Below are 62,028 nucleotides of genomic sequence, written 5' to 3' on the forward strand. Positions count from 1 at the left end.
TGCCTGTGTCACTGACATGTCCGCGTGTGTACTCGACATAACCCGCATCACACAGGTATAAACTACACATCGTTGATTTATAATAAGTGGCTTTGATTCTTTTACTTTTAGTTCTTGTTCAATTTTTCGGCTCACAAACACAGGCTGAATGGTGGTGTACACTTTTAGGCTCAGTTGCTTTAGTTGTTCCCTCACAGTATCTGCTGAGATTTGGTCTTTAAATAGCAAGACTACACGAATTTGAGCTATCTGAGAGTTGCCAAGCGTGGAAATGACATACATAATACTCTTAACAGTATAAACTGAATGTAGGTCCAGGCCTTAATTCACCTGACGTCAAAGGAAACATCAGGGCAGAATCTACCCTCCCCCCCCCCCCCCCCCCTAACCTACCCGGCTCCTAGAAGACAAAACAAAGCCCGGTCTAGATTAAAAAAAAAAAAATCAATGTATGCACATAATGCGTAACCTTTAAAAACATCAAAGCTCTTAATTTCATGTTAATCAAGGCTGAGCTACTTGTGGTTCCTTCGAAGAAAAAATAACGGTTTTGAAAAAGAAATTATGCAAATTAATGAAATTCATCCAATCAAAATCATTTTGTCCGTACTTGGGTGATGACGTCGCTTGAGAACGCGCACAGTAGGCACGCAGCTGAAATTTACACAATTGACGACGGAGTTAGTCCTCTTAGTGACTTTTTGTCTTATAAGTTCATTTATTAAAGTATAGAAACATTGAACGACAAGAAAAATAGTTAGTGACCTCTACCCTTGGTAACTGTTTGGAGAAAGAATTTTACGCGGCAGTCTAAAAGACCACGAAATAGTTTTATTTATTTAATGGCCAAAAGGCAATCAAAGTCCATAAGAAATTTGCATGCTAATTTACAGTCTTCTAGTTTGCCCATTTATTATCCCCTGCCGGAATATTTTAAATCCCGATTTCGACTTCCTAGCACGTTTTTCTTTTACTTGCGCCCGTTTCTCAAATGTTCCGATAACAACCTGGCCCGAAGACAAATTTTCGTAAACAATATCCCCAACAGGGAGACAATGGGTATTTGAAAGCTCAATGTAAATATACTCATAATTTTTGGCAACAGTAACATACAGGCACTTTTAAACTAGAAATTCGTGCAAATTTGATTAAAAATGAAACAAATTAAAATATTTAATATAAAAAGTACTTATTGAGCCAAAAGGTTATCGGGTCTTTCGAGAAATAAGCTTCATGTACCCCATTCTGAATACCTATTGACAAAATTTATGGCAGCGTGAATATACCATGTCTTTCAATAAAATCAACATCAATCTTCTTCATGTGACTTAAGCTGGTTCCCCAAGATTAATGTACGTTTATACCCGGCATGACACGTTTTTTGAGAATTTTATGTTACTCATGGATGGAGGATGAACGAGCTTTCGGTGCTAACTTTGAAAAGGTATCTGTATTTACTCACAGAAAGGAGTTTTCGTTGGTCACGGCAGTAGTCTTTTACAAACGATTGAACAATTCATCTATTCAGTCTCTTTGTTCAATTTGAGGTGTGGAACGTCAACTCCATTCTTTTAACAAGACTCGACACACTTTTACGCAGCCAAAATTTTCATAATATAAATACCTGTTAAAGAAAAATGCTGTTCAATCCTGTCACGACTGTATTGCAATTTTTTTAACGATGAAAACATAGCAATCGAAAACTTCACAACTTTTTTAATACGCCGCAATGTTAATTAAGAATGGAAAATGTTTGCTGAGTTAAAACTAACAACAACTCAGTATTGTCTTTAAGAGTTTATAAAGACACAGTTGTCTCTCAGTTAAAATTGTATTTTCGTCCCCTTTTAGACAACAAAATTCTTTAGTGGTGTTTAAAACGCCTTGACAACAAGAAAGAACATTCATCTGCCGGCAAATCACACTCACCTTCGGCAAATGATGACTTTGCAACGATCCAAAAAAGGATGATTTTTAGCTTAACGCAACTGCTCGGCCGACAGCACAGTCGTGTTGTCTTTTGTGGTAGCATGACAGTGGATAAGTGAATGTAGCTTCGTAAAGTGCAGTGGGCAGGTGTAGATGAGTCAATAAACGGATCGTTTATTGATCAAATGAACCGGAACTTGTTTCTGATTGGTCATAATGTCCATAACCTATTGTGTAATAATGTAGACCTTAATTTTCAGTCTACCGGTACCTTGTCATAATTGTCACGCATAGTGACATTTAATAAACTTTTTCAGTAAGCAAGAGTATTTAGGGTTTCAGTGAGAAATGTTATTTTTGTTTGAACTGGCTTTCGCTGCTCTGTCCGTATTTGTGGCTTAAATTATAGAAAGACAAAGTGTAGTGGTTTTCTTTTAACTCAGCAACTACGTGACATTAGCGTCCTGTATTTGCTGTTGTTTGCGAGAATTATCTTGCACGATTTCCATAAGCTTACGCATTCCCTCAAGAAAACTTATTCTCCATTTGAAGTGAACACGATGTTAAATTCCTTAATTCTCGCAACGGAGAACGTTTTGCTACAATTCTAAAAAGCAACTGGCTTATTACTAAAGGCATCAACTTTTCATTATAACTCACGATATGTAGGAGGAGTATTAAAAATGACAACATCTGCGATATCAGCCAGGCTTAGAAACTGCCACCGTATACCAATCTCTATATAATGACATAATGGCTAATCATAAGCGACCATATACGCAACTTTCAACTCAAGGTAAACTTTTCATTCTGTTTATTCTTTCATCTCCCAATCGTTTTTCTTAACTTTAATTTAGATATATTTTTTTGTTGTTATTTTGTAGCTGTTTAACTGTTCTTGTTCTGATTTGTTCGTTTCTTCTTTGACTGTGATGTTTTTAAAATTAATGTAAACGTCGTTAGCTCTCTCGATGAGCACTTTTTTGCTCTTAAGGCAAATGTCGAAATAAAATATTGTTTATATTATAAAATAATATACGCAACCACGATGGCAACGGGGGCATAATAGGTTGCAGCCACGTTCTCGTTCTGAAAGTGCTTTTATGTTCTTTTTAAACCTTTTCAGTAATTTAATAATTGTATACAATAAAGAATTGAAAAATTGTCAAAAACTTTGAATTGTTCGTGACTAACCACGAGCAATTCACAAGTATTTAATAATTTTACGTCAAAGAAATGCACCAAAATTCTTAACACACGTTCAAAGGTATTGCTTGCCCCATTAAATGCTCTCTTCCTCCATTTCTTCCTCCCTTTCTTTCTTTCTTTCTTTTCTTCTTTTTTCTTTCTTTTTTCTTTCTTTCTTTCTTCCTTTCTTTCTTTCTTTCTTTCTTTCTTTCTTTCTTTCTTTCTTTCTTTCTTTCTTTTTATGAGTGCATTCGTTGGCATAGATATATTCTGAAAAAGTTCTGAAGTTTCATGGGGTTTATTCAAATTTGAAAAAAGGTTTATTCAGGTTTAGGGTCGCAGGCTCCCCTCCCCCCGGTGTAGATAGGGTTAAGCCTGGTGAATTAACGACACATCATTTTTTCAGTGAGTACAGAGGCATACGGTTCTCCCAACAGTAGTCGAATAAACTACCTTTCTTTGACCTTTTACATTAAGCTCCTTAAACAAGCGTTAATTATTGGCTTTGAAAAAAATTGTTTGTATTCGTTGTCCTTCGGGTAGTGTTTTGACAGGCAGCAAAATAAAATAACGTCTTTCCTTTAGTACAGCTCGTTTCTTTAATGTCCTGATACTAATTAACCTGGCTCAAAAATCATTTTTTGTGCACAATATCCCGAACAAGGAGACAATTGTTATTTGAAAGCTAAATGTCAGTATATTTGTAATATTAGGCAACATACAGGGAAGTTTGAACTAAAAATTCAATTAAATCGGTTAAAAACTTAAATATAATATAACAAAGAATTTGACTACCCATATATTGGGCCAACAGAATATCGAGTCTTTCGAGAAACGGGCTTCATCAGTACCATCTTCTGGAGACAAAATGTATGGCAACGTGAATATGCTTTTAATAAAATCAACATAAATATTTATTCCGTAACTTAAGATGGTTCCGCAAGATTAATGTTTACCCGGCTTGACACGTTTTTTCGACAATTTTATGTTGCTCGTGGTTAGAGGATAAACGAGCTTTTGGTAATAACTTCGTATACTTACTCACATAAACGAGTTATTTGCTTTCGTTGATCGCGGCAGTTGTCTTTAATTTACAAACGACTGAGCAATTTTCTCTATCAAGTAACTTTGTCCAAAAACTGGCGTTTAATGTACGCTCCATTTACGTTAACAAGACTCGTCAGAGAAAAATTTTCCAAATTAACTTTTTCGTAGCCGAACTTGTCATAATATAAATACCTTTAACGAAACGTGCCGCTCAATCCTGACAAGACTGTTTTGCAAGTTTTTTTTTCTTTAAACAATGATAACTTACCGAGGAAAAATCATAACGTTTTTAGTATGCAGTAACATTAAGAACATTAAGAAAGATGAAATCATATCTTTGCTGCGTTTAAATTAACAACTAAAAACAACGACAGTTCAGTACTGTCTTTAAGAGTTTATAAAGACAAAGTTATCTCTCAGTTAAATTTGTATTTTCGATTACTTATGGACGGCAAAATTCTTTAGCAGTGTTTTAAGCGCCTTGTCAACACAAAAGAACATTCATCTGCCAGCAATTTACAGTCACCTTTGGCAAACAATGACTTTCGAACGATCCAAAAAAAGGATGACTTTCAGCTTAAGAGAACTGCTCGGCGACAGTCGTGTCGTCTTTTTCGGTAACTAGAAAGTGGATAAATTAGTGTAAGTGCAGTGGGCAGGTGTTAATGACTCAATAAGGGGATACTTAAACGGAACTTATTTTTTATTGGTTTATAATGAACATAACCTATTGTGCAACATGATAGACCTGAATTATCAATCTAGCAGACCCTTTCATAATTGTCAAGCATAGTGACATGTAAAAAGCTTTTTTAGGCACCCTATTCAGGGTTCCAGTGATAAATGTCATTTTGTTTGAAATGGCCTGCGCTGCTCCGTCCGGCGAAAAAGTGTGGCTAATTTGGAAAGATAAAGCGTAGTGTTTTTGGTTTAAGTAACTACGTGACATTAACTTCCTGTATTTGCTGTTGGCAAAGAGAATCATTGTGCACGATTTTCATGTACTTATGAATTCTTTCCAGAAAAACTTCGCCGTTTGCAGCGAACATGATATTCAATCTCTTAATTCCCGAAACGGAGAGCGTGCGTTGCTTCAATTCGATAAAGCATGCCTTATTGCAAAGTGCGCCAACTTGTTAATACAACTCACAAAAGGAGGATTACCGAAAAAAAGGCAACAGCTGCGATATCAGGCAGTTTTATAAACTGCCACCGCACTCATCTCTTTTAAGACAACGATTAATTGCGACTTTACAACCCCTTGACGTTGTGATTTACATTAGGGACCTTACGCAACTACGACGGTAACGGCAACGAAAACGTCACGTAGAAATACTAAATTTAGTACCCACAAGTTTTGATCTATTGTGCGATGATTCCAAACCGTTCTCCTTACAGCAAAATATAGCCAAATTATCTAGGAACAGTTTTTCTAGTAGCAACAGCGCTCGAGTTCAGAAAGAAAGAAAGAAAGGAAAGTTCACTGTCGTGTGCTCATGTTCTCCTAAGAATTTTTAATTAGATAATTTCACGTTGTTTTAATTTTGCCGAGGACGTCAAAGAATTGCAATTAAATTTTTAGCTAACGTGCAGAGCTATTGGTTTGTTCATTAAATCTTTGTTGTTGTTGTTGTTGTTGTTGTTCTCCTTCTTTTTCTTCTTTTCGCATCCGTTGCCACACCGTCGTGTTTCAAAACTGTTTTGTTGCTGTATCCGGATTGAAAAAAAAAAAAAAAATTAAACAGCCCTCGAAGTAATTACAGCAAGCAACGATGGAAGCTACAAGAACCGGTAAATTGTTTACAACAAGTGCACCAGTAACCTCCCTCGCACACGCCCTTTTGGCTCGTCACGCAACCTTCCCGGCGTTCTTTTGGCTCGTCACGCAATCTTTCCTCCCCAACCGGAGAAACTAAAATAAGTCTACATCTAGGCGAACGGAAAATGCACACGCACTACATTAGCATTTTCTGTGGTACACCAGACCATGTGAGGCGTGTCACCCGCCGTTCTGATGGATAAAATTCATCGCTGGCTGGCCAAATTTGTGCTTTATTTTGCATTAAAATGTATTGGAGAGTTGGCTTTCATACTACTTAAATATCACCTGCATATAAAAATCGAGACATTTCAGCTAACATGGTAAACCAATTTCTAACTTGGACAAAGGATAATGCTAGACATAAAAAAAGGTACTGTTGTAGACTGCTTTGGTATTATTTCAGGAATACCTAAGTGTAATGAATTATTAATCCTAGTTGATTATAATAGACCTTTTAAGATTTTTCCTAAAGGACGCGAGAGATGAAGAGCCAGTAATCTCAGGAGAAAGAGAGTTAAAAATTTTCGGACCTTGATAACTGTGGAGAATTGCCGGATATTTGTTCTACATAATGGTAGACGAAAGGAGTTTGCGTGCCTTGTATTGTAATTATGAATTTTGCTGTTTGTTGTAAGAATGTTTTAAAATTTTCGAGGGAGAATAGAATTTTTAAACGAGATCATAAACTGACCTAGGTGTACTAAATAAATATCTTAAAAATTTAAGCAAGTTTAAAGTATTTTCTTTTTCTTTGTGTTTGGCGTACGTTGTCATTACCTTCGTGTTTGGGTAAGGTTCCTCACGGACTGGCTTGCAAAGCAGATTAAATGAAAATACGAATAACTCGTCAAAGTCGCTTCAACTTTAGAACCAGAATACAGTAAAATAGGCAGTAACGGCATGGGTTTAGGTTGTTATTATTTACATTTCTTTAGGAAGTTCTAACATGAAATCAACAGCAAACTACATGGATAGATATCTTTGGTCTTCTAAGTTCGATGAAACAGTTGTATATCTGCCGCGAAAGCTTTTTATGAACTTGCTGTTTTTGAAGCTTCACATGTTTACTGGTAATTACAGCGTGAATATTAATATTTCAAGTTGTTCACGAGTAAATTTTTTCCAGGTCTGATTGGTTCAAATTGGTCACGTGACGTGACAGTGATCTTTTTCTAAAATAAATTTTATATAGAATACTAAACTCTACTTACAAAACTAACCATACCAACTTAAGATACTAACCTAAATTACAAAATAATAATAATAGTTACAATATTAAATTAAATGCTACTACTGACAAGGTATGACTATTTTGAGACTTACAGTGAGTTACAGTTGCACTTAAAATTACTACTTATACTACCATAATAGTTACAATATTAAATTAAAAGCTTCTTCTGACACTTACATCATCATCATCATCATCATATCTTTATTTACCCTCGGATTTACAGGGTAGCTTAATGCAGCTAATATCTCCGAGCATTTACCCACCCAACCATGAGAGTATACACATAAAGACCAGACCACATCACCGGGAACTACGTCCCCTACTTTTTGCGAACAGTGAGTGGGTTCTTTAACGTCCCACAGAGTTATTTACAAACTAGAAATACGTGACTCGCAAAACCTCGCGAAGCTGGGGCTGGGTGGAAAGCCCTCTTTCGTGTTGTAGCATCAAATGAGGAGATTAAAAGGTTTCTGAACATAGCAACTATTTTGATGAGCATGGTCTTTTCGTAGGTTTGCGGTTAAAAATCTATTTCTGACGCGATGAAATGTACAACGGGCGTGCAGCGCTGTCGTGTTCGATGAATTTATTTCCCACGGAAAATTATTTTACCGCGGCCACAAAACGTGTAATTTCTTCAATGCAATCTTTCACAAAAAAAGATTTCTAAAAGAAAAGGAAAAGATTGTGGAGAGATAGTTCTGTATCCAGTGAATATTGATGAACATTGCAGTTGAAATTTGATCATGCACGCATATTTTTTCCGATGTATGCAAATTTTTTTCAGACGACGCCAGACAGTCTGACGTCATTCAAGTGCGGACACCTTCAAAAAAACATATATATATATATATATATATATATATATATATATATATATATATATATATATATATATATTTTTCGCTCGAATTCGCGCGGCTTAGCTCCGCTCGGGCCGGCTCGGCCCGACAAATTTATTAACCTCGCTACGCTCGGGCCTTCGGCCCTCGCTTCGCGAGGAAACAAGGGTTGTGAGACGGGGCCTACGGTTTGTCGTCCTTATCCGAGAAGACTAGAAACTCTAACCATTTGCAGATGTCAGAGCAAAGGCAGCACTTTCTCCTCAGTTATTTAAAGACCCTGAGTGTTGGTCCGGCCGGGGTTTGAACCCACGACCTCCCGCACGGTAGTCCGGTACTCTACCAAAATACAGTTACACAATAGTTACAATATTAAAATTAAATTAAATGCTGCTACTAACAAAGTAAAGAAAAAAGAGACTTACAACAGGTTACAGTTGCCTTTATGATTGAAAATACTACACAAAACTTTATTTGTAATGCAAATCTTCACTTAAACTGGGGACAGTACCCACTTTTTCTTAAAGAATTTTGTGTTATTGATCTTTCTTTCGGTTTCATATTTAATGACTATTTTACTTTAAAATCCTTGGATTTTGGGTCGAATATGGGTTCTTCTACAGTCCCATAGAAACAGTTTCCCAATTATTATAAAATAATTCTGTAGGTTAAGTAAAGGGCATGGTTTAGTTATAATTCCAAATAAAACATGTTGAAGAGTAAGATGAACTAAATTTGCTGATTTGAGAGTTGGTGCAGGTAATCTTGAAATTCATTCCAAAACTGTCTAACAAAGAAACACTGATACAAAAGGTGGTGTAAGGTCTTAGATTCTGCCTTGCAAAATGAGCACAGATCGTCCGTTTTGAAGCCTATTTTATATAATTTAGAATTTGTGTATAAAAGAGAGTGAAAATTGTAAATGATTTGAACCCAGGAGTCATGTCATAAGTACGTAAATTATGATCATCCGGGTGAGTGTAGTCCTGAGAAGGACTGTTTGTGGTGACTTTGACTGACGTTTCGACAACCTGAGCGGAAGTCATCTTCAGAGTCAAGTGAATTGTGGAACGTCAGTAGGTGGTATATACGTCTCTGGTTGTTAACCTGATTGGTCAACGAAGTCCAGATGTTATTGGTCGTTTGTCAGTAAGCCGTGATGTTATTGGCTGTGAAGACTGTAAAAAGTGATTGGTGCGTTTCGATCCGTCTTTTGTTAGTCATAAAGTCCGTGAGTCTATTGTTAGTAAAATGTCTATTGTTTGTTTGTTTCGTTCTGGTTGTCAATAAGTGGTTTGTATGGTGCAGGTAGTTGTAGGCAACGGTTGAGTGGCGTTTGTTCTAAGTTAGTAAACCAGCTTTCCAGAGTGATTCGTTGATAGTAATTTGTACAGTAGATAATGCACTTGGCAGAGTCCCAGTCAATTATGTGGTTCGTTTGTAAATGGTGCTCAGCAATGTGATTGTTGATATCACCATTTCTAGTTGCTCGTTTGTGTTCAGTCAGTCGTACGTTTAAATTTCTGCCGGTCTCACCAATATAAGTGGCCTGGCAGTCGCAGCGTTTGATCTTGTAAACTGCTCCCTGTCTGCGGTTAGGTTCGTCTTTGTCCTTTACTTTCGTCAGTAGTTGTCGTAAAGTGGTTATAGGGTTGTGAGCTACACGGATATTGTAGGGTTGTAGAATCCGTGCGATGGTCTCAGAAGTGCCCCTTACGTAAGGTATAGTTACAGTAGTTATGGGAGTCGCGTCGTTGTTTGTGACGTTAGGTTCAGTGTTCTTGTACGTGTTACGTCTAACAAAGTCCTTGTTGTAGTTGTTCTTGTTGAAAACGTTGTCTAAGTAGTTGTTTTCGTCTGCGAGTCTGTCAGGTGAGTCACAAACCAGTTGTGCTCGCCTTGTTAAAGTGCCCCTAACCCTTCAATTTGTTTTCTTTTGGTAGATTTCCATATCTTTCATGAACTCATTTTCGAAAAAAAATTTTGAGAAATATTGAATCCTTTTTTTGTTACGAGCGCTAGAAGTGAAGGCAGTCTGGTCGTTTTTTTCACCTATCGTCCGCATTAGTCCCCCGCTCGGCCAAATATGGAGCGTGACGTAAGAAAAGGACATCGTGCAAAAATATCCAAAGATTCGCGCTAGTGCTTCAATTGTAAACAGAGAAAATGGTTGAAAAATGTGTGGTTTTTGGATGTAACAACTCTCGAAATGTAGAGAAAGGAATCAGCGTGCATAAGATTCCTTCTGAATCCTTCTGGTGTCCTTTTCTTACGTCACAGCTAAGAAAGTGTCCAATATGGGACGCTTCTCATTGACTTGTTCCTAATGAGCCCACGAGACAAAAATTTGTCCAGCGGGGCTTAAAGCGCGCAAAAATTTAAAAATTTCAGTAACTTTTAGCGCTCGTAAAAAGAAAAGGATTCAATTTTTCTAAAAAAAATTTTCGAAAATGAGTTCTTCACAGATATGAAAATCTACCAAAAGAAAACAAATTGAAGGGTTGGGGCACTTTAAGGTCTGTATAGTCGTTGCTTTGTGAGAAGTAGGGTTGTAGGATGACTGGTCCAGTAGTCTGTCAGTATGTGTTGATTTCCTGTAAACCGTAGTACTTAGTTTGTTGTCGTTGTTGTTACGGGTAACTATGCAGTCTAGAAGAGGTATTTTACCATTTTCTTCGATCTCCTTAGTAAATTGTTTTCAACGTTCTGTCTGTTAAGGTGTTCGTGAAAATCGTCGATTTCGTCTTTGTGTACTGCTGTAAAGGTGTCGTCTAAGTACCGTAACCAGAGCGGTAGTGTCCGTTTGTAGGTTGCTAGGGCTTGTTCCTCGATGTTCTGCATGACAATTTCTGCTACAACAACAGAAACTGGTGAGGCCATAGCTGTTCCGTGTAACTGTTTGTAGTGCTTTCCGTTGTACTGGAAGTACGTGGACGTTAAGCAGAGGTTCAGTAAGTCCATAAGTCGTCAAATTTAAGGAGAAAAAACCTCCCATGGGTTCTAGCCAGTGCTGTAGGCAGGTTTTCCACATTCCATTCTGGCCCTCAAATATCCACTTTAGCCATGCCAGCCTTAAGGACTCTATCACACAATCTAAATTTATCATTTTCAGTAATCCACTTTCTTCGTATTCATTTATTGCCGAAACACGTGTTACCTTATCAGTGCTATTCCAAAGGAATTTAAATAGCAGTTGATTCAATTGTTTCACTAATTCGTTAGGTGTAGGCAGTACCGAGCACACATAAACAAACTTTGGAATAAGGAAGGATTTGATTATTGTCACCTTACCATAGACAGATAAACCTCTTGAGGACCAAATGTTAATACGTTTTTTAATGCCATCCAATCGATCAATAAAATTCTTTTCTTTAAGTAATTTTGGATCATATTTGAAATACACCCCCAGGGCTTTTATCGGCTCATTGGGCCATTTAATGCCTAACGGTTTTGCTTTACTTTTTTAGAAGAGCCAATCCACATACCCTCGGTTTTTGTGCTATTGATCTTTAGTCCTGAGATATTTTTGAATAAATCCAGCAGTTGAAAAAGAACCGTGGCTGAGTTAGTGTCAGCGAATACTGCTGTTGTGTCATCTGCATATTGTAACAGTTTTGTCTCTTCTTTCCCAATAATAACACCCTTTATAGCTAGATTTTGACGAATGGCAATAGCTAACGTTTCCACAGTTACAATGAAAAGATAGGGAGAAAGAGGATCGCCCTGTCTGACACCTCACTCAAGTTGAACGTGATAGCGATCATCCACAGAGAGGACCTTCCACGAGTTGACGATTGTGCTGTCGAGGCTTCCTTCGGAGGACAAGCGGGACTGGTTGTGGCTCTAATGGCCTGGACTTGACCTCAGGGAGACAGACCAGAGTAGCGAAAAACGTTTTGCGAAAGTCGTTGTTAAGTACAAGATAAAGGCAGGGGTTGACGGCACTGTTGGCATGGGCTAACCAGAGAAAAATCACCTGAACTTCCATCGGTAATAAGTGCAATTGATCAGGCCGCACGTACCAAAAGTAGTGATTGACATAGACTGGAAACCAGCACAGTGCAAACACCACGCATACGGTCACCAACAAGCGCACCACCTTGCGTTTAGATTTTGCTGCCCTGTCCCGGTTGCTATCTGCCACGTTTCCTGGTATTTTACGTAGCCACAATTTACGAGAGATTAAGGAGTAATTTGTACCTGTTAGAAAAAGGGGCAAGGCGTACAGTGTGATGAAAACAACAATGTGGAAGATTTTCGTCTTGCGAGATGTTTCCTCAGAAGTAAGGTCGTTGTGAGCTGCCCATGGCCAATCAGGTACCAGCACACAATAATATACGTCGGAGTTAGGATCATATTCCACTTGAAGCGAGACATATGGGATCATTAACACAATAGATAAGATCCAAATGATTGCCGACAGAAATTTCGGTTTTTGGAAGATTTTCTCTTTCAAAGGATAGAAGATAGCGTACATCCTATCAAATGAAATAAACGTCAACGTAAAGACACTCGCTGAAATGGAAATCGGGATGACAAAGATCAAGGCTTTACATGTGACGGTACCCAACGTTCCTCCAAACCATAGATTACCACGGTAAAAGAGGACCACAGATAATGGCATCATTGTGAAAGTTAAAAGGAGATCTGCAACGGCCATGTTGGCGATGACGAGGTTTGTTGTACTCTTAGACGAAGATTTCTTTAAAGCCACAAACAAACCGAAGGAATTGCCAAAGAGGGCAACGAGAAAGATCACCGCGTAAGCTGCTGTCATACCAATAATGAAATTTGTGGAAATGCCGCCGGATTTCGATGGTGCGACAGTGTGCGTTTTGTTTCTCCCTAACAAAAAATCGATAAAATAACTATAATTTAGTATCTAAAGCAGAAGCCACGCTTATCACAGACGATTTTCAGTAAAGTCCTTAAAATAAAACATTGCAAAAAAAAAAAAACAAAAACAAACAAATCATAAAAAAATAAAACGGCCAACAAACAGAAACTAAAAAGATAAAAAAGTGCACAACACACTTCTTGATACATTACTCAGTACTTACTTTGTAATATTAATAAAACAGATTATTCTAGTGTTGAAACAAAATCACAAGAATAGAACCATTACCATTTGCTCCAGTTACATAGGTGACATTCTCGGTTATGTAAAGAGGGTCTGTCATCTCTGATATAAGAACCTGAGTCAACAAAAGAATTGGAATAATAAACAATCAAAGGATAACTAAGCAATGCCGCCCTTTTATTTCCTGAACTCTTTTCAGGGAGCAATAGACGATCACTTCGGTTATGTTTAATCTGCATTAGAAAACGGTTTTGTTTTATGTTTTTTCTTAAAACTAAGACGCCAACTCGGCGTATACTCTTATATTCCTTAATATACTCTTCTTTTCTTACAGGAAACCGATCACGTGACTTATGTCTATCGGCCCAATTTCGATTCACTGTCACTCGAATAAGCCATTTCTCTTGACAAAGAATTAAGCCAGTCCTTGTAACTACTTGAAAGGCGATCGTGTCACGATTTCATTTCGGCATGATTCTCTTTGAGCGTCTGATAATTATCATGATGGTGATAATGATTAATGATGTGGAACATGAGGATATCAACAATGATGAGCTGGCCATTGGGTTTAGTTAATAACGACCACCAAATGCAGAAAATTGTCTTTTTTGGAACTGCACATACCTTACGAAAAGCGCTATTACTTTGAAACCATCCTCAGTTGTCTTCAGATATTCGGAGAATGTCCGGTCCAGGGTGAGTTCGACAGCGTTGGTAAATTGTACATGTCTCCAGTTATCGAAATCTTAGGTTGTTACCTTTAGCGATGCTCGCTTCTTATGTCTAAATATCACATCGTCTACTTAAGGAGCAGAGTCTTACCTACAGCAGATCCTTATTTGCTTCGTTCCCGGGTCGGTGTTTGATAGCTTTAATAATCTCTTTTGGTGAGAGTGGTCGAGGAAGTTTTCGCGAAGCTGTCGTGTGTCATTGTGGGAACATGTGGATACGATTTTTCTTCATTAAAAAGTGACAATGGAGCTTCTGTTTATCTTGACATGCACCAGACATTTTGGGAAACTATTTGTCTTCCTTGTTTATACGTCAATACCGTATACAATTGGGCATGCTTTCATTAAGGCGAAGACGCATCTTGGGTAAAATTTTAATCAGTTTATGAATTAATGACATCGGAAAAATCTGAGGCTTAAATCTGGAAATTCGCGCGGGAAATTATTGCCCACTAAGAATCGGATGTTGCCTTTATAGTGCCCACAGAATATTGACTTATCTAAATTGATGGTAAATAACAACAGATACTGATTGGGGAATTGTGCTTGCCCAACACAAAGGAGAGGACTTATTTAAGACAAGGTTTAGACGTTTTGACCGGAATCGATTCAAAGTGAAATCTACTTTTACTTTGACAAACTTTTATCGATTTCAGCTTTTGAGAGCAGATACGCCCTCAATCAACAGGGACAATGCCGGTGAATTGATTCTATTTACATTCTATTTATATCTATAATTTTAATAAGGAAAATTATGCTTCATATCCAGATTTGAATACAGTAAAAGAAACTTTGATTAACGCAACAGAAAAACCTTTATACAGACTCTGAAAGAAATGCCAGGTGAGGAATCAATACCTTGATGATTCAATGGATATTTCTGATTATTTTTCAATATTTGAGATAGTAACATTTCCACCAGGCGTTTGAATGTGAGAATTACTAGAAGTTGTATTCATGCACGGAACGGCAACAATCAGTCTGATATAAGCAGAATTCTTCAGTAAGGTACCTCGTACCTCTAAACAAACGGAGTTTCCTCTGGGATGCATTTGTGTGTCTAGTATAAATCTTAATTCAGCCTGACACGTTTTAAACGGCAAAATGGTTGAATAAATGTGAGGTTACAGATTACGGTATGGTGTCATGACATTTCCAAATGTTGTTCGAGTGTCACACTGTACTCAGTGCCGTAGTCGCCTGGTTTGTTGCTTGTTTTGTTGATGTACATGCACATGCTCTTCTAAGATGAAGTGCTCTTCTAAGATGCAGTCTGTCTGAAAGGTATTTTCAAGCGGTCGTTCAGAAGAACTCTTTTCCACGGCCTCAAAATTGGAGTAATAAACAATCAAAACATGAATTTTGGACTGAGAAATAACCTTTTACTTCCTAAATTCTTTTAAGCGAGCAGTGGACTGTCATTTTGGTTATGTTTAATCTGCATTGGAAAAACAGTTTTGTTTTATGTTTTCTCTAAAAAACAACTCCAACTCGGCGTTTACTCTTATATACGCTAATATACTCTTTTTTTATACAGGAAAACGATCACGTGACTAATGTCATAAGGCAGCTTATTGTGCTTAAAAGTGTTAAGGATAATAAAAACTTTCTATCGGCCCACTTTTGATTCACCTTCACTCGAATAAGCTGTTTCTCTCGTCAAAGCCTTAAGCCAGGCGTTGTAACTACTTGTGACGGTGATTGAGTCACGATTAGATTTCGGCATGACTCTCTTTGAGCGTCCGATGGCATGATGATGATAATGATAATAATTATGTGGAACATGAAGATATCAACAATGATGAACTGGCCATTGGGTTTAGTTAACAACGGCCATCAAATGCAGAAAATTGCCCTTTTGGAACTGCACATATCGTACGAAAAGCGCTTTTACTTAAAAGCCACCCTTGTCTCTTTAGATATTCGGAGAATGTCTGGTGCAGGGTGAGTTCGTTGCAGCGTTGGTAAATTGTACATGTCTCCAGTTATCGGAATCGTAGGATGTTGCGTTTAGCGATGCTCGCTTTATATGTCTAAATATCACATCTACTACTTAAGGAGAAGAGTCTTACCTACAACAGTTCCTAATTTGTTTCGTTCCCGGGTCAGTTTTTGATAGCTTTAATAATCTCGTTTGGTGAGAGTCGTCGAGGAAGTGTTTTCGCGAAGCTTTGATATGTCATTGTCGGAACATGTTGGTAGGTGTGTTTTTCTTATTATAATTTTGATCATCGAAAATCATAATGAAGCTTCTATTATTTGTGTTGATATGCACCAGACATTTTGGGAAACTATTTGTCTTCCTTGTTTTTACTTCAATAACCTATACAATTGACAATACTTTCATTAAGTCGTGGCCGCGTCTTGTGCAAACTTTAGTGGGGTAAACTTTTAATCAGTTTATGAGTTAAAGACATCGGAAAAATCTGAGGCTTAAATCTGGAAATTCGCGCAGGAAATTATTGGCCACTAAGTATCGGATGTTGTCGTTATAGTGCCTACAGGATATTGACTTATCTTAATTGATAGTAAATAACAACAGATTTTTTGGGGAATTGTGCTAGCCCAACACAAAGGAGAAGCTAGTCTTATTTAAGACAAGGCTTAGACGTTTTGACCGGAATCGATTCAAAGTAAAATCTGCTTTTACTTTGACAAACTTTTTATCGATTTTAGCTTTTGAGAGCAGATACACCCTCAATCAATGGGAACAATGCTGGTGAATTGATTGTATTTACATTCTATTGCTGTCTACAATTTTAAGGAAAATTATGCTTCATATTCAGATTTGATTACAGTTAAGGAAACTTCGATTAACGCACAAGAAACACCTCGATAGTATACCGAAATTGATACCTTGAAGCTTTAATGGATATTACTGATTATATTTTAATATTTAGCATTGTCACATTTCCACAAGACGTTTGAATGTGAGGATAACTAGAAATTGTATTTATGCACGAAACGGCATCAATCAGTTTAACATAAAAAATTTTCAATAAGATACCTTGTTCCTCTAAACAACGGAGTTTTCTCTGGCGTGCATTTGCGTGTCCAGTATAAATCTTAATTCAGCCTGACACGTTTAAAAGGGCAAGATGGTTGAATAAATGTGAGATAACAGATTACAGTCTGGTGCCATGACATTTGTAAATGTTGTTCGCGCCGGTCACACTGTACTCAATGCCGTACTTGCCTGGCGGGTTGTTAGTTTTGATGATGTACATGCCACGTGGAGTGCTCTTCTGAGCTGCAGCCTGTGCGTTACCTAGAAATACATACCCACATTCTCTGGTCTATTGTGTGATGATTCCAAACCGTTCTTCTTGTACCATGTAGCTGAATTATGTGGGAACATAATTAGTAGAAACCGCGTTGGAGTTCATGTTCTTGTAAGAACTTTTAATTTGATCATTTTACATTGTTTTAATCTGCCGAGGACGTCAACTAGAAATGGACTAAAATTTTTAACCTACGTGCAGAGCCACTGCTATGTTCATTTAATCTTTTCTTTTGCTTTGGTTTTGGCGTCCATTGTCATTACCTTCGTGTCTGAGTAACCGGCGTTCAGAGCTTCTTTCAAAATCGGGTACCGGAGCAAAGATGAAATCTATTATATAGGGAGAGAAATTGAGGGAGTCAAAAATTTGTAGAATTAGAAACCTCCGATATCAAGCCTGTCACTCTAGCTGACACGAGGGGTGTACGTCAGATTGCTACTCGTAATTAGTATCTTGGCTTAATTAATGATGACATAGGCACTTGTTTTGACACACTGGTGGTGTTGTTCACGGTTGCTCAGTTTCAACTAGCTCACGTAGAATTTAAGCGTTCGCGTAGATTTTTCCTGCGTATTTCGTTTCTTTTTCACTCACGGTCGAATCCTTAGACCACCCACGGAATAGCTTGCAACGCAGACTAACTTAAAGGGAGGGGTTCACATTTCAGCGCATGTGCATGAATCTAAATGCTTTTTTCTCTTTCTTATCAACTTTATGGCCTTAAAAAATCCCACTCGCATGTACTTCAGTAATCACTTTCTATAATTAGTCCGAGCAATATGACTGGTGGCCAAAATTCACAGAAAATGCTAGTAGATCACGGTACTCATATTGCTGATATTGAATTTAGCGTTGACCCGTAGGATTTATTCCACGGTTGAGGTGTTTACAGTTATTTGCATGCGAAACAACGACATATGAAAAAAATTACCACCCGAGTTACCTATTCCCTTCCGAATGGTTCATAAACAACGAATTAAATTAAACAGGCTTGGTTCATACAAGCAAAGGTGAAAAAGTATTTTGATTCATGAACATGCGCAGAACCACGAACCCCTTCCTTTTAAAATACAAATAACTCTTCAAAGTCGCTTCCACTTTGGAACCCGAAGACAGTAAAACAGCCAGTAATAGCATAGGTTTATGTTTTTATTATTTACACTTGGCGAGGATAATCGTATATGGAATTAACAGCAAACTACATAGATAGATATCTTTGGTCTTCTAAATTACGCCGCTGGAAATGTCTCAAATACAGTGAGGTACTCAAACTATTAATATATACTTGAGGAAAAGTCGAATATAGTTCAAGATTTTGGCTATAACTGAATCGTTAACACGCTCAATCATATATTTGCAGCTAAAGTTTTTTTATGCATCAGTGTTTTTTAAGCTTCGCATGTTTAATAGTTAATTACAGCGCGAATAATGTAATATCTCATGTGGCTCACCAGTAAATTTTCTCCAGGTCTGATTGGTTTATATTGATCACGTGACGTGGCAGTGATCACCCGCGGATTGATAGTGCTCGTCGTTAAACAAGCGTCGATTTATTCTTGCAATTCATTAACAAACATGTTCCTTTCATAGCATTTTCACCCTTTATGTTGTTCATTCGTCTTTTTAATTTCAAACTTTAATTTGCTCTAAACGTCAACTTGATGAGCTCAGAATATTAACCTTGCGCAGAGCAAACAGCTGAAATTGAGACCATTGACGGCGAAGTTAGGTTTCTTCTCTTATTTTCCAGTTATAAACGTAAAGAAACATTGAACGTTAAGAAAAACAGTTATTGACCTCTATCCTTCGTGACTGTTTGCATAAATGTTTTTACGCACGAGTCTAAAAGATGACAAAATATTTTATTTATTTAATCGGCAAATGGTGATTAAAGTCTAGAAGAAATTTGCATGCTATTTTGCAGACTTTCACTCTCCTCCTTTTTATCCCTTGTCGCGTTATTTTTCTTAACGAATTAGAACATTTTATAGGGTCTTTTTTAGTAGGGCCCGTTTCTCAAATGCCTCGTTAACTGAAAGTCGTTTTTCGTGCAAAAAACGCCGAACGTGGATAGGCAATTTTTATTTTCAAGCTAAATGTTAGTTAGATTCATAATTTTAGGTAACATATACGCAAATTTTAACTAAAAATTCGTGCTTAAATCAGTTAAAACAAATAAAACAAATACTTGTTCACCCAATAGGTTATCGGGTCTTCCGCAAAATGGGCTTTATGCCGACCCTATTCTCAAAAAGAGAGTTAACTACTGTATACTTTCAATAAAATTTAAGTTAATCTTTGATTGATTCCACAAGACTAATGCTACCCGGCATGGCAAAGTTTTAGACAATTTTATAATAACTCGCTCGTGTGTCAAAGGTGAACAAGCGTTTGTTGATGACTTTGGGAAGCTATTTACATTTGCTCACATCAACGAGATTTTCTTGGTCGCGGTAGCAGTACCAGTCTTTTACAAAAGCCAGAGCAATTTTCGTTATCAAGCAACTTTGTCCATAAATCGGTGTAAAACGTGCATTCTATTTTTTGAACAAGACACGCTACAGAATTTGTTTTTTGCAAACTTTTACATAGCCAAAGTTGTCATAACATAAATACCAGTTAAGGAAACGTGCTGTTCAATCCTGAGACGACTGTTGTGCCAATTGTTTGTTTATTTATTTATTTTATTTACTTTACAACAGAAACTCACCGAGGAAAAACTTCCCAACTTTTTGAGGACGCAGCAACATTAAAAAAGTGATGAGAAAATGCTTTCCGTGTTTAAACTAACGACTAAAACCCACAACATCTCAGTATTGTCTTCAAGAGCTTTATAATGTCTGTCTTTAAATTACCGGTAGTATTTTCGATTTCTTTTGGACAGCAAAATTCTTTACCGATTTTTTAAAACGCCTTGACAACAAGAAAGAACATTCATTTTAGCAAATCACACTCACCTTCGGCAAATGATGACTAAGCAACGGTCTAGCTAAAGACAACTGCTCGGCCAACAGGCGTATCGTCCTTTTTTTGTAACTTGGCAGTGGATAAGTGAGTGTAGCTTCGTAAAGTGTAGTTGACAGGTGTAGATGAGTTAATAGAGGGATATAGATTATTGGCCAATTAGAAACGGAACTTGTTTCTTATTGGTCATAATGCCCATGACCTAGTGTGTAATAAACTAAACCTGAATTTTCAATGAACGAACTGTGTCAAAAGTCCATATTAGTGTGGCTAATTATAGAAAGATCAAGCTAAGTGGTTTTTTTTTTTCTAAGTAACTAGGGGACATTAATTTCCCGTATTTGCTGCTTAATTCCCTGAACGTAGAGTGTCTTGCTACAATTCCATGAAGCATGGCTTAAACATCTTCCAAACTAAAATGTGGCGTTACGATTTAGACAAATTCGGTGCAAAATTATTATTACGCACAGACCAGGGGAGCAAGACACTGAAATTACCGGTTTCGTCATCTGTTCCTCTTTCTTCTGACAGCGCTTAATCGAACGGAAAAGCATTCTAAAAGGCTTAAGAATTTCTGATTCCACAGTTCTTAAAACTGAACAAAAGCGTCTATTTACACCTGGTACCAAAGGGCTCAGAATTTCTCATCACCCATCCCTGAAAACTAAACAAAACAGGCTATTTAGGAAATTGAGGAAAGCAAATTTTGTAGAATTAAAAACCTCCGATATGTTTGGTCTTCTAAGTTACGCCGCTGGAAATGTCTCAAATACAGTGAGGTACTCAAACTATTAAAATACTTGTGGAAAAGTCGAATATAGTTCAAGTTTTTGGCTTTAATAATCAAACACACTTAATCATATATCTGCAGCTAAAGTTTTTTATACACCAGCGGTTTTTGAAGCTACACATGTTTAATAGTAATTACAGCGTGAATACTAATATCTCATATGGCTCACCAGTAAATTTTCTCCGGGTCTGATTGGTTTATATTGATCACGTGACGTGGCAGTGCTCATCCGTGGAGCGACACAGAGTGTCCATATCAGGCGAAAATGCCCGGATTGTTAGTATTCTTTCTGAAACAAATGTCGATTTATTCTAGTAATTCAGTAACAAACAGGTTGCTTTCCTTGCATTTTCACCCTTTATGTTGTTCATTCGTCTGTTTAATTTCAAACTTTAATTTGCCTTAAACGTCAACTTGATGAGCTCAGAATATTAACCTTGCGCAGAAAAAACAGCTGAAATTCAGACCATTGACGGCAAAGTTAGGTGTCTTCTCTTATTTTCCAGTTATAAATAAAACGTAAAGAAACATCGAATGCTAAGAAAAATAGTTATTGGACTCTATCGTTGGTGATTGTTTGCATAAATTTTTTTACGCACGAGTCTAAAAGATCACGGAGTATTTTAATTATTCAATGGCTAAAAGGTGATTAAAGTATAGAAGAAATTTACATGCTATTTTGAAGTCTCTCACTTTTCCACTTTTTATCCCTTGTCGGATTATTATTTTTTGGTCCCTAAGTCGACTTATTTATGTAATTTTCTTTTACTGGGGCCTGTTTCTCAAATGCCCCGTTAACAGAAAGTTGTTTTTCGTGCATAAAACCCGGAGCGGAAAGGCAATTGTTATTTTTAAGCTAAATGTCAGATATATTCATAATTTTAGGCAACATTGAGCAAGTTTTAACTAATAATTCGTGCTTAAATCGGTTGAAACAATAAAAAATAAGTTCTTATTTACCCAAAAGCTTTTCGGGTCTTTCGCAAAAGGGCCTTTACGTCGACCCTATTCTCAGAAAGAGCACCGTTAACTATTGACAAAATTTATGACGGATACTTTGAATAAAATTTATGTTAATCTTTGACTGATACCACAAGGTTTAAGCTACCCGGCATGGCAAGGTTTTCAACAATTTGAACTTGCTCGTGTGTCAAAGATGAACAAGCGGTTGTTGATGACTTTCACAAAGCTATGTATATTTGCTCACATCAATGAGTTTTTCTTGGTCGCGGTAGCAGTACCAGTCTTTTGAAAATGACAGAGCAATTTTCGCTATCAAGCAACTTTGTCCATTAATCGGCGTGAAACGTGCATTCTATTTTTTGAACAAGACACGATAGAAAAAAAATTTTTCCAAACTTTTACATAGTCAAAGTTGTCATTGATAACATAAATACCGGTCATGGAAACGTGCTGTTCAATCCTGAGACGACTGTTGTGCCATCTTTTTATTTATTATTATTTTTTTACAACAGAAACTTACCGAGGGAAAACCGTGTTTAAACTTACGACTTAAAACCATAACAACTCAGTATTGTCTTCAAGAGCCTTATAATGTCTGTCTTTTAAATTACCGGTAGTATTTTCGATTTCTTTTATACGGCAAATTCTTTAGAGATATTTAAAACGCCTTGACAACAAGAAAGAACATTCATCTACTAGGAAATCACACTCACCTTCGGCAAATGATGACTTAGCAATGATTCAATAGAGGATGATTTTTAGCTTAAGACAACTGCTCAGCCAACAGTCGTGTCGTCGTTTCTTTGGTAACTTGGCAGTGGATAAGTGAGTGTAGTTTCGAAAAGTGTAGTTGATATGAGTTACTAAAGGGATATAGATTATATGCAAATTAGAAACGGAACTTGTTTCTTATTGGTCATAACCTAGTGAGTAATAAGGTACACCTTAATTTTCAATTTTCAATGATCAAAACATGTCAGAAGTCCATGTATAAGTGGGACTTATTATTATTTTGTCTAAGTAACTATGTACGGGACATTAATTTCCTGTATTTGTTGTTTACGTAGAGTAGGTTGCTACAATTCCATGAAGCATCCATTCGGCTTATTGCAAATTACGCTAACTTGTGACTACAACTTACGATACTCGGAGGATTTTTAAAAATGGCAACAGCAGCGATATCAGGAAACTTAAGAAGCTGCCGCCGGATAAATCAACAACGATTAATTTCGACTTCATAACCTCTTGACGTTGTGTCTGATCACTGATTAGAGATCTTACAAAGCCACGACGGCAACGGCAACGAAAACGTCAGCTAAAATATATACCCACATAAATTATCTGGTTTATTTTGTGATAATCCTAAAGCGTTTTTCCGTTACCATGTAGCAGATTATCTGGAAACATAATTAGCAGAAACCGCGATGGTGTTCATGTTCCCCTAGAACGTCAAAGAAAAGCATAAAGATTTTTCTGGCACCTGCGGAGGCATTATTATGCTGATTTAATATATATTTTTCTTTCTCTCTAGCGTCCGTTCCTATAGTTATCGCGTGTGTGCTTAAAGTTCGAATTCGTTTGGTAACTAGACCTTCCTGCAAAGGTCGGGTGCCGGAGCAAAGAAACAGGGCAAGGAGGGAAGCAAAAATCCGTAGAATTAAGAACCTCCGATTTATTTTGTTATTGACAAAATATGATTGTATACTAACTACAACGGATCAATCCTGTCACTTAGCTTACATCAGTTATGTACGTAAGATTGCCACTCGCAATAAGTATTTCGGGTTAACTTAATGATGACATGCGCACTTGTTTTGACACACTGGTGTTGTTCACGGTAGCTCAGTTTCAACTAGCTTACGTAGAATTTAAGCGTTCGCGTGAGTTTCCTGCGTATTTCGCTTTTTCACCGGGCGAAACTTTAATTTTTCTATGTCATCCCAATTTACACGAGGAGTTAGAACCTTTTTAAAAACTTAAGAAAGGTAAAACCTGATAAAGCGATTCTTTGACAGAGCAATCCTTGGTGGTACTGATCCTTTATTATAAAACACACAATTAAAATACATGTTCTTGGATTTTGGTGCAGCACTCTTATTGGTTTAGAATAAGAAGTAAGAAAACTTTAGCTTCAAGAGATCAACCAACACAATTTTTCTTTTTTATGACAAGTGCTAACAAGTGAACCGGAATCATCATGGTTGAACATTTGATTGAACAGGTCCGGGGATACTCGCTCCTTTCTTACACTGCGAATGATTAACGAGCGTGCAAGTTCTGACAACCTTAAAACTAAGACAGATCTGTAACTGGCCAAGCCAATACCCCTGCCTTTTGCGACAAGCCTGCTTGAACGCTTGATCCAACCACTGATTGAAATCATCAGTATGTATATGCTATCTTTAAATAAGCGTCCCCATTGGTTTAGTTCTAATTAGGTTAACTAGCTACATGACCATACAGTATGACGTCAACAGTTGCTCAAAAAGTGTTGATTTCCTTCCACGGTTTCCATCACGAAGCTTGGCAAGCTTGATAACAATGTCGAATACTTGAATTACAATTCACTTAAAACATATTTCTATTTCTTTGCTTTGGATAAGAACTGTCAACCAGGTCACTCAACAACAGGACCCTTCAAGTGCTGACGATTATGCTGTTGCAGTTGCAGTGGCCTCCCTAGCCTCAGACAGCAAGCGGGACTGGTTGCGGAGGTAATGGCCTGGTGTCTTCCTCAGTGTGACGTGTAAAGACCAGAGTAGCGAAAAGTTTTCTACGAAATTCGCTGCTAAGTGGGAAATGGAACTGTTGGCATCGGCTATCCAGGTTATAACCAACTAGACTTTCGTCACAAATGGGTGTACTTGATCAGGCCGGAAGAACCAAAAGTAGTGATTGACGAAAACTGGAAACCAGCACAGCACAAACACCACACCATTTTTGCTAGTTAATTTTTTTAACAGGGGAAGTCATGAAGTTTAATGGTGATTGCTTTGATATTAAAAAAACAAAACAAAAAACAAAAACAAAAAAAAAAAAGATAAAGGTACGAATGTTAACGATCAGTGCGGTTCGTTTACACCAATTAAATACTTCTATTTCTAAATTTTTTTTGTTTACATCAATTGAAGACATGATTTTTCATAAATATAACATAGTTTGTGCTGGTTTGTATTTGCACATCTGCTTTTGATTTGACCCTCGTCCACAGGAAAATACTTATCACATTGTTCTTATTATCACACCCGCTCCCCTTGGCTTAGGGGAAATACTGTCAACCGGGTTACCCAATAACAGGACCTTCCAAATGCTGTCGATTATGCTGTTCCAGTTGAAGTGGCCTCCCTCGGACAACAAGCGGGATTGGTTGCGGTGGTAATGGCCTGGGTGCCACATCAGAGTAACAGACCAGGGTAGCGAAAAGCTTCTTGCGAAATTCGCTGTTAAGTACGACATAAAGGCAGGGGTTTATGGCACTGTTGGCATGGGATAACCAAGTAAAAATCACCTCCACTTCCTTTGGTAATAAGTGTATTTGATCATGTCTCACGTACCAAAAGTAGTGATTGACGTATAGTGGAAACCAGCACAGCGCAAAAAACACACACACGGTCACCAACAAACGCACCACCTTGCGCTTAGATTTTTCAGCGTTGGCCCGGTTGCTATCAGATACGTTTCCTGGAATTTGACGCAACCATAATTTACGACAAATTAAGGAGTAATTGATACCTGCTACACAAAGGGGCAAGACGTACAGCGTGATGAAACAAACGATATGGAAGGTTTTCAACACGCGATAAGTTTCCTCGTAACTAAGTGGGGTCATTTGGATCTGCCCACGGCCACACCTGCTTACAAGTATACGCGTCGGCGATGGGATCAAATACCACATGAAACAAGAAAACATATGGGATCATCAGAACAAAAGATAAGACCCAAATGGTTGCTGACAAAATTTTCGGTTTTCGGAACAACTTTTCTCTCAATGGATAGAAGATGGCGTAAAGTCTATCAAATGAAATAAACATCATCGTAAAGACAGTCGCTGCGATGGAAATCGGGATGGCATAGGTTAAAGCTTTACATGTGACGGTACCCAACGCTCCTCCAAACCATACAAAACCACGGTAAAAGATGAAAATGGTATAAGGCATCACTGTAAAAGTTAAAAGGAGATCTGCAACGGCAATGTTGGCGATGAAGAGGTTTGTTGCGCTCTTAGACGAAGATTTCTTTAATACTACAAACCAACCAAAGGAATTGCCAAAGAGAGCAACCAGAAAGATCACTACATATGCTGCCGTCATGCCAATAATGAAATTTGTTGAAACGCCGAGGGATCGAGATAGTGCCACTGTGTGTGATGTGTTTCTCCCCTACAAAAAATAGATAAAATAACTATAATTTAGTATCTAAGGCGGAAGCCACACTTATCAAAGACGATTTTCAGTAAGGTCGTCAAAATAAAACATTGAAAAGAAAACAAACAAACCATTAAAAAATGAAACGGCCAACAAACAGAAACTGAAAAGATGAAAAGGTCCACAACACACTTCTTGATACATCACACAATACTTACTTTGTAATATTAATAAAACAGATTATTCTAGCGTTGAAACAAAAACACAAGAATAGAACCATTACCATTTGCTCCAGTTACATAGGTGACATTCTCGGTTATGTCTGTCATCTCTGATATAAGAACCTGTGTGAACAAAATAATTCCACTTGATTTAAGAACGAATTAATATTATTGTATTATGTTTTGGTGATGTACATGCGCCGTGGAGTGCTCTTCTAAGATGCAGTCTGTGCGCGAGGTATTTTAAAGCGGTTGTTCCGAAGAACTATTTACCACGACCTCAAAATTGGAGTAATAAAAAAATCAAAGGATGAATGAGAAATGACCTTTTGCTTCTTAAATTCTTTTCAGGGAACAATGGACGGTCATTTCGGTTAGAAAAACAATTTTGTTTTATGTTTTCTCTTTAAACCGACCCCAACTCGGCGTATACTCTTAGAAACCCTAATATAATCTTGTTTTCTTTTATACAGGAAAACGATCACGTGACTGATGTGATAAGACAGCTTACTGTGACTTGCAACAAAAGATCGAGTCCGATTAGATTTCGGCATGATCCTCCTTAAACTTCTGATGATGATTATCGATTGTCAATGAGAGTGTGGCAACAAACGCCAGCTTAATCACCAGTTGACATCAAGATCCATCAAATGCGTGCAAGAAATTTGTCCCTTTTGGAACTGCACATGTCAGGGGCACCCAACAACTAAATCTTCCCAAATACGTCAGAAGTGCCTAAAATTGATTTTTGTATGCTTTAGAAACGTGTTTGGCAAATAAGCTGCCCTAAGAAATAATAATCTGTTCGGATATCATAGGGGAAGTTTGGTCGTGTCGAAAGTTGGAAGGGAACTTTTTTGTCTCATCCGAAAGTTATAGCTATACTGATGGGTCTTGCCATAGACATTTTATAATAAATGCATTGGTTCAAATGTTTATAACGTTTTTGAAGCATTTTTAATAACACATGGTGTGGTAACACAGACTTTTATTACGTCCTCCACTGCAGAAAACAAAGCGCTGTAAAATCACATAAGAATTTAAAGGTCGTTCTTTCTGACCGTGGTAGACGGGTTAAAAATGGCGTAAAGTTCGCTTCCCTCACCATAACCTGCGGTCAGGCTACCCTAATTAACAATCCCTTGTGAGGAAGCGGAAGTGAGGATGCTAGACGTTAGGTTTTTGTTCCTCCCAGCTTTATAGTATTAAGACTCAACACTTGCTTGCAACGTTTGTACATGGAAACAGATGCCAATAAATCAAAAAGCATGATAAGCTGCAATGCTGATCTACCTAAACTGTCGACTTTCGTCGTTGAGCTCTCCCTTGTTCCCGGCTTTGCCTAAAATCTCTAGACAAAAGACGCAGAAAATTTTAGAGAACTACTCTTTCCCTTAAAAGTTATTAGAAAATGCTAGCTCTAAACTGTTCATAATTCCAGAAAATTCCAGTGTCTCAAAAATCGTAAGCGAAGTAAGGGCAAAGTACCCGAAAATCATAGATGCTTGGAACAGCCACCGCAGGAAATATCGAACATTTTAGCTGTTCTCGAGCCATCGAAAATTCTAGGCAACCTTTGTTTCTCCGAACAGATATATCATAGAAAACTCTCGTTGGGAGCCCCTGACATGTCTTACCAGAAGCACTATTACACCCTTGTCCTCAGATATTCGGAGTAGTCCGGTCCAGGGTGAGTTTGTCGCAGCGTTGTTAAATTATCCCCAGTTATCCATATCTTAGGGTGCCTTTAGCGTTGCTCGCCTCTTGCTTACTTACTTATTTAATTACTTACTATACTTTATCCGTCCGCTTGTACCAGGGGGGGGGGGGGGGGGGTGTTGCGATAAAGGTGAAGCTTTCGATCAGTCGCAAGTCTGAAGGCTATAACGAGGGGGATGGCGTGTACCTTCAGGCTGTCTTTGACGCCTTATAGCAAATCCTTATTTGCTTCGTTCCCGGGTCAGTTTTTGATAGCTTTAATAATCTCTTTTGGTGAGAGTGGTCGAGGAAGTGTTCGTGAAGCTGTGATATGTCATTGTGGGAACAAGTGGGTGGCAGTGTTTTGATCATTGAAAATCATAATGGAGCTTCTGTTTTTGTTGACATGCACCAGACATTTTGAGCAACTACTGTCTTCCTTGTTTATAACCTACACAATTGAGAATGCTTTCATTAAGCCGAGTAGGAGGACGCATCTTGAGCATAAGCAAACGTTTGTGGGGCAAATTGTTAATCAGTTTATATGAGTTTAATTACATTTTCTTCAGAGTTAAGGATATCGGAAAAATCTGAGGCTTAAATCTGGAAATTCAGGCAGGAAATTATTGGCCGCTAACTTTATCGCATATTGTCTTTATATATTGCTGCAGGGTATTGAATTACCTTAATTTACAGTTCATAAGAATATATTTTTGGGGGGAGTTATTCTTGCCCAACACAAAGGAGATGACTAAAAAGGCAAGCCTTGAAGCTTGGACCGGAATCGCATCAAAGTAAATTCTACTTCTATTTAGACACACTTTTTGTCGATTTTAGCTTTTGAGAGCAGATACGCCCTCAATCAATGGGAACAATGCCGGTGAATGGATTCTATTTACCCTTCGATTTTAAGGAAAATTATGCTTTATTCAGATTTGATTACAGTTAAATCAATTTTAATTGACACACTAAAAAAACTTTTTATACCGACTATGAAATAAATGCCAGGTGAGGAATCGGTACCTTGATGATTCAATGGATATTTATTATATTCAACTGGTTTAGGATGTTAACAAATAAATCGAGAAAGATATTTAAACCAGACTTTTGAATGTGAGAATGACTAGAACTAGATTCGTGTAGGGTATGGTATAAATCAGTTTCACATGTACTCAGTACAAAAACAAAATTCGTCGATAACGGAGGTACTTCGTGCCTCTGATCTACTAACGGAGTTCCCTCTCGCGTATATTGCCTCTCCCGCGTTCAAGGTCTCTGTTCGAACCCCACTTGGGCTAAAGGAAGATAATGTTAAAAAAAAATCTTAAAAAGGTAAGTATCGTAGAGGGGGCATAAATGAGGCCGGTTATTAAACCTTTATGGCTTTCTTGTTTTGATCTTATTTTGGTTCCTGCCGGCGCCACCCTTTCAGTGAGGAGAAGTCTAGATCATCTTAAGATAAGCGAAAATGAATCCATCTAGGGCATTAACTTTCAAAAAAAAAAAAACAGTAATAATAATAATAATGACAATAACAATAATAATAATAATAATAATGATGATGATGATGATGATGATGATGATGATGATGATGATGATGATGATGATGATGATGATAATAATAATGATAATGTGTGTAATGTATAATTTGGGGGCTCACGGATTTATCGTTAAATCCGTGAGCCCCAAAATTATACATTAGACACCTAGCGGCAGGATTTTTGTAACATCCTGCACGTATGTCTGTGGGTGTTTTTGCTGTTCACACCCTAGTGGAACGTCATTTGTACTGTAAAATTTAGGTATAAAATAAGTTTCCCAAACTATCTTGTTCAATCCCTGACGAAGTGTGTAGTTTTCACACGAAATCGGTCGGATAATAAAACAAGTTAACAAGATTCGTTGCTGTGTGCTGCACACTAGTACTTATTTTTAAAAACTCATCTAAAAACAATCGAGCTATTTTCGATTGTCATTTCCCGCCAGGAAAAGAAAACGTTTGGAATAACTTATGCAAAGAAATGAAAATCAGCTAATCAAACTCACTTTGTCTGTTTTGGGGTGAGACGTCGCTTCAGGACGTGTAGAGTAAACAGAAATTTAGACCCTTGACGAGAAAGCTAGCTTTTTTATGTATATGGCCCATAATCTAGTGTGCAATAAGCTAAAGGTGAATTTTCAATCTATCGGACCATGTCAGAAGTCAATAAGTGTGGCTAGTAATATATAGATCAAGTGTACTATTTTTGTCATAAGTAACTACGGGACATTAATTTCATGTATTTTCTGTTGGTCACGAGAATTGCTGTGCACGATTTTTGGACTCCTTTCTGAAAACTATCGCCGTTTGTATTGAGTGATGCTTAATCCCTTAATTCCCGGAAGGTAGAATGATCATGTTAATTGCTACAATTCCTTGAAGCATTGGCTTATTGCAAATTGCGCCACCTTGTTCAACTTGTTCCTCCTATCGTGAGTTGAAATAGTATTTCTAACAACTCACGATAGGAGGATTATTAAAAATCTGTCACTAAGTTTGCCTGAGAAATTTGAACCAATCGCTGCAACCTTTTCATATCGCCAATGATGGCTGTGAGTTTGGGCAATGTATTAAGGTGCGCGCGCATAAATGGCAAATACGAGGTCGGATGGGCAGATTTCACGCATGTACCTATTGCCACTTCTCACCTTTAAATGCATGAGAGAGAACAATCCCTAAAACTCGAAGAAAAATAGGTAAAGCTCAGCTTTGACTACTGATGAAGAAAATGAATAAATATACGTGCTTACGATGTGATAGCTTCTATGAAATTTAAATTTCAAAAAATCAATTAGTCACGTTTTGCTTGAACAACTTATCGGCCGGTGGCAGTTAGGTTTTCCTAGCAACAATATGGTATCCTTCTCTTAAGGAGTCAACAGAACTGCATGCCACTAAAATTGCTTAAGATCAAATGTGGCTGCGGCGAGATTTGGTCCAAGACCTGCTTCTTTGCTGCTACACATACATACATACATACATACATACATACATACATACATACATACATACATACATACATACATACATACATACATACATACATACATACATACATACATACATACATACATACATACATACATACATACATACATACAGTATAAGAAGTGTTTGGCAGAAAATGGGCAAAAATACTTGCCCATTAAAGTCCTCTTTGAAGGTATCATTGCAACTGTAAGCAAAACTAAAACGTTCTTAAGGGGTTATCTTTTGTTTGCTATTAATTAGTTTTAATATTCCTAGTTTATATAACTTGTCATCGTATCCTATTTGGATACCAACCCTTATTTGAGCCGTTGGATAACTTTAACGAACAAATTTCTTGGGATCTAAGAGGCAGCAGGTACTCTGCTGCTCTTATTGGTTCTTCTGTCACTTCTGGAACAAGTAAGCACCAGTACAAATCGAATGAAGGTCTGAAAATCACCCAAGGATATTTTGAATAGAATAAAATGAATTTCTCTGTGATTAGGATTAATGACGTCACTTGATGTTCCTAGCCAACTGTACTCTATCTAAACAAAGAAAAGTCGAAAAATCTTAAATAACTTTTGTGGCTGTTCTTTGTATTAAGATGTTCGTCACAATCTTCTCAGTACGTCTTAACATTCATGTCTCTACAGAAATGAATGCCACTGATTCTCCAAGCGCACCTACTAATACGACCGCTTCAGCAGATCTGTACTCAATCGCAGCGAAGATTGTTTTGATCTCAGCCTACGCCTTCATCTTCACGATGGCGCTGTTCGGCAATTCTATTGGATTGTACGTGGCTTGCTCCAAAGGACCTTCACGACGAATAACGGATCTGCTGATTAAAAACTTAGCGATCGCCGACTTGATATTTACCGTTACAGTTATGCCGGATGCAGTGATTTTCATAATTTACGAAGGCCCTCGATGGATCGGTGGTACATTGGGCCATGTTACTTGCAAATTGGTATTCTATGCCGTGCCAGTGTCTATCGCTGCTTCTGTGATAACATTGACTGTCATTTCTTTTGATCGTTTCTGTGCCATTTTCTTCCCTCTAAGCCAGGCCTTGTTCCATAAGCACAAAACCATCACCGCGATAATTTGGCTCATTTCCTTGATTACCATGGCACCAAACTTGCTGCTCTTCCAAGTTTTCCAGGATGGTGAACGATATTCTTGTTACCAGGTGTGGCCATGGGCTAAAGACTTGGAAGAAACATTTCTCGCCCTGAAGATATTCCATGTGATCGCTTTTGTCCTTTTGTATGCTCTTCCACTGTTGATAATTGCAGTGGTTAACAGCCTCGTTGCGCAACGAGTATGGTTTCACAAGTCGCCTGGAAATACTGCCAGTTTTGACAGAACCCCGGTTGAAGTCACAAGACGGAGGACCATCAAAATGCTGGTCGCCATTGTCGTTGTCTTCGCATTGTGTTGGTTGCCCACCTACGTGAATCACTACTTGATGTTTTTTCAGCCAGTTGTCTGGGATGAGGTCCCCATCGTGGTAGGGCATTTGACGTTTTGGGTATCGCATGCGAATAGTGCAATAAATCCCCTCCTCTATATCGCTTTCAATAAAAACTTTCGTTACGCGTTTATGAACGCCACGATCGCTCTCTTCGCATCTCCTATCCGTGCTCTTAGCACATGCACGGCCTACATTACAGAGAAACAATCAACATCAGACGCCGTACAGCAGCAAAACGATTTGCCCTTAAGACCAAGACATCACGGTGGATTTCGTGTGGCACCCGTGACATGGAAACCACCAAAGACGCCAGGTGTTCGAAATGGCCCCGGGAAGACCCGTGAAACCAAACTGTAACCCTTTAAAACTGTAAATGGTTTGAACCCTTGAGTCATGTCATAAGTACGTAAATGATAACTGTCCGGGTGAGTGTCGATCCTGAGAAGGACTGTTTGAGGTGACGTTACCTCGAACAGTCTTTCTCAGGACTACGCTCACCCGCATGATCATAATTTACGTACTTATGTAATATATTTTTTGCTTCTTTGCGACGTTGATGGCAGTCATTTTACCTAATTATACGTGTCGGACTGGTCAATAGGCGTAGTACATGTACTCTGTGGAGGGCAGTGCGCTCAAAGGAGGTTACATACGACATTTCTGGTGGAATTGCTAGCCTTAATATTTGAGGTGATAAAGACAAGAATACTTCTTTTACATGAAGCTTGCATGGCTAGTGAAAGAGATCTAGAAATTAAAGTTCAGTTATTTTTGTCGGTCCTTGTGGCGTTTACTGGACAGGTGCAGATGAAAGTTTATGGTAAAAGAATTAAACGGAACGTACTTTCTATTGGTGCTGATACCTGTCACCTATTCTGAAAAACTGCTTGGCCATTCTTTATTGGTCGTTTTACCATTCTATAACTCAGAAAGGTGAATAGTTTTGCGTTAACCACTGACGCGGGAATTCTTTGCTCGAATTTTATGTAATTATCGATCATTATGATAAAACACAAAGCCGACTCTGATATCACTTTTTCTGTGAACGTGACTGCCTAAACTCTGTATTTGCGCATATGGAACACTCTTTTGCTGCAATTTGCCTGTCACTACTACAGTCGCCTCTTGTAAATTGTGGCAGCGTGTTACTACATCTTTCGATAGAAGGGTATTATGAAAAATCCTATAATTGCAATGACAAAAAGCGACACGTGTCGAAAACCAAGTTATACTTATTGCCAAATTAAACGCAACAATTACTGAACAGTTTCATAACCAAACGCATTGAGACATGCGCTTCTGCCTGCTTCTGCCTGTAGTGGTTTATTAGGCGTTTTACAATGGTAAACCTATTATCGGAGGTTGTACCATCTGCCATGTAACTGAGCTTTAAAAACTGCACACCCCCCCCCCCCCCCTCAAAAAAAAAAATCATTACTCTGTTTCATATGCTCTTGAAACTCTTATCTTTAGTTGATCCCGACTTGTCCTCACTTCAAGGGTGGGGTGCAGGAGCCAAAATAAGATCAAAACACTAAAGCCATAAAGGTTTAATAAACGTAACGGCCTCATTTATGCCCTCTCTACGATGCTTACTTTTGTTTTAGGCCGGGTGTTTTAAAATTGTGTTGTGAACAAGTGCTACGTGTATCCCTTGCACGAAAGAGATCTGACTTCCGGTTACTTTAACCTGTCAAAATGTACTATTTAATCATTGTTTTAACACCCATTTAAAACACTTTTGCGCCCCCACCCTCTCCCCCTCCCCTTTACCCCCCCCCCCCCCCAAAAAAAAAAAATAAAGAAATAATAATAATAATAATAATAACGTATAACCAGCGAACTATCGAGTTCGGAACACCCTCAAAAGTTTCTCCATCGTATTTTAATTCTTATGATTCTCTTCTCACCAAAATAAAAACGTACGAGGACTATACATCTATTTTACGGTCACGTTATTGGATAGTGAACATCGGTCTGCCAAAGTTTTACCTAGCATTTGGTAGAAAAAAAAAAAAAAAAGAACTTTTCTCTCCGCCATGGCCACGTTTCGAACTCCCGAATGTTTTGACTGGGCGAGACCTGGTTGACTGGGCTGGGTGACTGACACGAACAATACAGAAAACGACAACAGGGATAGGGTATTATGAGAAGCGACGCGTCACGTTACTACGTGACGGCCGCTTAAAAAAAATGAAAATGGTTTAAAATAAAGACGGATGAACAGGAACTGTTCCAAAACAATAAAGAAAAGTAAAAAATAAAAAAAAAACCCTTGGATTTCGTTAAGAACAAGAGAATACGGGTTGTGGTCAGACGTCTGTCATGTCCTTGATCCCCTACAGCTTAGTAAAGTCCGTCATGTTAGCAAACATGGGGTGTACATCAAAGATTGCAACTCACAATGGTCTTAGGGTAATTGAAAAAACGCCAACGACAACGACAACAAAAAGATGGCGCTAGTTGTGAAACGCGTGTTGACCACCGAAATCTAGTTTAAACATGAAGAACTCAATAAAATCCACTTGCGTTTCAGAACAAAAAGAAGGTAAAACAGGCGTATAACAGCATACGTTTAGTTTTTATTATTTGTATTTCTTGAGGAGATTCTTACATGAAATTATCGGTTAACACCATAGTGACAGAGACAAGGAAACTATCCTGGCAAATGTTTTTACTAATAAGATATTCCACTGAACAAGTTTAAAATAAAGTGAGGTACTCAAACTATTAAAATATTTGACCAAAAGCGGTGTGTACCTTAATTTTTAGGGTTATATTTTTCAGGGTTATATCATTCTACAGCTAAAGTTATTTATATACAAGGTGGTTTTGAAGCTTCGTATATTTAGTAGTAATTACCCCGCGAACACCAATATTTTCACAAATTGAGCTGTTGTCGGATGAACTTCAATCCTGAGTTGAGGAAAAGCCTTGCGTACCTTAATATTTAGCCTTATCGTTGACAATGTTTTGCTTAAAAATGTATATCATTGTACACCTTAAGTTATTTTTATACAAGGTGCTTTTGAAGCTTCATATATTTAGTAGTAATATACCGCGCGAGAATAATTTGATCTGTCTTGTTGTGGGATGAAAACTTCAACCCTGTGTGACAAGACCGCGAGTTAATATGGAATTTTTCTGACCAAATTTCCCTGTCTTAAAGCTTAAGAAAAGCGACTCGTTCAAAACCATAATCCTTCGGGTACTGACCCTGATCCTATCAAGTCATTTGTCAGCTCTTCGGTCACCATCTTGGATCCACCATCTTGGATTTCTTGATAATTCTCCAAAACCTCAGAAAACCGTGCAAATAGGTTCAAAATCCATCAAAATTAATAAATTTAGAATCAAAACAGTGTCACAATGTAATACGAGAATACGGATGTAACATTTCTCACAAAAAAAAATCCACCTAGGAAAAAAAAAAAAAAATGGGCTGTCAGCATCGCATTGTCTTTAAGACGAATAACGTAAGAAATCAAAATGTTGCCAATTAAATTTTTAACAGGGAAAGTTATGAAGTTTAATAGTGGTTGCTTTGATATTATAAAAAAGTTACGAATATTAACAGTCCGCGCGGGTCGTTTATGCTACCCTCCCCTCCCCTACCCAACTATCCCCACCCGGGCTGAATAGGGTGAAGAGTTGGATCCAACAACTTTGATTGAATATAGTGTAATAATAGTATGTGCGCGCTTTCTTAAGATAATATACTAGCTAGATGACCACTAAAGCGCCCTCATTTGCTCAAACTGAGGGTGCTGCTTTGTCCTAGTGCTTCGATTTTCCTTCCCCGGAGTAATCAGTAAGCATGGCGCTAACATCAATATAAACAGGAGATACGGGCGTGGTGTCTAGATTAATTAGCCTTCCAGGCCTAATTACTTTGACAAAAAAGAAGCCCGCACGTTAGTCCAATCTGATAGCATTTTCGAATAAAATTACAATACACCAATAACATATTTCTATTTCTAAATTTTTTGTTTACATCAATTGAAGACTAGCCTGCGAACGAAGACGTATTTCCGGCTGTCGAGATTCTCTCCGCCGAAAAATAAATATAACATAGTTCCTGTTGGTTTGTATTTGCACATGTGTTTGTGATTTGACCCTTGTCCACAGGAAAATACTTATCACATTGTTATTATTATCACACCCGCCCCTCTTGGCTTGGGGAAAATAGTGTCAACCAGGTTACTCAATAACAGGAACCTCCACGTGTTGACAACTATGCTGTTCCAGTTGCAGTGGCCTCCCTCGGACAACAAGCGGGACTGGTTGCGGTGGTAATGGCCTGGGCATGACCTCAGGGTGACAGACCAGGGTAGCAAAAAGCTTTCTGCGAAATTCGCTGTTAAGTAGGACATAAAGGCAGGGGTTGATGGCACTGTTGGCATGCGCTAACAAGATAAAAACGACCTCAGCTTCTTCTGGTAATAAGTGTAATTGATCAGGACGCACGTACCAAAAGTAGTGATTGACATAGACTGGAAACCAGCACACCGCAAACACCACGCATATGATAACCAATAAACGCACCACCTTACGCTTGGATTTTTCAGCGTTGGCCCGGTTGCTTTCTGACACGTTTCCTGGAATTTGACGAAACCACAATTTACGACAAATTAAGGAGTAATTGGTAACTGTTATACAAAGGGGCAAGACGTAGAGCGTGATGAAAACAACGATATGGAAGGTTTTCAACACGCGATACGTTTCCTCGAAGGTAAGATCATTTTGATCTGCCCACGGCCACACCTGTATACACACATGCTCGTCGGCATTAGGAAAATATTTCACTTGATGTAAGAAAACATTTGGGATCATCAGCACAATGGATAAGATCCAAATGATTGCAGACAAGATTTTTGGTTTTCGGAACAACTTCTCTCGCAAGGGATAGAAGATGGCGTAAAGTCTATCAAACGAAATAAACATCATCGTAAAGACAGTTGCTGCAATGCCAATCGGGAATGCATAGAATAAGGCTTTGCATGTAACGTTACCCAATGTTCCTACAAACCATTGCCCACCACGGTAATAGAAGGCAACGGAATAAGGCATCACTGTGAAAGTTAAAAGGAGATCTGCAACGGCCATGTTGGCGATGAAGAGGTTTGTTGCGCTCCTTGACGAAGATTTCTTTAAAACCACAAACAAACCGAAGGAATTGCCAAAGAGGGCAACGAGAAAGATCACTACATATGCTGCCGTCATGCCAATAATGAAATTTGTTGAAATGCCGCGGGATAGAGATGTTGCGACAGTGTGCGTAGTGTTTCTCCCTAACAAAAAATAGATAAAAATAATTATAATTTAGTATCTAAGAAGGAAGCCACGCTTATCACAGACGATTTTCAGTAAGGTCGTCAAAATAAAACAATAAAAAGAAAACAAACAAACCATTAAAAAAATGAAACGGGCAACAAACAGAAACTAAAAAGATAAAAAGGTGCACAACACACTTCTTGATACATTACTCAATACTTACTTTGTAATTTTAATAAAACAGATTATTCTAGTGTTGAAACAAAAGCACAAGAATAGAACCATTACCATTTGCTCCAGTTACATAGGTGACATTCTCGGTTATGTTAAGGAGGTATGTCATCTCTGATATAAGAACCTAAGTGAACAAAAGAATTCCCCTTAATTTAAGAGCGAATTAATATTAAATATGTCGCTTATTGTATTATGTTTTGTTGATGTACATGCACCGTCGAGTGCTCTTCTAAGATGCAGCGAAGTATTTTCAAGCGGTCGTTCAATCTCGTACCTAGAGTCCTCAGGCTCTTTGGCAAGAGGTTGGTCGCTAGGAGAGACTCTGGGGAACTGGAATTTTATTACCGCAGTATATCTGCGGTAAAACAATTTAAACTGTTACGGGACAGCCAATCAAAAATTTAAATTTTTTCGAATTCTCCAGAGTCTCCCCTGGCTCCCACCCGCTGGCCAAAAAGCCTGAGGACTTTGGCGGTCGTTCAGAAGAACTCTTTACCACGGCCTCAAAATTGGAGTAATAAACAATCAAAGGATGACATGAGAAATGCCGACCTTTTATTTCCTGAATTCTTTTCAGGGAAGAATGGACGGTCATTTCGGTTATGTTTAATCTGCATTAGAAAAACGGTTTTGTTTTATGTTTTTTCTTAAAAAACGCGCCAACTCGGCGTATACTCTTATATACCCTAATATACTGCTTTTTATTAAAGGAAACCGATGACGTGACTAATGTCGTTAGAAAGCTTATTGTGCTTAAAATTGTTAAGGGTGATAAAAACTTTCTTTCGGCCCAATTTTGATTCACCTTCACTCAATTAGCCATTTCTCTTGTCAAGGCTTAAAGCCAGTCCTTTTAACTACTTGAGAGGCGATCGAGTCACGATTAGATTTCGGCATGATTCTCTTTGAGCGTCTGATAATGATCATGATGATGATAATGATTTTGATGATGCGGAACATGAAGATATCAACAACGATTAACTGGCCATTGGGTTGAGTTAATAACGGCCATCAAATGCAGAAAATTGCCGTTTTTGGAACTGCACATATCTTAAGAAAAGCGCCATTACTTAAAAGCCGCCCTTGTCTTCAGATATTCGGTGAATCTCCGGCCCAGGGTGAGTTCGTTGCAGCGTTGGTAAATTGTACATGTCTCCAGTTATCGAAATCTTAGGGTGTTGCCTTTAGCGATGCTCGCTTCATATGTCTAAATATCACATCTACTACGTAGGGAGCAGAGTCTTTACTTACAACAGATCCTTTTTTGCTTCGTTGCCGCGGTCAGTTTTTGAGTGGTCGAGGAAGTGTTCGCGGAGCTGTTATATGTCATTGTGGGAACATGTTGGTAGGTGTGTTTGTTATTATAAGGTTGATCACTGAAAATCATAATGGAGCTTCTGTTTCTGTTGACATGCACCAGACATTTTGGAAAACTGTTTGTCTTCCTTGTTTATACGTCAATAACCTATACAATTGAAAATGCTTCCATTAAGTTGAAGACGCGTCTTGAGCAAAGTTTTGTGAGGCAAATTTTTAATGAGTTTATGAGTTAAAGACATCGGAAAATCTTAAGCTTAAATCTGGAAATACGTGCACTAAGGCAATTATTGGCCCCTAAGCATCGGATGTTCTCTTTATAGTGCCTACAGGATATTGACTTATCTAAATTGATAGTAAATAACAACAGATTTATTGGGGAATTTTGCTAGCCCAACACAAAGAAGAAGACTTATTTAAGACAAGGCTTAGAGGTTTTGACCGGAATCGATTTAAAGTAAAATCTACTTTACTTCGACTAACTTTTTATCGATTTCAGCTTTTGAGCGCAGATACACCCTCAATCAATAGGTACAATACCGGTGAATTGACTCTATTTACATTCTATTTCTATCTACAATTTTAAGGAAATTATGCTTCATATTCAGATTTGATTACAGTCACAGAAATTTCGATTAACGCACAAGAAAAACCTCTATGTATTGATACCTTGAAGATTCAATGGATATTTCTGATTATATTTCAATATTTTGCCGGCATAGTAACATTTCCACAAGACGTTTGAATATAAGAGTAACTAGAAGTTGTATTCATGCACGGAACGGCATCAATCAGTTTCACATGAAAATTTTTCAATAAGATGCCTTGTTCCTCTAAACAACGGAGTTTCCTCTGGTGTGCATTTGCGTGTCTAATATAAATCGAAATTCAGCCTGACACGTTTAAAACGGCAAAATAGTTGAATAAATGTGAGGTTACAGATTACGGTATGGTGTCATGACATTTCTAAATGTTGTTCGGGTGTCACACTGTACTCAATGCCGTAGTCGCCTGACGGGATGTTAGTTTTGTTGATGTACATCAGGGGCACCCAACGGATCGTTTCGGTAAATTATCTGTTCGGAAGGCCCTTAATCCCCTACAATTTTCTGGGAATTTTCACCACGAATTTTCATAATATGGGAAATTTAAGGCCTAGTGTTTTCGGATTGATAAAAATGTTGTTTCGGGTACCGAAAAAAGGTCAGCTAAGATTTTCGGAAAGGAAATAAGACCTAAGGTTTTCGGGAAATGGACAAAAATGCCCAACTAATTTCGAAAAGACTCAAGTTCCCCTAGAATGACCGAACAGATAAAAATATTATAGCGCTCCCTAAAATGAAACCTATAGAGCTTTTTAAAAGCCACTCCAGGTCGCCTAAAATAACATTTCAAAGGATCTGAGAGAAAATTGTCTTTGTGTACTCCTTGTACATGCATCGTGGAGTGCTCTTCTGAGCTACAGCCTGTGCGTCACAGGCTGCAGCCTGTAGCTGGTGTACATAGCCACATTGTCTGGTCTATATTGTGTGATGATTCCAAACCGTTCTTCTTGTATCATGTAGCTGAATTATGTGGGAACATAATAAGTAGAAACCGGGTTGGAGTTCATGTTCTCGTAAGAACTTTTAATTTGATCATTTCACATTGTTTTAATCTGCCGAGGACGTCAACTAGAAATGCACTAAAATTTTTAACGTACGTGTCGAGCCACTGCTTTGCTCATTTAATTTTTTTTTATTTTGCTTTGGTTTTGGCGTCCATTGTCATTACCTTCGTGTCTGAGTAACCGGCGTTCACAGCTTCTTTCGAAATCTGGTACCGGAGCAAAGAAACAGGGCAAAATGGAATCTACTAAAGGGAGAAAAATTGAGTGGATCAAAGATTTGCAGAATTGGAAAACCTCCGATGTATTTTGTTATTAAAAAAGGTATGATTTTATACCACCACGGGTCAAGCCTGTCACTCTAGCTTACATGAGGTGTGTACGTAAGATTGCTAGTCGCAATTAGTATTTTGGGTTAATAATGATGACATGCACAGTTGTTTTGACACACTGATGCATCTTGTTCACGGTAGCTCAGTTTCAACTAGCTCGCGTACTATTTAAACGTTCTCAGCGTGGACTTTCCTGCGTGTTTCGTTTTTTTTTTCCACTCACGGTCGAATCCTCCAATTTTTCCCTGTCATCCCAATTTACACGAGAAGTTAAAACGCCAAAACTTAGAAGACCACTCACGGAATAGCTTGCAACGCAGGCTAACTTAAAATATGAATAAATCTTGAAAGTCGATCGCTTCTACTTTAGAACCAGAAGACAGTAAAACAGCCAGAAATAGCAAAGGTTTTGGCTTTTGTTATTTACATTTGTCGAGGAAAGTCTGATATGGAATCAACAATAAACTACATGGAGATATTTGATTGGTCTTCTACGTTACGCCGCTGGAAATGTCTAAGCTACAGTGAGTGAGGTACTCAAACTATTACTTTAATACTTGAGGAAAAGTCGAATAACGTTTTGGGCTTTAATAATTAAACACACTCAATAATATATCTGCAGCTAAATTTTTTTATACATCAGCGGTTTTTGAAGCTTCGCTTGTTGAGTAGTAATTACAGCGTGGATACTAATATCTCATATGGTTCACCAGTAAATTTTCTCCGGGTCTGATTGGTTTAAATTAATCACGTGACGTGGCAGTGATCATCCGTGGAGGGACACAAAGTGTCCATATCAGGCGAAAATGCCCGCATTGATAGTATTCTTTCTTAAACAAATGTCGATTTAGTCTAGAAATTCATTAACAAAAAAGCCGTTGCTTTCCTTGCATTTTCACCCATGTTGTTCATTCGTTAATTTTTAATTTCAAACTTTAATTTGCCTTAAACGTCAACTTGATGAGCTCAGAATATTAACCTTGCGCAGAGTAAACAGCCGAAATTCAGACCATTGACAGCAAAGTTAGGTTTCTTCTCTTATTTTCCAGTTATAAATTAAACGTAAAGAAACATCGAATGCTAAGTAAAATAGTTTTTGGCCTCTATCCTTGGTGACTGTTTGCAAAAATGTTTTTTTACGCACAAGTCTAAAAGATCACGGAGTATTTTATTTGTTCTATGGCTAAAAGGTGATTAAGAGCAATTCTCCAGGAAAGTGAAGCAAAGTTGGAAATGAAAAATTATAACCCCCCTTCAATTTTTGTGTGGAGGTAGGTTACCTTGGGGGATAAACAAAAACAACCATATTTGGATTGGCAGATGTATCGTTGCCATGGTAACCGCACTAGATGACGTCGGCGTTTGGACCATGTTTTGAGCAAAAGTTCTACTCTCAAAAAGTAAAAGTAAACGAGTCTGGTTCTCGGTTGCATGTGAACAATTCAAACGAAATTCACACAGATGGTAGAGCCACTCTCCCAGTTTATAAAATTTGCCGTTAAAATAATTTGGGTTTTATAAACAAGAAGAAAATGCTCCTCTTACTATATTCCCTGTCAGCCATATAGACAAGCAGGAAAAACAAGCACACCCATATCCCTAATTTCTCCGAAAGTACTCTTTCCACATGAACCAAATTAGCAGCAGAGATTACACAGATATTGACGTTTCTAAATATTACAAAACCAATTTGGGGAAAACTATATCCTGGCCATGGGTGCTGAAGACACCTGGGACAATTTGCTAAAAATTGCAAAATTGGTAATTTTGAGGGCTCTAGTATTTGCTTCAAACTGGCTTTAGAAAGAGAAAATCAGCTTCAAAAGTATATTTTATCATCTTGTCTGCTACCTACATTTAGTTAATAAGGTTTTGGCCAACGAATTCGATGAAATATAAATTGATGCAAAACCTACCTTGAAGGTTTTGGGAATTTCTTCAGGATGCTTTCGTCGCGTGGTCCTCTCCAGTGTCTCTCCTTCACACGCTCCGTTTTCTTGACCAAATCTAGCGCAGACTCTAAACTAACAGTTACCCCTATCGAATATCCAGTTTGCCGTGTTTCAGACCAGAGATGATGATACAAGTAGCCCGCATACACTTGACAAAGAATAGTTGACAAGGTCAAAACATGGTCGTAACACTTGCGATTTCTGTCGTCGAGCACCTAAATTCATTAATATTATCCAACCAGGAAGTAAAGTAAATGTGTCGAGATCAATGTACAAAGCAAATGCATGCCATTGAACAATCCAAAGTAACGTCTTTGGCTAAAATCGAATCAGATAATCATATTGCGATAGTCGACAAGCCAAGAATGGTGAATAAACTGAACGCATAGGCCGGAAGTCCGAGAACCACGACGGCTGACCGGATGTAACACAATGTAATGGGATGTAACACCGGATGTAAGTATAATTTATACCTCTTGTAAATCCCCAGCGATGGGGACGAATATCAAGCGAGCTTGCTTGATCGTGATTAACATAAAAAAAACCCTAGTAAAAATGTATGCGTTTAGGCATATCCAGTACCTTGATGCAAACAGACTTAGAAACAGCGCAACAACAATGTACGATACTCGAAGAAAACCACAGTTTCTTTAAACAAATGCTGAGAATATGCATCATAACATAAATCTAAAAACAAAAACAAAGTCAATGAAGCTGAACTACAGCTTGGGTGAAAATTGAAGGCACAATCATAATAGCCGCACCCCCCCCCCCCCCCCCCAAAAAAAAAAAAAAAAAAAAAGATTGCTTTCTAGACTGTGAAAATGCCATTACAAATTCAGCACCCCCCGCCCCCCCCCCCCCCAAAAAAAAAAAAAATAGATTGCTTTATAGACTGTGAAAATGCAATTACAAATTCAGTCATGATTAACTATTCGTGACAAGAGAATGAAAAATTCGCACGTGAAATGTTACATATATTTACCTGCACGTCAAAGAATAAGATCCATTTCGTCGCTGATTTCATCACGGTTTATACCAAGTCCGTAGGCTTGCACGTGCCTGGAAATATCCCTTTGACATTCACTGAGTTTTATATTGTTTCCACTGCACTCACAAACGTCCCTTTTGGTATTTGAAAAAGAGCAACTTTCCATTGTCCCGAGCAGGATATTTCATTCGCACGACGATATGCAAATTTCTTCAATTCCCTTACAGTGTTTTTGATCGACGGCACAAATTTACTTCCGGTCACCCCTCCCCCCACCAAGAAAGACAACAACAAACATCAATAAACAAACAGAAAGAACGCCAAAATTTGGGCAGTTTTATTCTGAATGTGAAAATTTATCGGCCTGGAGAAGACTTGATTTATTTCTGGAGGAGAGGTGGGTCAAAAATTCCAACTTTGTAACTTTGTAACTTTGCAGGCCATCCTTAACATCCAATAAGTAACGAATTAAAAAAGAAAACAAACAAACCCAGGAAACATGGGCGGCTTATGTGCACAAATATCAGGTTGCGTAAAACGATCAGTGAAGCGCTTTTATTTTGTCCTCTTTATTCACCACTGTAAAACAGTCATAAAAAATCGGATCAAAAGTCGTCCTTTTATCCCTCTATCAATGATATATTGTACCAAAAATATCTATAGAAAAGACAATGCCATCGCGACAATGTAGCTTTATCTGAGACTACAAAAACAAACAAACAAAAAGCGCTTATATCGCCTTATAAAGTACATCCGGTCAGCAGTTTTGCTCCTCGCATTTCCGGTCTACATATTCGTTTGGTCGTAAACAACGATTTCTTCGCTTCTCAACCATGCACCACGGAATATACGGCTTAATTAAGCCAAAGACTTTATTCAGAATCGTTGCAGACATGCATTTGCTTAGCTGTGATCTTGATGCATCTATTTAACTTCCTGGATGGATTGTATTGATGAATTATTTCGACACTCGACACACGACTGTGTTTGACCAGTTCGACGTTTCTTTATTCGGGTTAATGCATTATCATCTTTAAGCTAAAAGTAGATGTTTGGTGAGGCTAGCAAGTTAGATTTGTCCTTACCGCTAGAGTCTGTGCAAGATTTGGTCTAGGAAATGGAGCGAGCGAACTTAGGAGAGACCCATACTATATGACAAAAGCATCCTGACGAAATTCCCAAAAGTTGCAAGGTAGGCTTTGTTTCAATTCATATTTCATCAAATTCGTCGGCCAAAACTTAATCAATCAAATGTAGATAACAGGTACGATGATAGAAAATACCACAGAAACTTATATTCTCTATCTAAAGCCTGTTTGAGCCAAATACTGGAGCCCTCAAAATTTCCAATTTTGCAATTTTTTGCAACTTACCTCGCATGTCTTCAACACCCATGGCCAGAATATAATTTTCCCCAAATAGATTTTATGATATTTAGAAACTTCAATATCTATGTAAGCTCTGCTGCTAATTTGGTTTTTTGGGAAAGAGTACTTTCGGAGAAATTGCGAATATGGTTGTGCTTGTTTTTCCTAGTTGTCAAAATGGCTGACAGGCAACATAGTAAGACGAGCAGTGTCTTCTTGATTATAAAACCCAAAATACTTTAACGGCCAATTTTATAAACTAGGAGAGTGCCTCTACCATCTGTGTGAATTTCATTTGAATGGGTTCACATGCGCTCGAGAACCAGACTCGTTTATTTTTACTACTTGAGAGTGAATTTTTTGGTCAAAACATAGACCTCAGGCCGACGTTACCAAGTGCAGTTACCATGGCAACGACACACCTATCGATCAAAATATGGCTGTTTTAGTTCATCCCTCTAGGTAACCTACCTCCACACAAAAAATGAAGAGGGGTTAAAAATTTTCATTTCCAACTTTGCTTCACTTTCCTGGAGAATTGCTCTTAAAGTCTAAAAGAAATTTACATGCTATTTTGCAGTCTTGCACTTTCCCATTTTTTATCCCTCGTCGGATTTTATTATTTTTGTTCCGAATTCGACTTTGTTCATGTAATTTTCTTTTACTAGGGCCCGATTCTCAAAGTTGTTTCTCGTGCAAAAAACCCCGAACGGAAAGGCAATTGTTGTTATTTTTTTAAGCTAAATGTCAGATATATTCATAATTTTAGGCAACATATACCCAAGTTTTAACTAATAATTCGTGCCTAAATCGGTTAAAACAATGAGAATAAGCTCTTATTCACCCAAAAGGTTTTCGGGTCTTTCGCAAAAGGGACTTCATGCCGACCCTATTCTCAGAAAGAGCGTTACTGAACTACTGACAAAATTTAAGACGGATACTTTAAATAAAATTTGTGATAATCTTTTACTGATACCACAAGACTTAATGCTACCCGGCATGGCAAAGTTTTCATCAATTTTAAATTGCTCGTGTGTCAAAGGTGAACAGGCGTTTGTCGATGACTTTGAAAAGTTATGTACATTTGCTCACATCCATGAGTTTTTCTTGGTCGCGGCAGCAGTACTAATCTTTTACAAACGACAGAGCAATTTTCGCTATCAAGCAACTTTGTCCATTAATCCGCGTGAAACGTGCATTCTATGTTTTGAACAAGACACGCTACAGAAAAATTTTTCCAAACTTTTACATAGTCAAAGTTGTCATAACATAAATACCGGTCAAGGAAACGTCCTGTTCAATCCTGAGACGACTGTTGTGCCAATTTTTTATTTATTATTAATTTTTTTTACAACAGAAACTTACCTAGGGAAAACTTCACAACCTTTTTAGGACTCAGCAACATTAAAAAAATGATGATAAAATGTTTTCCCGCTAAAAACCACAACAACTCAGTAGTGCCTTCAAGAGCCTCATAATGTCTGTCTTTTAAATTACCGGTAGTATTTTCGATTTCTTTCGGACGGCAAAATTCTTTAGCGATTTGTAGAACCCTTTGACAACAAGAAAGGATATTCATTTGCAGCCAAATCACATTTACCTTAATTGTCAAATGATGACTTAACAACGATCTAGCTAAAGACAACTGCTTGGCCAACAGGGGTGTCGTCTTTTTTTTGGTAACTTGGCAGTGGATAAGTGAGTGTAGCATCGTAAAGTGTAGTTGACAGTTGTAGATGAGTTAATAGAGGGGTATAGATTATTGGCCAATTAGAAACGGAACTTGTTTCCTATTGGTCATAATGCCCATAACTTAGTGTGTAATAAACCAAACCCGAATTTTCAATAATCGAACCATGTCAGAAGTCTATAAGTGTAGCTAATTATAGAAAGATCAAGCTAAGTGTTTTTTTTTTCTAAGTAACTAGAAGACATTAACTTGCTGTAATTGCTGCTTTATTCCCAGAACGTACTGAGAGTGTCTTGCTACAATTCCATGAAGCATGGCTTAAACGCCTTCCAAACTAAAATATGGCGTAACGATTTAGACAAATTCGGTGCAAGACTATTATTACGCACAGACCAGGGGAGCAAGATATTGAAATTACCGGTTTCGTCAACATCTGTAAATGTATCCGGCACTGTTCCTCTTTCTTCTTAGAGAAACAACGTCTGATCCTGACAGCGCTTAATCGAACGTAAAAGCATTCTAAAAGGGTTTAGAATTTCTGATACTCCATCACTTAAAACTGAACAAAAGTGGCTATTTACACCTGGTTCTAAAGGGCGCAGAATTTCTGACCCACCACCACTGAAAACTGAACAAAACCGGCTAACAAGGAAATTAAGAGGAAGCAAAAATTTGTAGAAATTTGTATACTATTTGACAGTCTTTCACTCTCCCACTTCTTTTCCATTGTCACATTATTTTTTTTTCTGAATTAGACTTTTTATACGTTTTTCTTTTAATGGGCCCTTTTCTTAAATGTCCCGATAACTGAAAATTATTTTTTGTGCCGATAACCCGAACGAAGACAATTGTTATTTTTAAGCCCAATGTCAGATATATTCATAAATTTAGGTAACATATCCGCGAATTTTAACCAAAAATTCTTGCTTTATCAGTTAAAGGAAATAAAACGAGTACTTCTTTTACCCAAAAGGTTATCTGGTCTCTCGAAAAATGGGCTTCATGCCGACCCTATTCTCCGAAAGAGGGTTACGGACAAAATTTATAATGGCGTGTATATACTATCAATAAAATTTAAGTTATTTTTTGAAAGATACGACACGTACAAGACTTATGCTACCCGTGCATGGCAAGCTTTTCTACACTTTCTACCTGCCCGTGGGTAAAGGGCGAACAAGCGTTTGTTGATGTCTTTGAAAAGCTATGTATATTTGCTCACAAAAACGAGCTTTCATTGGTTGTGGCAGTATAGTAGTAGTCTTTTACAAACGACAGAGCAATCTTCTCTATCAAGCAACTCTCTCCCTAAATGTCATAAATTGGCTTGAAGCGTGCACTCTATTTTTTGAAGGAGACTTGCTGCAGAAAAATTTTCCAAACTTTTTCATAGCCAAAGTTGCCCCTGAATATAAATTACGGTTAAGAAAACGTGCTGTTTTATCCTGACGCGACTGTTCTGCCATTTTTTTTTTACAACGGAAACTTACCAAAGAAAAACCTCAAAACTTTTAAAAATTATACATTAAAAATAGCAGTATTAAAAAATGATGATAACTTTTCTTCTGTGTTAAACAAACGACTAAAAACCACGACAACTTCGGCAGTATTTTCTTTTCAGCCTTATATTATTTCTGTCAGTTAAATTGTTATTTTCGGTTTCTTATGGACGACAAAATTCTTTAGCGATGTTTTAAACACTTTTCCAACAGAACATTCATCTGCTGGCAAATAACACTCACCTTCGGCAAATGATGACTTTTCAACGATCCAAAAAAGGATGATTTTTAGCTTAAGACAACTGCTTGGCCAGCAGTCATGTCGTTGTTTTTGGTATCTTTTGACTATGGATCCTAAGCGAGTGTAGCTTCGAAAAGTGTAGTGGCAGGTGTAGATGAGACAATAAAGGGATTGAGTTTATTGACCAATTAGAAACGGAAGTTGTTTCTTATTCCCATAACCTAGTGTATAATAAGATAGACCTGTCAAGGCAGACCTGTTAATCTATTGGACGATGTCAGAGTTTGGCTGATTTCAGAAAGCGTAGGTTTTCTCTTGTCTAAGTAACTACGGAGCATTAATTTCCTGTATCTGCTGTTGGCCACCAGAATTGTTGTGTACGTTTTCTATTCCTTTCTGAAAACGTGCGACATTTGGAGTGAAGAAGATGCTTGATCCCCTCATTCCCGGAACGTAGAGTGTGTTGCTACAATTCCGTGAAGCATCCATTCGGCTTATGGCAAATTGCACCAACTTGTTATTATTACAACTCACGATAGGACGGATAATTAAAAATGGCCACAGCTGCGATATTGGGAAGCTTTAGTAAATTGCCACCGCATACGTCACTTCTAAAACAATGATTAATTTCGATCTTTTAACTTCTTGACATTGCGGTTCCTCATTAGGGTTCTTACGCAACTACGACGGCAACGGCAACGAGAACGTTACCTTTTCACGTTGTGTTAATCTGCCGAGGACGTCAAAGAAATGCAATAAAATTCTTAGTGCTTGTGCATAGCCGCTGCTGTTGTTCGCGGTAGCTCGGTTTCACCTAGCTCGCGTAGAATTTAAACGTTCGCGTGGATTTTACTGAGTATTTGTTTTTGTTTTTTTTTTTTCACTGGTCGAATCCTCCAATTTTTCTCGGTCATTCCAATTTACACGAGGAGTTAAAACGCCAAAACTTAGAAGATCACTTATGAAATAGCTTGCAACGCAGACTAATTAACAATTATTCATCGAAGTGGAGGTTAATAGTGATATGGATATTCGCGGCGAGGTAAATATCCATCACTTTCACCGACACTGAGGTGAACAATTGTTTTAGTATATACCACACAAGCTGAATAACTAGTGGACCAAAAAGTTATTTTATTTCTGACACTATACCGACAAATAGTATGGAATTTTAAAATCTCGCGGGCCACGCGGTAAGTGATTTCTTATTGTAGAAAGTTCCTTCTCGCTTTCTTGCAAACAAATAAAACTTTTGGAGACGCTTGTTTAGTTCCTACAGTGTCATTTCTTCATTTTTTCGGTGAAATTCGTCTTGTTGTTGAAACCATGCTGAAAAATATTAGATGTTTCATTGTTTTCGTTGCAATTTTAGTGCTCGGCAGTTTTCGTTAACAAGGGTATTTTCATTTTTCACTTTAGAATATGAGGTTGAAAAGATTAAACATCTTACCATTTAATGCCGTCAAACCAAAAGTTGTTGCTATATATGTATATATATATGTATTTTTTAACAGCCACCTCGTTTATCGAAACATTTTCCTCTTAAGTAACCGTGGCGAAACAGGAAGCCATCTTGCTTCTCTTCGGCTGCTCGGTGAATAGAGGTGAATAGTACTTGGCTAATCACCTCCGAGCTAGCCAATCAGGGAGCGCGAAAAGTACTATTCTCTTGTGTGGTATATACTAACTTAAAATACGAATAACTCTTCAAAGTCGCTTCCATTTTAGAACCAGAAGACAGTGAAACAGCCAGTAATAGCAAAGGTTAAGTTTTTTGCGGCATTATTTACATTTGTCGTGGAAAATCTTATATGGAATTAACAGCAAACTACATGGATAGATATGTTTGGTCTTCTAAGTTACGCCGCTGGAAATGTCTAAAATACAGTGAGGTACTCAAGCTATTAAAATACTTGAGGAAAAGTAGAATATAGTTCATGTATTTTGCTTTAATAATCAAACACACTCAACCATATGTCTGCAGCTAATCTGCAGCATGTTTAATAGTAATTACAGCGTGAATACAAATATCTCATAGGGTTCACCAGTAAATTTTCTCCGGGTCTGATTGGTTTAAATTGATGACGTGACGTGGCAGTGATCATCCGTGGAGATACATAGAGAGTCCATATCAAGCGAAAATGCCCGGAATGGTAGTATTCTTTCTTAAACAAATGTCGATTTATTCTAGCAATTCATTAACAAACAGTTTGCTTTCCTTGCATTTTCACCCTTTATGTTGTTCATTCGTATTTTTAATTTCAAACTTTAATTTGCCCGGCTTAAACGTCAACTTGATGAGCTCAGAATATTAACCTTGCGCAGAGTAAACAGTTGAAATTCAGACCATTGACGGTAAAGTTAGGTTTCTTCTCTTATTTTCCAGTTATAAATTAAATGAAAAGAAACATCGAATGCTAAGATAAATAGTTATTGGCCTCTATCCTTGGTGACTGTTTGCATAAATGTTTTTACGCACGAGTCTAAAAGATCACGGAGTACAGTCAACTCTCTCGTAAGCGACCACCCTTGGTGCACGACAAAGTGGTCGCTTACGGGAGGTGGTCGCTGACGGGAAAGATCAACAAAATGAGCGTAATTTTACCTAAGCAGCTAAATTAGGCAAATACAAACTAATTTATTTGATTTTTTCACATTTATTCATTCTTCTGATGAAACTTTGTATAACATTTCGGAACAGATCTGTCCTGTTTACCTACAGATCTAATTATAGTCATCTTCTCTGTCTGTAAACTGTTATTATCTGTCAGCAGTCTAGGATAGCCTCTTAAAGAATTGAACTTTCGTCTTTTTTAAATTGTTCATTTATCTTTGCCTGAATGTAGCGAAGCGAAATGAAACAAAAGATAAATGGTTTCTTGAATTCCCAAGCACAAGTGCATTTGTCGGCAGTGTGTTTTAAGTGCCGGCGTGAGATTATGGGAAAAAAGTGTGATATGTAAACTAGCAAGTATATATTCGCTGAACAGTAAACAAGTTTCATTGTGGATTTTTACAAGCGGACAGTTAAATTTTGTTCTTTTTTATTTTTTGGTTAGAATCCTGTAATCCATTTCCTCGTAACGATTTTTAGTCGTGCTTTCCTGATGATTGACAGTCATTATAAGTGGTTTTGTTTATTCAATTTACTTTGGCCGCATCGAACATATAGAGTTTGTTTAATTTTTTTTGGTGTCTAAACAGTGTAAACAGTTGTTTTTGTCTTGTGATTAGTTGATTAGTTCAATAAATGGGCTAAGAATTGTCTGCTTATCCCGCACCGCATTTCTGGCTGTCAGTTTTTTTGGGTGCGGGGAATTCAAGAATAATGATTTACTAACGATCATTCGCGATTATGTTGGTTGGTCGCTTACCGGAAACAGAAAACAAAAGAATATGTGTAATTTCTGGCCTAGAAAATGGTCGCGGTCTCCTAAGAAATTGAGCGGTGGTCGCTTACGAGAGAGCTCTTGAAACAGTATTTAACTGAGAAACAAAACGGTTGTTTACGAAGTGGTCGCTTACGGAAGGTGGTCGCTTACAAGAAGTGGTCGCTATGAGAGAGTTGACTGTATTTTCATTGATGAATTGACGAGAGTGTTATCATTCTTAGATAACGGGATGCTAGCAGGCTTGAGGCTAAAGAGGATCAGCATCCTCATTGGGCAAACAGGAAGAACGAACAAAAGTGAATTTATAGAAAATCTGACAGAGAAAGCTCGTTTGTCCAAAGGCTCCCTGTAACAGGCTGTCTTTCTGTTTTCATTGACATGCAATATGTTTTATCGTTCATCAATAATTATGAATGTAGTTAATATTATTCTGTTAGTTTTTTTTTATAAATTTCATTTTATACCTCAAAATATTATAGGTTAAGAACTAATTGCTAACAGCAAAAAAAAAAAAAAGAAAAAAAGAAAAAAAACCCCGTTTCTTTCACCGGTCTGTACAGACTGTGCACTTTTAAGTTCGCAGAAACCGTGACTATAAGTCCCTAGAATGTTAGTGGTTATCGTCTTTTATCCAGCAACGAGTGCTGGAGAGAAAAACGCTAGCCTTTGTGATTGTATAACATCGGGAATACAGCTTCCTTGAGCCTCAGCGTACTGTATACTAAAATAATTCTAGGACAAGTGTTGAGAGGACCCGGGATTCGGACAACCTTTCGATATCTAAATGGTCGTTTTTCCTCGAATAAATGTTGGGGGGGGGGGGGGGGGGGTCCTGAAATTCGGAAAACTTGTCTTTAAGTCAAGTTTAAATCGTTTTCTACGGATAAGTTGTTGAGGGGGTCCGAAATTCGGAAAACCTCTAAAGTTAATAATAATGATCGTTTTACCTCGGATAAGTGTAGAGGGGGTCCGAAATTCGGAAACACCTCTCAAGTTAGAAGTAGTGATTCGTTTTCCTCCACTAAGTGTCGAGGGAGTCCAAAATTCGGAATTTTTTATTTGGAACAGTACACTGTATTCTTGTTATTAGACTTGCTCGAAATGCAATAAAATGGTGTGATTTTGACGGAATTGTCATACTTTAAACCTTGCCTCTTATGAACTTGACGGAAACCAAATTTTCCTCTAATGAAATGTCCTACTTCGCACGGATTGGCAAAATTCTTCAGTGCATTGTGGTTGTCTTGCACCGAATTTCTCTAAAATGTAATGCCACAAATTAGTTCGGAACGCGTTTTCCCCTCCAACTTTTGACAACCTTAAAACTAAGACGGATCTGTAACTGGTCAAGCCAATACCCCTGCCTTTTGCCGCGGCAAGCCTGCTTAAACCCTTGATCTAACCACTTACTGAAATCATCAGAATGTATATGCTTTCTTCAAAAAAGCGTTCCCATTGGTTTGGTTCTTATTAGGTTAACTAGCTACATGACCATGCAGTATAACGTCAACAGTTGCTCAGAAAGGGTTGATTTCCTTTCCCCGTTTCCATCACGAAGCTTGGCAAGCCTGATAACAATGTCGAATAAAATTACAATTCACTTAAAACATATTTCTATTTCTTTGCTTTGGATAAAAACTGTCAACCAGGTTACTCAACAACAGGCCCCTTTAAGTGCTGACGATTATGTTGTTCCAGTTGCAGTGGCCTTTCTAGCCCCGGACAACAACCGGGACTGGTTGCGGAGGTAATGGCCTGGGGTCTTCCTCAGTGTGACGTGTACAGACTAGAGTAGCGAAAAGTTTTCTAAACGCAGAGGTTGTTGGAACTGTTGGCATCGCCTATCCAAGTTATAACCAACTGGACTTCCGTCGCAAATGGGTGTACTTGATCAGGCCGGACGAACCAAAAGTAGTGATTGACGAAAACTGAAAACCAGGACAGCGAAAACACCACACCATTGTTGCAAAATAAATTTTTAACAGGGGAAGTCAAACGTTCTTCCTAGATGACCACTATAAAATATCATCAGTGGCTCATAGGGTGCTCATTTGTTCCGGTATTTTGCTTTTCCTGCTCCGAAGTAAACAGTAAGCATGGCGTTCACACCAGTAGGAGTAAATACGGGCGTGGTGTCTACATTAATTAGCCTTTCAGGCCTAATTACTTTGACAATAAAAGCCCACACGTTTGTCCAATCTAATAACATTTTCGAATAAAATTACAATACACCAATTAACTAATAGTTATAGTTCTAATTTTTTTGTTTACATCAATTGAATTAAGACCTGATTTTCATAAATATAAGATAGTTTCTGCTGGTTTGTACTTCCACATTTGCTTTTGATTTGACCCTCGTCCACAGGAAAATACTTATCACATTCTTATTATTATCACAACTGCCCCTCTTGGCTTTAGGAAATTCTGTCAAGCGGGTTACTCAATAACAGGACCTTCCAAATGCTGTCGATTATGCTGTTCCAGTTGAAGTGGTCTCCCTCGTACAACAAGCGGGACTGGTTGCGGTGGTAATGGCTTGGGCGCGATCTCAGAGCGACAGACCATGGTAGCAAAAAACTTGGTGCGAAATTCGCTGTTAAGTAGGGCATAAAGGCAAGGGTTGATGGCGCTGTTGGCATGGGATAACCAGAGAAAAATCAACTGAACTTCCACCCGTAATAAGTGTATTTGATCAGGCCGAAAGTACCAAAAATAGTGATTGACGTACATGGAAACCAGCACAGCGCAAACACCACGCATACGGTCACCAACAAACGCACCACCTTACGCTTAGATTTTTCAGCGTTGGCCCGGTTTCTATCTGACACGTTTCCTGGTATTTGACACAACCATAATTTACGACAAATTATGGAGTAATTGATGCCTGTTACACAAAGGGGCAAGACGTACAGCGTGATGAAAACAACGATATGGAAGGTTTTCAACACGCAATAAGTTTCCTCGTAAGTGGGGTCATTTGGATCTGCCCATGGCCACACCTGCGTACAAAAATACGCGCCCTCAGCAGCCTTATATTCCACTTGAAACAAGAAAACAAATGGGATCATCAGCACAATAGATAAGACCCAAATGATTGCTGACAAGATTTTTAGTTTTCGGAACAACTTCTCTCTCAAGGGATAGAAGATGGCGTAAAATCTATCAAATGAAATAAACATCATCGTAAAGACAGTTGCTGCAATTGAAATCGCGATGGCATAAAACAAGGCTTTACATGTGACGGTACCCAACACTCTTCCAAACCATCTAGTATCACGGTAAAAGGAGGCTGTGGAAAAAGGCATCACTGTAAAAGTTAAAAGGAGATCTGCAACGGCCATGTTGGCAATGAAGAGGTTTGTTGCGCTCCTTGATGAAGATTTCTTTAAAACCACAAACAAACCGAAGGAATTGCCAAAGAGAGCAACCAGAAAGATCACTATATATGCTGCCGTCATGCCAATAACGAAATTTGTTGAAACGACGCCAGAGTGGGATGGTGTGACCGTGAAGTTTTGAATGTGGTCAGTGTGCGTGGTGTTTGTTCCTAACAAAACTAAAATAATAAAAAAGATATTTATTTTAGTATCTAAGGAGGAAACCAAGCTCATCATAGATGATTTCAGTAGAGTCCTCAAACTAAACAATTATATATATATATATATATAAAAAAAACAATCAACAAGGAGAAACAAAAAAGTTAAAAAGGTGCACAAAACGCCTTTTGGTAGATTACGCAATACCTTATAATATTAAGTACGCAAATTATTCCAAAGTTGAAATAAGAGCATTAATTACCATTTGCTCTAGTTACACAAGTTAAATTCTTAGTCAAGAGAAAGAGCTCTGCCATGTCTGATCTTAGTACCTGTGTAAACAAAAGAATTCCTCTCAAATATAGAGCAAAATATTAAATTATTATTATATTGTTTATTGGGTTAGTAAATTTTTATTCCCACAAAGTTCTGGTCGTTCTCTTCTTCAGCGGCGCTCGTTTGAAATAGCATAAATTGGTTAAGAGGAAATTGGAAAATTCTCTTGCGATAGAAGCATTTTGAACAATCGAAATGTTTTCTTCAGATTAAGATAAAAGGCGCCGAGTAAACGAGTGTCTTAAAGGACCCTAGTCAGCCACCGCCATTTTCGATGCCATTGAAATTAGTGATATTGCATGGTGAAGCGAAATCTTATTGCTTTACTGTAAGTTGTGTTCCTGAAAGTACGTTTCATTATCTTTAGTAGTTTCAGCTAAGAGTGATTTGGTTCATTTTTGACATGCTCCGAATAAAATATAATAGCCAAACTCTCGCATATAAAACAAAAACCAATGTGTGGCCGACTAGGGCCCTTTAAGAGGTAGCTTTATCAAACGATAATTGTGGCAATTCTAAGATAAAGTGCCTGGATTGTTCTTTAGTACAAGGCTCAAGTTCATTAAACCCCGACAGAAAGCTTTTTCTCTCGCTAGAGATAACCATATTTGTCTTTCAAAATTTTGTGTGGACGTCACTAAGATTGAGAGAAATTGTACGGCTCAGCTGCTTGAGATAGAAAAATAAACTCACCTTCAGAAATAATTTTTCTGAGTTTTTTTTTTTTAAATTAAGAATGTTAACAAAAGGCGCCAAAAGAATTGCCTTTGTAAGAATCTTGTTCCCAGGGTCCTCTCTCTTCCTCACTCGAGAAAGGATCCGTGTGCTGTTGATCACGCGACTACTGTCGACAAACTTCTCTCCAATCGGATACACTCCCTCTATTTGCTTGTTCGCAAGAGCCGAACAGGGATTTTCAATTAGGCACAAAATCAAGAGAAATGCGAGAGATTTGGCGCACTTTAATGCCGTCTGCAAAATTATGATCATCCGGGTTAGTCTAGTCCTGAGAAGGACTGTTTGAGGTGACATTGACTGACGTTTCGACAACCTGAGTGGAGGTCATCATTAGAGTCAAGTAAATTGTGGAACGTCAACAGATGGTATAAATAACTTTGAGTGTTGACCTGATTGATCAGCGAAGTCGAGATGTTATTGGTGGTTTGTCAGTGTTGAATGGCGTTTGCTTAAAGTTAGTAAACCAGCTTTCCAGCGTGAATCGTTAATAGTAATTTGTACTGTACGTAACGCACTAATGGCAGAATGCCAGTCGATTCTGTGATTTGTTTGTAACTGTTGTTGAACAATGTGATTTTTGATACCACCATTTGTAGTTGCTCGTTTGTGTTCAGTCATTCGTATTTTCAAATTTCTGCCTGTTTTTCCATTATAAGTGGCCTGGTAGTCGCAGCATTTGATCTTGTAAACTGCTCCCTGTCTGTGGCTGGGTTCGTCTCTGTCCTTTACGTTCTTTAGTAGTTGTTGCAAAATAGTGAATAGATGGGTTTGTGAGATACATGGATGTTGCAGAACTGTACGTAGGATCCGTGCAATAGTTTCAGAAGTGCCTTTGATGTAAGGTATAGTCGCCGTAGTGAAAGGGGGCGTCGCAAATAAAGTCGTGTCTAATAAAGTCCTTGTCATAGTAGTTCTTGTTGAGAACGTTGTCCAAGTACTTGTTTTTGTCTCCAAAACTATCAGATGAGTCACAAACCAGTCACGATTGCCTTGTCATAGTCATTTCTGTATATGTGAGAATTAGGGATGTAGGATGATTGGTCCAGTAGTCTGTCAGTGTGTGTTGGTTTTTTCTGGAAACCATAGTACGCAGTTTCTTGTTGTTGTCACGGGTAACTAAGCAGTCTAAAAAAGGTATTTTACCTTATTCCTCGATCTCCTTAGTAAACTGCTGTATTAGAAATGACTGCTAAATGATCCCTAACCTCAAAAATTCATTTAAACCGTGAAACGGTGGATATGTTTATTTTGTATTAAAAAAGCGTTTTTGTATGGTGTTTTCTCTTAAAACCTTCGCCAACTCGTCAAATTAGTAGCTACGTTTTCTCAGGAAAACGATCAGGTGACTAATGTTATAAGACAGCTTATTGTGCTTAAAGGAGATAAGAAATTTCTATCTGCTCAATTTTGATTCATTGTCATGTTTTGTTAAAGCTGTCTCGAAATTAAAACCGTTTTTTCTCGTAAAAGCCTTAATCCAGGCCTTGCACCAAGCGATCAAGTCCGATTAGATTTCTGCATGATCCTCTTTAAAATTCTGATGATGATGATTATGATGCCAATGCTGCTTCTGGTGCTGCTGATGATGATGATGATAATACAAATGTTTAACATGAAGATATCCACAATCCTAGTGGTGATCGGGGCATTGAGTTTAATCAATAAGAGTGTGGCAAAGAACTCCAGCGAGACATCAACATCCATCAGATGAATGCAAGAAATTCTCCCTTTTTGGAAGTGATCATGTCTTACTAGAAGCGCTGTTACTTAAAAGCCACCCTTGTCCTCAGATATTTGGAGTATGCCCGGTCCTGGATGAGTTCGTTGCAGCGTTAATAAATTATCCCTAGTTATCCAAGTCTCAGGGTGCTTTCAGCGTTGCTCCCTTCTTGCTTACTTACTTATTTAATTACTTACTTTACTTTATCCGTCCGTTTGTACCATGGGGAAGGGGGGGGGGGGGTGGGGGAGAGGGGGTGTCGCGAGAAGGTGAAGCCTTCGATCAGTCGCAAGTCTGAACGCTATAACAAGGGGGATGGTGTGTATCCTCAGACTGTCTTGGACGCCCCACAGGAAATCCTTAGTTGCTTCGTTTACGGGTCAGTTTTTGATAGCTTTAATAATCTCTTTTGGTGAGAGTGGTAGAGGAAGTGTTCGTGAAGCTGTGATATGTCATTGTGGGAACAAGTGGGTAGCTGTGTTTTGATCATTGAAAATCATAATAGAGCTTCCGTTTTTGTTGACTCGACCAGACATTTTGGGAAACTATTTGTCCTCTTTGTTCATACCCTACACAATTGACAATGCTTTCATTAAGCCAAGCTGGAGGACGCATCTTGAGCGTGAGTAAATGTTTGTGGGGTAAATTTTTAATCAGCTTGTATAAGTTTTAATTACATCTCCTTCAGAGTTAAGGATATCGGAAAAATCTGAGGCTTAAATTTGGAACTGAGCAAATGTTTGTGGGGTAAATTTTTAATCAGCTTATATGAGTTTTAATTACATTTCCTTCAGAGTAAAGGATATCGGAAAAATCTGAGGCATAAATTTGGAAATTCGTTCAGATTATTGGCCACTAAGTATATCGGATGTTGTCTTTATAGTGCTGCAGGGTATTGATTTTCCTTAATTGATAGTTCATAGCAATGTATTTATTGGGAAATTATTCTTGCCCAACTCAAAGGAGAAGACTAAAAAGACAAGCCTTGAAGCTTGGACCGGAATCGCATCAAAGTAAAATCTACTTTTGTTTAGACAAGCTTTTTATCGATTTCAGCTTTTTAGAGCAGATACGCCCTCAATCAATGGGAACAATGCCGGTGAAAGGAATTTTTTTACCCTACGACTTTAAGGAAAATTATGCTTTATTCAGATTTGATTACAGTTAAATCAATTTTAATTAACACACTAAAAAACCTTTTATACCGACTATGAAATAAATGCCAGGTGAGGAATCGGTACCTTGATGATTCAAGGGATATTTATTATTTTCCAATATTTATGATATTAACAAACAAATCGAGAAAGACATTTAAATTAGACTTTTGAATGTGAGAATGACTAGACGATGTATTCGTGCACGGAATGACATAAATCAGTTTCACATGTAATGTAAAAGCAAAATTCGTCACTGACGGTGGTACCTCGTGCCTCTACTAACGGAGTTTCCTCCGGCTCGCGTATATTACCTCTCCCGTGTTCAAGTTCTCTGCGGCGAACCCCACTTGGGCAGATAAAGTAAGTATCGGGGCATAAATAGAGGGGGCATGAATGAGGCCGATTATTAAACATTTATAGCTTTCTTGTTTTGATCTAATTTTGTCTCCTGCCGGCTCCACCCTTGTAGTGAGGAGAAGTCTGGATCAACTATCAAGATAAGCGAAAATGAATCTGTCTAGTGCCTTCACTTTTCAAAACAAAACGATAAGCTGACTAATTTTAGAGTTTCAAGAGCACATAAAATACAGCAATGATTTATGGGGGATTTATGTAACTCAGTTACATGGCAGATGGCACAACTTTCGAAAATAGGTTTTGTTACGAGTGATTTTGCGTTTCTCTTTAGTTTTCGAAATTATATTTAAGAACTAGTCTTGGCAAGTGCGTTTCAAAATCTTTGCATTGAAATAGATTATTTAATCAGGTAGTAACAATAGTTTGTTTTGAAACGAATATCAAATCGACTTGTACTTAAGAACAGAGAAAGCGAACGTTCTCGGTTGCATGAACAAATGTAGTGATTTGTGTTTCATCGCTCGATATTTTACTTGTTTTCGTTTTTGCTGCTTGATATTTAGCTTTTTATCTAACGTATTTCTCGCTTATTATCGTTCGATAACATTTCAAGCCCATTGCACCATCAAATCTTGGAAACAAAAGAAAGTAATTTACTTTTTGTAATCAGTAGGTGTATAAGCACAAGGCTTGCGGCAATTGTAAATCGGTTATGTTCCTGGGGCCAGTTGTTCAAAGGGTGGATAACTTTATCCGCTGGATAAGGCACTCTTCAGCGTCTAAAATATACTTCACGTTAAATGTTGTCCAAGGTTTTCGTACATTCCCAACTAAGCAGTAGTTAGAGTGTGCATATTCGCTTGTGCACAAGGAAATACTGAAATCTTTGCACAGATTGAAACTGTCGGATAGTGATTTATCCACTGGATAAAGTTATCCGGCCTTTGAACAACTGGGGCCAGGCGTGCGTTTCTCAAAACTCCCGAGAACTTTTCGGGCCCGAAAAGCTCCCCGTAAAGCTCCCGAAAACGATTTCGGGTGTTTCTCAAAGCATGCGAACATTTCGGACCCGAGAAAAGTCGCGTCATTTTCCCCCGATAATTTTCGGGTGCTAGAGAGCTACCGAAATGCGTTTTCGGGAATGCTTTTTTCAGTGAAATGGGTGTATTGCGTTACTATTATCAAGGAAAAAGTTATCCAAAACGAGAATGTGAGTTAATTGACAGATACTGGGTTAGACTCAATTTAAAACTGTCTAAAAATCAGGAGAAAATTCTGAAAATCTTACAAGCTTGCATGCGCCGTCTAGTGGGCGCAAGAACTTTAAAGATTTTGTTGACTCCAGTAAATTTACGAAAGTAACTCTTGCAAATCTGTTGTTTTCAGTTGAACTTTTAAAGAATGTCGACCGACAAGGCAAAAGAAGAGAAATTCGTACTTAAAAAACTTGATTTTGGAAAGATTATGGACCAAATCAAGACAACTTGATAGTTTCCTCACCGGTTCACATATTGCTGAGTTTGATACGTGTGGTTAAATTTATATTTTAAGTGTATAACGGACAATTAATTCTGTCTCTTTTAACGTAAATCGGTTGAGAAGGAGCTGAACTTCAAAACCCACAAATGTAGTCAAATGCTTTCAAACTGAA

At 38.0% G+C, this 62,028-nt stretch overlaps 4 protein-coding genes and 2 pseudogenes across 5 annotated transcripts in view; 1 reads left to right on the forward strand and 5 right to left on the reverse strand.

The window, feature by feature from the left end:
• The window catches only part of LOC146448416 (orexin receptor type 2-like), a 5,707-nt gene extending 3,459 nt beyond the window's left edge, over window positions 1-2,248 (reverse strand). Inside the window, exon 1 of the mRNA XM_085102584.1 lies at window positions 1,930-2,248. The gene's annotated coding sequence lies outside the window, so the exon portion shown is untranslated. The remainder of the gene's footprint in view (window positions 1-1,929) is intronic.
• An 8,865-nt stretch (window positions 2,249-11,113) lies between these two features.
• Window positions 11,114-12,980, reverse strand: LOC146448417 (G-protein coupled receptor 83-like). The gene has a single exon (XM_085102592.1). It carries the CDS (start codon window positions 12,834-12,836, stop codon window positions 11,820-11,822), a length of 1,017 nt encoding a protein of 338 aa, XP_084958718.1. The 5' UTR covers window positions 12,837-12,980; the 3' UTR covers window positions 11,114-11,819.
• An 11,947-nt stretch (window positions 12,981-24,927) lies between these two features.
• LOC146448418 (neuropeptide SIFamide receptor-like) lies at window positions 24,928-26,208 on the reverse strand (annotated as a pseudogene).
• Window positions 26,209-31,547: 5,339 nt separating this feature from the next.
• On the forward strand, window positions 31,548-34,057 carry LOC146448419 (RYamide receptor-like). The gene has a single exon (XM_085102591.1). It carries the CDS (start codon window positions 31,769-31,771, stop codon window positions 32,996-32,998), a length of 1,230 nt encoding a protein of 409 aa, XP_084958717.1. The 5' UTR covers window positions 31,548-31,768; the 3' UTR covers window positions 32,999-34,057.
• A 2,674-nt stretch (window positions 34,058-36,731) lies between these two features.
• On the reverse strand, window positions 36,732-49,232 carry LOC146448420 (orexin receptor type 2-like). Of its 2 annotated transcripts, XM_085102588.1 has the most exons (3): window positions 49,144-49,232; window positions 38,204-38,273; window positions 36,732-37,932 (listed from the first exon to the last, which is right to left on the reverse strand). In XM_085102588.1, the coding sequence occupies exons 2-3, from the start codon at window positions 38,256-38,258 to the stop codon at window positions 36,842-36,844; spliced, it is 1,146 nt and encodes a 381-aa protein (XP_084958714.1). In that variant the 5' UTR covers window positions 38,259-38,273; window positions 49,144-49,232; the 3' UTR covers window positions 36,732-36,841. The 2 variants fall into 2 exon arrangements, with proteins under 2 accessions (XP_084958714.1, XP_084958715.1); XM_085102589.1 differs by lacking the exon at window positions 49,144-49,232 and having other exon boundaries at window positions 38,204-38,491.
• A 5,737-nt stretch (window positions 49,233-54,969) lies between these two features.
• On the reverse strand, window positions 54,970-56,063 carry LOC146448421 (G-protein coupled receptor 83-like; annotated as a pseudogene).
• Between the last annotated feature and the right edge of the window lie 5,965 nt (window positions 56,064-62,028).

The sequence above is a fragment of the Pavona decussata genome, unplaced genomic scaffold (genome assembly GCF_977016875.1).
Source record: "Pavona decussata unplaced genomic scaffold, jaPavDecu1.1 SCAFFOLD_931, whole genome shotgun sequence".
Classification (NCBI taxonomy): Eukaryota; Metazoa; Cnidaria; class Anthozoa; order Scleractinia; family Agariciidae; genus Pavona; species Pavona decussata.

Coding starts and splice junctions, on each gene's coding strand:
- LOC146448417 (XM_085102592.1), bottom strand. CDS start 12,836: ATGACAGCAGCTTACGCGGTGATCTTTCTCGTTGCCCTCTTTGGCAAT.
- LOC146448419 (XM_085102591.1), top strand. CDS start 31,769: ATGTTCGTCACAATCTTCTCAGTACGTCTTAACATTCATGTCTCTACA.
- LOC146448420 (XM_085102588.1), bottom strand. CDS start 38,258: ATGACATACCTCCTTAACATAACCGAGAATGTCACCTATGTAACTGGA. Junction 37,933..38,203: donor CTATGTAACTGGAGCAAATG/GTAATGGTTCTA, acceptor ATTTTTTGTTAG/GGAGAAACACTACGCACACT.